Source organism: Clarias gariepinus, chromosome 11 (assembly GCF_024256425.1).
Source record: "Clarias gariepinus isolate MV-2021 ecotype Netherlands chromosome 11, CGAR_prim_01v2, whole genome shotgun sequence".
Taxonomy (NCBI): Eukaryota; Metazoa; Chordata; class Actinopteri; order Siluriformes; family Clariidae; genus Clarias; species Clarias gariepinus.
In genome coordinates this window covers 28,599,372-28,671,460 of record NC_071110.1, presented here as the reverse complement: position 1 = coordinate 28,671,460, position 72,089 = coordinate 28,599,372, and the positions used below count along the sequence as shown (strand labels likewise).

Genomic DNA, 72,089 nt, shown 5'->3' with positions numbered 1-72,089 from the left:
TTGTAGAATATTTGGTATAGACTCCATCGTCTTTGAAAGCATCAGCTCCTGAAAAAGTTATCCCATATGTAGTGTGTAAAGTTTTAAACTTTTACCTTTTATGAGTTTATGCAAGTTGGCATTTTAAAAGTTGTACCTGCTCCATTATCAAAGAGCTCCAGTTTTTCTGAGTGCCCTGTATCTGACTCCATGGTCGTCCAAACTCTGGCCCCTAACACAGGATTGTAATTCTGACTGACCTCAGCCAACACCACCATGGGTTTGGAGCCATCACGCCTTTGCTGGGTCATTTTAACTGTAACTGTGACTGGGGGAACATCTTCACGAGCTGCTCGACTTATTACTGTTAAACTCATCTGCTGAGCAGCTGTTTCATTGTTGAAGAAGCTGTATTTCCAATCCCCTGGCTGCAGTGGAAAATTTATAAAAAATAAATAAATGAAGAAATACAGAATTGTCAAGATTTTAAAATATAGTTTATATCTTAAAAAAAAAAAAGTCAATCATTGGTCCACGGAAAAAGGTTTACCTCTGCAGTTCCTGGAACAGTTAAGGTGATTGTGTTAGCAGTGTCCGTTGTGTTTCTCTGGTCATAAGCCAAACCACTTGGTGACTTGATGTACACAGTAGGTGCACTTTTTTCATAAATTAATGTAAAAGTGGTGTGTTTTCCTGCAGTCCGGTCAATGGGAACTGTTCCATTAAACCAATCTGTAACAAGCTTTCCAGTGCTTTCAAGCTGTTTGGAAAATAATACAACATCTTATGTATAGCGTATTATTGATATATCTCACAGTGTATATGTAATCACTAACCTGTAAGGGCTGTGTGTTGGGATTTCCATCAAACACTGTAAATGAGGAAAAGGCATCCACAAGCTGGTTGGAAAGTATAGAGTCATTGGCGATTCTAAAGATTCCACCTATTTAAACAGTTATGAAAATTCAGTGTTATAGAATGCAATAATTTAAAAATTGTACAGTGTTAATCAATGTTAATTGTTTTTTACTGAGCACTGGGATCATTGCTGAGCTTTAAATCTTACCTGTTTGATCTGCCATGGTTTTCAGTACATTGTCTGCACTTGGGCCAAATGCTATAGTGTGAATGATTGCACCACTTTGAACAGCTTCCTGTAAACAATCCTGAACATTATCAGTTGCTTCCCCGTCCGTCAGAAAAATTATTTCATCTCCTATTGTTTTACCATCATCACTTTTCAGAGCCTGAAATGTAAAGACATTGTCATATGTCAAAGATCAAAGGCATAAAAAATATGTAGATGTCTAGATCAGTAAATTAAAATTTTATTATTATAATTATTATATTGTATTAAAGTTACAGGAGTTTTTACATCTTTGTCTCACCTCAAAGCCTTTTCTGAGTCCCTTACAGATATATGTACTTCCACCTGCAGTATTTGGCAACTTGTTAACTAGACTATCTCTTGAAGCCTGTCCATTTATTAAAGTCAAAGGACTTAGTATTTGAGCTTCAGTACTAAAAGTCACAAGAGCCACAAACTGTTCTTCATCTATGATCTCGCGCAAGAAAAGTGTACCAGCTCGATGTTGTCCTTTTATTCTTGCACCCTTTAAACACACACACACACACACACACACACACACACACACACACACACACAATAATACAATAGCCATTTTTAACCAATCACATGCAACTACATGATTTTTTTCTTATTTTACTGCTAAATAGTTCTCATACTGTTACTAATTTAACATGCAAGTATAGTGGAACCTTGGATTGTGAGTAACCCAGTTTACGTGTGTTCCAGACAATGTGCAAAATTTTGGAATAAATTTACGAGTACCAAGAATCATGCAGTATCATGTAGCATGCGTGAGATTCTTGTTTTGACACCGAGCGTCATGTGATCACAACTGAGCCAATTGTTCTTCCTTCTCTTGCGCTGCGGAATTGTGGGTAATCGTCTCCCCTACTCTGTCTTAGTGCGCGTCTCTTACTCCTATAGTCAACATCCGTGCGTGCTTATACTGTTTACTATAACGCTGTGGCCACGTGTGTGCCCGTAAAGCATCTTTTATTTTCTGTTTGTATGTGTGTGAAAGTCGTCCCTTCACGCGTGCTATTATTACAGTATGTGTGCGCGCGCATTAAGCAAAAGCAAGTCTGATTAGAGAGGTTAAAGATCCATTTTCTCTCTGTTTGTGCGCGTGCGCTCGAGTGTCATAAAAAATGGTGTGTGTGTGAAAGTCATAAAAATGAAGAATGGAATGAATGGAGTAATTTCTCCTCTTGTATTACTTCAGCTTTACACACACACATGCGTGCACAAACACTAACGGAAACACTTATTCGTCTGAATTTATTTTTACTTTTTTTAAAGGTAAACTCTATATTTACCATTATAAGAATAAAGTAGTTGTTGAAGTGGAATAAATAAAATAATGAATATTTACTAACATATATATATATATATATATATATATATATATATATATATAACAATAGTCATAGTCTCAAAGCAGTTTCACGAAAAAAAAATACATACTTGCATGCTCCCTGAGACATCAAGGACCAGACAGACAACCCGAGATCCTCTCTGTATCACTTTAAATGTTGGTGCTGGTGGTGCAGATTGAAGAGGCTTTAGATTGTGAAGGGCATCTTTATCTACTGAGTCCTGAAAGATTACAGTTCGTATTGCTTTTCCACACTTTTTATTCTGCTCATTGGGTGCTTCAATGTTGTGTTCCTCTTCTTGACAAAAAGTTGTTGTCTGCAAAACGTTTTTTTTAGAAGTCACTCATTTCAAATTTATGACGGCATACTGATTTTTTTTGTGCTTGTTTTCGCTTTCATAACTATTTCATAATCTTTTAATAATTTATTAAAAACTAGCTAAACAATGGTTATACTCACAGAATTTATATTTTGATTGTACATTATAGAGGTATTTGTATTTTGCACTGCATCTGGAAAGAAATGACAGCTAGATGTGGGTAGGCCATCTTCACCAGTCTGGCAAGGGTGAATATCTTGATTAACAATTTCATACCACTGGCCAGAAATCTTATCTGTACAGCTGAAAGAAAGAAAAAAAACTTTTTACTGACAGCAATTGGTTAACTGTGCATTTTAAATGTATACATTTATGTTAGTTATAGGAAACTGATAATAAAACCTTATATGTTTAATCCGACCAGCAGACCAGTAAAAGCGTTGTTTCATATTATATTCATCAAATACCCCCCATCTGAGGTGAGTCCATTCATGCAGAAAAACCTTTCCTGAAAGAAAAAAAAAAAATAATAATAATAATAATAATAATAATAGTTGTTACTAAGCTGTTATGATGTGTGTTCATCACAGGTTAGCTATTACCTCTAGGTCCATATGGTTTAATAAAACTGTTGTTTAACAAGAAGTTTGGTGTAAAATGAATGAATTCAGCTTCATTTCCACAACCCCCGGTTTGATAAGTGTAGGGTTCATCACCAAGTACAGGATGTGGGTTGTCAATTCTTATTCTGCCCTAAAAATAAAATACACATTTTCTACATACAGTTTTAATAGTACATACAATTTTTAAGTAAATGATCATAAGTACTGTAAATGATTGCCATGTCAAAAAAAAAAAAAAAAAAAAAAAACACACAACCGGATTACAATACAATAATATTTAAACACAACAGAAAACACAATACCTTGCTGAAGGTTTCTGTTTTCGCTGCCTCATACTTTCCTGTTTTCCAGGTTGGTGGTACTAGTATTTTTACCTCCTTGAAGAACACCTTGTGGTCTAAAGCTTCAAACAAATATTCTGATCCACTGATGAGCATTTCCTATGGACAAAGTGTCAAATGTACCTATTTTTATGCATGAAACTATTCATATTATGCAATTTAATTCATGAAACCAATAATCACTGCATTCACAGTTAATTATTTATTGGCTACACTGATGAATTATACTGCTTGCTGCCTAGATGAGCCTTATCTCATTACTTTCTCTTTCTAAATGACCTTAGATTTGATACATCCACAGATAGGGCTTGCTCTTTTATTAAAGCTCTCTTTCAGTACCTGGATAGACGATAATGTAAGCATATTTTTGGTAAATATACATAAATACATGTGTATAAAATATATTCATGTTAAAGCATCACCTATATTCATATAAAATAGATATGACCACATATATTCATGTTACAGATAAAATATAAAATTATGTTGGCTGTTAAAACTCTAGCAGCAGGTCTAAGGTAAGCGAGTTTATTTCTCAGCAAGGTACTTTCTCATGTGTAACCTGGTGGTGTTAGGAAAAAGCAATGTATGAATAAGTTTTGGTGTGATGAGAAAGGAATGTATGAATAAGTGTCTGAAACTGTGCCAGAAGATACCCATTGTGTCTCATCAGGTAGAATTTTGGAAGAAGAAAAACCCTGCAAGAAAATCATGTCGGGTACAGTTTAATATGCTATGTGAATGTATGTTCAGTTAAATCTTGGATTGTGAGCATAATTCGTTCTGGAAGCATGCTTGTATATCAAAACACTTGTATATCAAAGCGAATTCCCCCATAAGAAACAGACACAAGTTTACTGAATAGAGACTCTCACTCACACAAGTAACATTGACACATGCACCTACTAGCTTGCCGTGTGTGTGTGTGTGTGTGTGTGAGAGGGAGAAAAAGTCACAGTGGGATGACTTATTCTCTATCTTTGTAACACACACACACACACACACACACACACACACACACAAAATAAAAAAATACTTTACAGTACGTGCACACAGGTGGTCAAAAGTTAAAGTAACCAGAATTTTTTTCAGTCTTCTGTCTGTGAATTGCCACTATGGGGTAAAACATGGGTCGTTAGAGCAAAGATATCTGCAGCAGTCCGAGGTTAGGGTAAGTAAAAGACGGTAAGATGGCGCCGGTGAGGTCGGCTGCCGTCACAACTGCTCCGACTGCTCCGACCACCTTTTCTTTGTTTTTGTTTTTTTAAGTTAGTTTTCAGCGTTTGTAAATCGGCAAAATTACCACCATGGAGTACATTAGTTATGATAGAGACACTCTTGTTTCTATTGGTATACAATGTACTCACAATTTGAAGTTTTTAACCCCGGATCCGAGCTGGCCGAGTGAGATCCTGAGGGAGAACAAAGGACGCGACGCGAAGCAGCGGCCTCGAGGAAAACAAGCCTGCGTCAGGAACAGCCTGAGAGCCCGTGCACACCGCACACCTCTGCCTAGCATCCTGCTCGCCAACGTCCAGTCACTGGAGAACAAGCTCGATGACCTCAGGGCCAGGGTAAAGTTCCAGAGAGACATTCGGGACTGCAATCTCCTCTGCTTCACCGAGACATGGCTGAACCCAGCGGTGCCGGACCACGCCATCCAGCCGGCCGAGTTCTTCTCGGTTCACCGCATGGACAGGACACGGGACTCGGGGAAATCAAGGGGAGGCAGCGTGTGTTTAATGGTGAACAGCAGCTGGTGCAACAGCGCAAGTGTTGTTCCTCTCACACGCTCCTGCACACCAAACCTGGAACTACTGTCCATCATGTGTCGTCCTTTTTATCTACCTCGGGAGTTTACATCGGTCATAATCAGCGCCGTTTATATTCCACCACAAGGGGGCACGGACACTGCCTTATGCGAGCTGCATGAGGCACTCACACAACAACAATCACAACACCGGGATGCTGCGCTTATTGTGGCGGGGGACTTTAATAGTGCCAACCTCAAACGCGCAGCGCCAAACTTTTATCAGCACATCACCTGCCCCACCAGGGGCGAAAGGACACTGGACCATTGCTACACTACGGTCAAGGATGGCTACAAGGCACAATCTCGCCCTCTATTGGGCAAATCTGACCACGTTGCCATCTTCCTCATGCCAAAATACAAACAAAGGCTGAAACAGGAAGTTCCGGTTCAGAGGGAGGTCGCACGCTGGACGGACCAATCGGTGGCCGCGTTACAGGACGCACTCGATGACGCAGACTGGGACATGTTCTGAAACAGCTCTGATGATGACGTCAGCGTGTTTACGGAAGCGGTTGTGGGATTCATTGGGAAACTAGCGGACGATACCGTGGAGAAAAAGACTATTAAAACGTTTCCCAACTAGAAGCCGTGGGTGGATAAAACCATCCGCGACGCTCTGAAATCTCGCACCGCTGCCTACAACATGGGACTCGCGTCAGGGGACATGGAACCATACAAGGCTGCGTCATACAGCGTCCGGAAGGCGGTGAAAGAGGCGAAGCAGCGCTACGGGAGAAAACTAGAGTCACAACTCCAACAGAGTGACTCTAGGAGCCTGTGGCAGGGATTAAGGACAATTACGGACTATAAAACATCAACAACCGCTTCAAAGAGTCCATTATTGTTCCTGTCCCAAAGAAACCACATCCTGCTTCACTCAATGACTATCGCCCTGTAGCCCTCACCTCAGTAGTGATGAAATGCTTTGAACGCCTGGTCAGAGACTTCATCATTTCTTCACTACCCGACACACTGGACCCACTACAGTTTGCATACCGTCCAAATCGTTCCACAGACGATGCCATCTCTCATCTACTCCACACATCACTCACTCACCTGGACACTCGGAGGGGAATTATGTTAAAATGCTCTTCATCGATACAGCTCAGCATTCAATACCATAATTCCCTACACCCTCACACCAAGCTGGAGCACCTGGGACTCAGCTCATCTATGTGTCAGTGGATCTCCAACTTCCTAACTGGCAGACCACAGGCAGTAAGGATGGGCGGACATGTCTCAGCCTCCATCACTCTCAGCACTGGAGCCCCCCAGGGGTGTGTTCTGAGCCTCCTGCTGTACTCTTTGTACACATATGATATGGGGCCACTACCAGCTCCACCACCATCATTAAGTTTGCTGACGACACCATCATCGACCAGATTAGGAATCTGGAGAACTGGTGCCAGAGGAACAACCTCCTTCTAAACGTCAGTAAGACAAAGGAGCTGATAGTGGACTTCAGCACTGAGCAGGAGAGGAACTACCAGACCCCCGTCATCAACGAGAGCCCAGTGGAGAGAGTGGACAGCTTTAAATACCTCGCTGTTCACATCACGCAGGACCTGTCATGGTCCTGTCACATCAACACCGTGGTAAAAAAGGCCCGGCAGCGTCTCTACCACCTCAGACGTTTGAGAGACTTCCGACTGCCCTCCAAGGTGCTCAGGAACTTTTACTCCTGCACCATAGAGAGCATCCTGACGGGAAACATGTCAACCTGGTTCGGGAACAGCACCATGCAGGACAGACGAGCTCTACAGAGGGTGGTGCGATCAGCTGAGCGCATCATCCGCACCGAGCTACCTGACCTGCACTCAATCTACAGCAGGCGGTGCTGGACCAAGGCCAGAAAGATTGTGAAGGACCTCAGCCATCCCAACAATGGACTGTTCTCTCTGTTGAGGTCAGGAAAGCGATTACGCTCCCTGAAGGCCAACACAGAGAGACTGAGGAGGAGCTTCTTCCCACAGGCGATACAGTCTCTCAATCACACCACCACACAATACTGACACAGATATGGTCTTTACACACACACACTGGACATTCTGGACATTCGTTTACACTAGTGGCCACTGCACAACTACACCTGGTGGTCACAAGTCACTTTAAATAAATCACTTTTTAAGCATTTTATGCACGGCACTAGACACTTTAAATATGTGGATTGCACAGTGGACATTACATTACCATTCTTTCATCACTATTTATTCTAACACCATTCCATACAAAAATTACATAAATATACCTACCCGTTCAGCTGCTCTTATTGTTTTATATTTCGTCATACATTCTTCAAATATTTTCTATATTGTGTATTTTTGTCGTACAGTTATTTATTTATTTTTTAACTTTAGTTTTTATATTTTATTTTATTCTTTTCTAGTTTTATTTACCCTATATTTTAATTCTCATATTTATTTCCTATTACTATTCTTAGTCTTCTATTTTAGGTCATGAGCAGTTGCCTAAGCATTCCACTGCATATCGTACTGTGTATGACTGTGTATGTGACAAATAAAATTTGAATTTAAATTAGAATTTTGAATTTAAAATAACAAAACTGGCAACCCAGTGTTATGTACTAAAATGCCCACTGCCCTCATCTATATAAATAAATGAGTGGCCATGTCTGTACATGGCCATGGTCATACATTGCTCTTTTAATTATATTTGTATGTTTCATACATTGGGGGACCTGAAACCAGTCTCAGAAAATCTTTTACCTGAAATAATAATATCACTTGATTATGCAAATTGAATGTTGTGAAAACACCACATTACTGTATATACTTAACATAATTATATGGGTTATTGCAATGTGAGAACTGTGGTAAAGCAGAAAAATTAAGCTACAAAACTTAAAATATGCCTTAGGGTATGACTGATGGACATGTAGTTGCATGAAATTACAAAATGTGTAATAACATTATTTTAAATATGTGATAATAGCCTCAGGTGCATGTTATGCAGATTTATAAAGAAATTGGCTAATACATTTTATCGTACCACAGGTTTTTGTACCTCTGGGATTCATCTTTAAAATAACAAATCATTCAACAGTTATGAGAAACAGTCATCATAAACCAGTTAGAATAATAGAAAAGTGTCAATCCACACACAATTGTATTTTATCACCATTTTGAGGCATTTTCTTTTGTGTTGATTTCACTTCATTATCTTTCTTCATTTCCAGTGTGTAATGGATCACCCCAGTCAACTCACTTCTAATTTGAAGGCCTACAGATGTTTAAACTATAGTTAAAATACATATAAAATATAAAATGTTCACTTAAGCTGTGAAAATACATAAGGTACTTAAAAAATGGGAAGTACATTTACAGCATCAATTACAACATGTCCATCATATACAGATTTCACAAAAACAATTTTGTAAAGCAGCTTTATCTCATGGCAAGTAGAAAATAACCAATAGTTTCTGTTCAAAGTGGAAATGCAGATACCCTTATTTTCACCCACATAACTGCACATTTCTTGGGATTGTCTGTGAGGCCCAGCCATCTTAAGCATCTGTGGATGCTTATGTTTTGCCAGGGGCAGGGTCTGAAAATGTTTCTTTTGCTCGTTCTGCATTTAAAGGAACTCTTTGTGTTTAGAACAGCAAGGACTTCATGGGTTGCACAATCATCACTCTTCCAAGGTTTCTTCACCAATGCAAGTGATTTCAAGAGGAAAACTTTGACAGGCAGTAGATGTGAGCTGACCCTATTAAATATAATATATAACATATAAACCATACACTCTTCTTTCTGCTTTACTCTCTCTTCTCACTATTTATTGCTTCCTGGCTCACTGTAAAATATGACAGTATTGGATTATACTCCACATCATAATGTCTGGCGGGCATCTCATTTACAGTAGTCATAATTTGGAATTTAATCTCAGAAAAAACAAAATTCCACATCAGAGTCTTATTATTTCCTTGGATAACTCTCAGATTACACAGTCAGTCACTGCCCGCAACCTTGTGGTAACTCTGGACAATCAGCTGTCCTTTTCTCCTCACATTGCTAACTTTACACATTCACGTCAATTTCTTCTTTAGAACATTAGAAGAATTCATCCTTTTCTCTCCACACAGGCCACTCAGCAGTCCTTTGTTATTTAAGGACTTTTCACGAAAGGATTCTTTTTAAATATGTGCTGGAACATTAACTCTGCTGTTTGGAAGGCTGTTGGGAGCTTGGGTAGTGTGATTAAGCGACTTGATTTGGAAAAGCGCTCTTTTACCAGAATGACTGTGTGTTCTGGCACATATAGCAGTCTGTGAGGAAGTCAATGGCTATATGTGACCAAGGTCCCTGTGGTATGGGTAGTGGTAATAGTTTGCCTGCTGGCAGAGAAGTGGGTGTTTTGGCCTGTGCACATGCTGAGCAGGAGTCAGTTTATTAATTTATGTCTCTCCTCATGCCAGGCCACAAGTATTGTCCCTGAAGTAGACTGTATGTTTGTAGAGTGCCTGGGTGTCCGGTAGCTGGTGATGTATGAGCCCTGGTAATCAGCTTTTTACTGTCTGTGTGTACTACTCACTTCTTGCAAGTCTTCCTCTGCAGGTAATCCAGAATACAGTTGTACGACTTGTTAAATAAAAAGCTTTATTTCAGCCATTCCAGTCATTCGTGGTCAAATAATTATTCAATGCTGGACATAAACAGCAAAAAGCATAATGATTATTATTATTCTGATTATTATTATCATGCGTTTTTGCTGTTGGTGTTCAGCGTTGAATGATTAATTGAAACTGAAGCGCTTCATGTGAATTCATGCAACGAGTCATTTTATCATGCAAAGATTATTACGTTGTGTGCGATCCACTGAGCTTTTGCGGATTCCAAACTTAACATTGTTACGGTTTTTATACCGTTTCCTTATCATAACATGCGTATTGTTTTTAATTGCTAGATACACAACCCATACTTTTTTTATGCTATTTTACAAATGGAAAATACAAATAAAATAAATTTATTTGGTCTATTTATAATTTTTTATAAATTCTAAAATTAAAACATTATATAAAAATACCAAAGGAAATGAATGTGTTTAGAGTGATAAAAAAAAAAAACAACAACAATACAACGCATGTTATGATAAGGAAAATCTCAATTACTTCCATTACAGCGATTAAAAATGGTAACAGTGGCAATTTTTGAACCTAGAATCCAAAAAAGTTTAAATTTACACAAAGATTAGATATATACCAATTACACTATGTAGGAAATTAAAGGGGAGAATAACAATGCTGGCTCAACACCCCGAGCCCAAACATCAATTAAATTATATAAACAAATATTGTAAGTAAACAACAAAAGCTCACAATTAATAAAACATTTTTATTTCGACTATAAAAATAATCCTGCATCTATTTTTAGGCGTGCCAGCTGCCACTTTTTATTTGGAACTTTTCAATACAAATCTTATAATGCCCACATGACATCAAACATTCCCCAACTTAATATTTTAACTATTTACAGTGGTGTGAAAAACTATTTGCCCCCTTCCTGATTTCTTATTCTTTTGCATGTTTGTCACACAAAATGTTTCTGATCATTAAACACATTTAACTATTAGTCAAAGATAACACAAGTAAACACAAAATGCAGTTTTTAAATGATGGTTTTTATTATTTAGGGAGAAAAAAAATCCAAACCTACATGGCCATTGTGTGAAAAAGTAATTGCCCCCTGAACCTAATAACTGGTTGGGCCACCCTTAGCAGCAATAACTGCAATCAGCGTTTGCGATAACTTGCAACGAGTCTTTTACAGCGCTCTGGAGGAATTGTGGCCCACTCATCTTCGCAGAATTGTTGTAATTTAGCTTTATTTGAGGGTTTTCTAGCATGAACCGCCTTTTTAAGGTCATGCCACAACATCCCAATAGGATTCAGATCAGGACTTTGACTAGGCCACTCCAAAGTCTTCATTTTGTTTTTCTTCAGCCATTCAGAGGTGGATTTGCTGGTGTGTCGTTGTCCTGCTGCAGCACCCAAGATCGCTTCAGCTTGAGTTGACGAACAGATGGCCGGACATTCTCCTTCAGGATTTTTTGGTAGACAGTAGAATTCATGGTTCCATCTATCACAGCAAGCCTTCCAGGTTTTGAAGCAGCAAAACAACCCCAGACCATCACACTACCACCACCATATTTTACTGTTGGTATGGTGTTCTTTTTCTGAAATGCTGTGTTACTTTTACGCCAGATGTAACGAGACACGCACTTTCCAAAAAGTTCAACTTTTGTCTCGTCGGTCCACAAGGTATTTTCCCAAAAGTCTTGGCAATCATTGAGATGTTTTTTTAGCAAAATTGAGACGAGCCTTAATGGTCTTTTTGCTTAAAAGTGGTTTGCGCCTTCGAAATCTGCCATGCAGGCCGTTTTTGCCCAGTCTCTTTCTTATGGTGGAGTCGTGAACACTGACCTTAATTGAGGCAAGTGAGGCCTGCAGTTCTTTAGATGTTGTTCTGGGGTCTTTTGTGGCCTCTCGGATGAGTTGTCTCTGCGCTCTTGGGGTAATTTTGGTTGGCCGGCCACTCCTGGGAAGGTTCACCACTGTTCCATGTTTTTGCCATTTGTGGATAATGGCTCTCACTCTGGTTCGCTGGAGTCCCAAAGCTTTAGAAATGGCTTTATAACCTTTACCAGACTAATAGATCTCAATTACTTTTGTTCTCATTTGTTCCTGAATTTCTTTGGATCTTGGCATGATGTCTAGCTTTTGAGGTGCTTTTGGTCTACTTCTCTGTGTCAGGTAGCTCCTATTTAAGTGATTTCTTGATTGAAACAGGTGTGGCAGTAATCAGGCCTGGGGGTGACTGCAGAAATTGAACTCAGGTGTGATAAACCACAGTTTTAACAAGCGGGGCAATCACTTTTTCACACAGGGCCATGTAGGTTTGGATTTTTTTTCCCTAAATAATAAAAACCATCATTTAAAAACTGCATTTTGTGTTCAATTATGTTATCTTTGACTAATAGTTAACGGTTTTTGATGAGCAGAAACATTTAGGTGTGACAAACATGCAAAAGAATAAGAAATCAGGAAGGGGGCAAATAGTTTTTCACACCACTGTATTTCAACAATTTAAACCATTAAACTATTAATTTTACCATTTTAACTATTATTATTTCATTTACTTCAAAATAAATGTAAGAACAAGAACAATCAAACTTTTTTATATATCATTGATTAAATGTGCTTGAAAAAACTGTTGTCCTCAAACATTCCCATGCCCATTAATCTGATATAAAGTATGCTGGAGAAACTCCCAGATGGGAAGACACTGCTTTGTGTAGTTAACACAAAAGACAAAAAATAAACATTAACAGCTTTCACCAAAGAGTCTGGAACGCAGAGTACAGAATGCATCACACAGCCGTAATATATTATACTATAACCGTATTATACCAAAGAAAAACCCTAAATAAAATACCTTCTCAGTTTTAACAATTACAGAGATATCACTTTCCAAAATTAAATTCTTTCCGAGGTGAGGTTGCGTTGGGTGGGATACATGGGACATGTACATGGGCATTGCCTGGAGCTCAAATTTGTGAAATTGTGGGATATAAGTGTCAACCCCTAGAGGGCTTTTTGAGTTGAAACTTCATGTCCCAGACTGCACCTCGGTCAGGTGATAGGAGCACTCACTTGAACCAATGTGACTCATTAGTTAATTAGTATAAATACCCTGTTTAAGTTCAGTGTCTTTGTCTAGCATTTGTCTGGTATTGTTAGGGATGTTATTGGGATGGTTATTGTGTTTATAGTAACGTTTTTGGTGTGCTCAAGTTTCTATTGTTTTGTTTCAGTTTTGGTTTGTAGTTTTCATTAAAATAACATTAAAACTGTCATTTTGCCTCTGCATTTATGCTACGCCGAAATCACAGGACCCCCAAACATGCTCCCCTGGATGTTTTTTGGGAGAAAGCAGTGACGATGGTGCGAGAGCGAGCGGACTGGAGAAACGGTCGGCTGGTCATCTGGCGCAACTTTGAAGAGCACTCAGAAGCAACAGGAACGGAGTTATGCAGAGAGCGCAGGAAAAAGAAAGAACAAAATGAGCAAGGGGCGCAGCAGAGCTGGGAAGGCTGCCGGCTCACTATTTAACGAACGCCGTTTAAAAACTACGCAGCTCGGGGTGACAGAATTCCCTGCACCGACCATGAAGTAGGGGCCAGGGGAGTCAGGTATGGCGGTGATCAGGGGGAAGGAGAACCCCAGGCTGAGCGGCAAAGGAAGGAGGAAGGTACCAAAAATATCTACATGTTTTGGGTGGAGTAGAATCAGAAGCGTATACGAAGCCTGCGGGAGCAGGTGAAACAGCTACAAAGACTACTTGTCCAACTCAATCCTCACGAGAGCCACGCTACGGGCTCTGACCTTCACGAGAGCCATGCTGTGGGCTCTGACTTTCATGAGAGCCACGTTGCAGGCTCTGATTTTCACGAGAGCCACGCAGAAGGCTCTGAGCTTCACAAGAGCCATGCTGCGGGCTCTGACCTTCGCACTTGCCTCGCCTCCGGCGATCGACATCGAAGACGTCATGTTTCCTCTGGCTCCGGCATCTGACAGCGAGGACTTCGTGCTTCTTCCTCCGCCGCTTATCAGCGAGGCTGTCGCGCTTTGGCCTCCGCCGCTCGTCAGCGAGGACATTGTGCTTCGGCCTCCGCCGCTCATCAGCGAGGATGTCGTGCTTCGGCCTCCGCCGCTCGTCAGTGAGGACGTCACGCTCGGCCTCTGCCACTCATCAGTGGGGGACGTCATGCTTCTTCCTCCGCCTCCGCTTGACGACAAGGACGTCGCGCTTCCTTCTCCACCACCAATTGACTGTAAGGACATTTTCTCTTCCACCTCCACTCGTCAGCGAGGACGTTGCGCTTCTTCCTCCGCTCGACTTCCAGGAAGTCGCGCTTCCTCCCCTGCCACCAATCGATTGTGAGAACGTTCCCTTTTCCACCTCCGTTCGACAGTGAGGACGTCGCGCTTCTTCCTCCTCCTCAGCTCGATAGCGAAGATGTTTTTAAAGGAGGGGAGGTACTTTAAAGGTTAACCCCTAGAGGGCGCCAAACGCCCAGACTCTTTTTGTGTTTTTTGTGTTGTAGTGGCTTTTTGAGTTGAAACTTCATGTCCCAGACTGCACCTCGGTCAGGCGAAGGAAGCACTTACCTGACCAAGGTGACTCATTAGTTAATTAGTATAAATACCCTGTTTAAGTTCAGTGTCTTTGTCTAGCATTTGTCGATATTGTTAGAGTTGTTATTAGGATGGTTATTGTGTTTATAGTAAAGTTTTCAGTGTGCTCAAGTTTATATTGTTTTGTTTCAGTTTTGGTTTGTAGTTTTCATTAAAAGAACATTAAAACCGTCATTTTGCCTCTGTATTTATGCTACGCCGAAAACACAAGACCCCCAAATGTGACATGGGGCAATTTTTTAAATAGATGCTATCTTTAATAACCGATGGAGGTTTTGAGCTGTACACACATGCATTCTCACATAAACAACTCTTAAAACTACACTTTGTGACACAATAACAGTTATATTTCAAACATTTTGCAGGCTTTGGAGAAATCAGGGAATAAAGAATAAACCAGTTGTTGGGTCAAAATAACCCAACCGGGTGTTTACAGACCCAGGATTTTTTAGAGTGTATTTTTTGAGTTATTCTAATATTCTATTCTGAAAGTCTATTTTTCCAGTTATTTCTATATTTAAAGTTTGTTGACTTAAAATGTATTTTTTTTTAAATAATAACAATAAACCAATACAAACAAAGGCTATATAACAGTTCATTCTTTGTACAAATAAAATTGTTAGCTAGTGAACTTGATCGTCTGTCTACATTTAACCATTTATTTAAACTCATTATTGTACAGTAAATGTCAATATCTATTTTCAGATTTTTCATGTTCGTTGGATAACGTACTCTGATGTGATTACCATCATAAGTATTTCTTTCATACAACATAAGACTTTTTTATGACTTAAGCTCAATTCATATTTGAAAACTACGTCGAATAAAAATGTAAATGTGCACCACCTGGTGGTCATTTTTATGAATGACACAAAATGTGATTGATTTATTTTGGACGGTGTCAAATTACAGCGGTAATAGACATTCTTCTTGACTACCTGTATGTATGTCTGGATGTTTAACTGAATTATAGACAAAATAATGCCTGAGAAACAACTGCACATATAGGACCATGTGGAGAACCGGGATTTGATTCTCAGCCGGTACTCAAACTACTGGATGCCATGCCAGTCCCAAGCCTGGATAAAATGGTAGAGTTGTGTCTTGAAGGGCATCCAGTGTAAAATAATTTGTGAAACTTTTCCATTATTCTAACTGATTTATGCTGACCTGTTACTCATACTTATGTATGAAGACATGAGCCAGACTTGTCAAAACCAATAATTAAGATTATGGTACTATAAACTAATTAACATCTCATAAAAGCCACATACTATACCATTTCTTTCTTGGATGGATATGTAGCATCAACATCAGAACAGTATATTACTGTAAGTTATATCGCCATGTATAAAAAACAATGAAATCTTTCTATTTCAAAGGTATTTGAACATGTATAAATACCTTGATTTGATTGATAAGTTCTTCATTCTCTGGCACAGCAGGGCTGATGACTATAAGGATGTCAGTGTACCCATTTTCATCCAGTCTGATAGTTGTAACAGGTCCCAGTGCACTAAGACACAGAAAGAATACAGAAAACATGAGTTCCATGATTGCAAAACTGAAAGAAGGAATCCTAGGAGAAGATATTTATCCTGTAAACCACACCCATTGGTTAAAAAATAGGAGGTCCTTAAGACTTTTGATTATTCAGATTCAGAAATTACTCTTAAAACTACTTGAATGTTTCGCTTTATCCCTGTTAATAGTATGTTGTTTAAATCATTTTCAGTGTAAATGTCATAATAGTATTTTTTTTTAACTATTAATGTTGAATGATTATGACAGTAGACTGTGGCTTAAGTAATGAAATAACAATTTAGCATCATTACTCATCCCACTGCTGCCTGAAATGCACCAAATTAATTGTACATATCAGGGACACAATCATGATTTTAATTTGTACATTTTTTATCTCAAAATTCATTTCTGGTTATGCAACTGACGGAAAAAACACACAACTTATTTTTAGACACAGGTATAACTTTGTAATGTACAGCAAACTGCCTTTATTTAGACAGTGAGAAAGCACACTTAGTCAAACTGGAGCATACTGGTAGGTAAATCAAATTAAGTTATTGTAAAAATACAAGTTTTGCTAATGCTGAGTCTTAAAAGCCTCTGTAGCAAGTGGAAGCTGTTGCTGGAGAGCTGAGAGACCTGTTTTTTTTTGTGATTAGTTAAAGTTTCCTGTCAACACAGGATGACACACATTTTGTGATATCTTTAAAAAATATATATGTTTTGGAACAAAGTATGGGCTAAACTTCTAATTATTAGGTTAAGTTATGCATTTATTTGTCACATATTCCATACTGCACAGTGAAATTCGTGTGTCCCAACATAGCTGCGGTCAGAGCATGCAGGGTGAGCCATTAAACTGCGCCTCTGGAGCAGAAAGGGTTAGGGGCGTGCTGGAGGGTCCAACAGCAGCAATCAGGCTAAGCTGGAGTTTGAAACACCAACCTTCCGATCAATAACTCAGAGCCTTAACACACTGAACCACCACTGCAATTATTATAGAGAATGTCTATCAGACCCTGCATGGACACAATCATACACACATTCCACTTCAGACTGATCCAAGCCAAGTGGATCACTTACATCCAACGCAATCAGCCTTGTATATATTGAGATATTATTTCAATATTGTCTATTTATCTATATTTTTACATATGCTTCTGCATTAAACGTTATGCTGAAGAGGAAATAAGTTAAAAATATAGTTGCAAGCAACGATGATTGGGCCAAACTCCGGCGCCATCGCCATCCGGCCACACCACAAAGACAGTGGGCAAAGCTGCCATGTGCATTTAATAAGGAAAAGAATAAAAGACAAAAGTTACAGTTTGGGTGTAATGAAACACATAATAGTAATGTACACTGATATCAAAAAGAACATTTTAGAACTATATTACTATATTCATTATTTCTGTATATATTTAAATTGCAAACATGTAGTCATTAAAACAACAGGGGAAATACCTTCATCCAGTGGACAGACTGTAGTTTAATACTGCAGGAGTCAGGACAAAATCATTTCTAGTCAATGGGCTGATGAATGTAAAAATTAGTTGTGACCCGTTCGAGCATGATAAAATCATGAAACTAAGCAAACCTACTCACAACCAGTTGTTTTTTCTGCTTTGAAATAAGGTTTTGAAATATTACAGTAGGACTTTCCCCTCCTAAAATATTCTGCAAGAACATTAATTTTCTTCACTTATGTTTGTGCATGCCATGCACAATTTAATATATATATATACAGTATATATATATATATATATATATATATATATATATATATATATATACATATATATTTTTTTATCTCAGCCATGTCTTGAAATTATTTTGCATGTCTGGAAATTAGTCTAAAAATATTCTATTTTTTAAAAAAGTAAACACTTTCTGCTGCCAGTTGGTGGTGCTATGACTGATACTTACTGATTACATGTAATTATGCGCAGCTTTGTGCTCTTAACAAAAACTGAGATTTGATATACATTATTTAATTTACACGGAAGTTATTAGCCACTTCCTGTTTCTTATTATTTGCCATAGGTTTAAGTGCTTACCAAGGCTGACCTATTTAAGATATCAAAATTCCCTTTACAATATTAGATCCTAAATGTCTGGAGATCATATTGAACCCTGTTTATTCAAAATAATATACAGTAAATGCCCTAAGAGAAGCATATCAATTTCCAATAGGTGTGTTTTTCAAACAATGTAAAATAACTAATTTCCCGTTTAGCAAATCCCACAACAACTGGACGATCTTTGATCAGCTCAATGAGATCTGAATCTTTACTGGGTCTCGTGCATATATGTGCAACTGGATATGAGTTATGCAGCTTGACTTCTAACAAAGTTCCAGGGGGCGCTGTGAAGACCCAGTGCCATGCCCGGGGCCCAGCCACTCTGGCCTTTTTGATGACCACTTGCACTTTCTATGTAAGGTAGGTTGAACCATTTGACCATTTCACTCGTAAGATAAGATTTTTTTTCCCATTATATCCTTATTTAAATTCTTGACATGGCAGCATCAAAGCAGCCACGTCTTTTATTATTCCACCTGATTTCGAACTAAATAAGGTAAATGTAAGGGACAAAATATTAAAGTTTTTCTAAAGTGACACACTCCATGCTGCCAGTTGGTTGTGCAATGACTGAGATTCATGCTTGTCATATCAATGCAATCATCTTTGTACTCTTAACATAATCCTAAGATTCTTGGCCTCTTTAATGACCTTTTTCGGTTCTTTTTGGACATTACTGTAAGCCAGCCTGCCCCCTGACCTATAGGCAGCGTTCCGTGCCCTAAGCAGAAAACACACATTCCCGTCAGTTCGGGAACACCTTGCTGGTCTTGGTGGTTAACACAGTATTAATGCAGAAGGCTATGTAGGCTAAAACAGATGAAGTATACAGATGATTAAGAATGCATTATTTACTCAGCATTTTCACTAGCCACTAGTTTCTTGTTGGCATGGTAAAGTAAATTTAGATTTAAATTGATTTAGAGTAATTCTGTTTGATATAGCTCATTTTAAGCCGTTTCAAATGCAGATTGACCTGTATATCAACTGGTATACCGCTACAGGTCATATCATATATTTAGCTGCATGAAAACATTGGCATAAATATAGGAGCTTATATAATGAAGTATGAATTGCAACCACAAGGGGGCACAATCCAGTGTCTTCTTGTGCCAGTCCCAAGTCTGGATAAATGCAGAGGGTTGTGGCAGGAAGGGCATCCGATGTAAAACATTTGCCAAATCAAATGATGCGAATCACTAAGAGGACTTTCATACCGGATCGGTCGTGGCCCAGGTTAACAACAACCGCCACCTCAGCTGTTGACTTACTGGGTGCTGGTGGAAATTGAGCTACTGTTGGTTGAAAAAGGAGAGGAGGAAGGTGTGTTCGTAGGCAGAAAGAAAAGAGGAAAGGCAAGAGTGACAGTAGGTACAGGGAAGGCAAGAGAGTTGGTTGACAAGATGCAGAGAAGGAAGGTGGATATACTGTGAAGGTGGATATACTGCTTCTAAGCAAGAAGCTTAGAAGCAGGGTTCAAGATGTTTTACCATGGTGTGGATAGGAAAATAAATGGAGTAGGAGTTATCCTGAAAGAGGAGTTTGTAAAGAATGTTTTAGAGGTGAAAAGAGTATTAGACAGGTGGATAAGTCTGAAGCTGGAAATTGATGATGTGATGTGCAATGTTGTTACTGTAGTGGTTATGGTAAGGAGAAATTCTGGAGTGAGTAAGATGAAGTGATGCAGAGCATCCCCAGAGGTGAGAGAGTGGTGATTGGTGCAGACTTCAATATACATGTTGGGAAAGGGAACAGAGCTGATGAAAATGTGGTGGGCAGGTTTGATCTTAAGACAGAAACGTAGAAGGACAGGATGGTGGTGTGTAAAATGACCCTGGTGGTGAGGAAGGTGAAGAGGACAAAGACAGAGCAGAGGACAAGGTGGTGGAAGTTAAAAAAGGAAGAATGTTGTGCAGTTTTCAGGGTGGTGTTAAGACAGGCTCTGGGTTGTCAGGAGGTGCTTCCAGTTGACTGGACAACTACAGCTAAGGTGATCAGGCAGATAGGTAGGAGGGTACTTGGTGTATCATCAGGAAAGGGAAAAGTGGACAAGGAGACTTGTTGGTGGAACAAGGAAGCCCAGGAGTGTATACAGGGAAAGAGGCTAGCTAAGAGGAAGTGGGACACTAAGAGGACTGAAGAGAGTAGACTGGAGTATAGTGAGATGCAGAGTAAGGTGAGGGTAGAGGTGGCACAAGGCCAAACAAAGAACATATAAGGACTTGTATGCTAGGTTGGACAGTAAGGAGGGAGAGGTGGACCTGTACACGTTGGCGAGACAAAGAGATAGAGATGGGAAGGATGTGCAGCATGTTAAAGTGATTGAGGATAGGGACGGAAATGTACTGACAGGTGGCATGAGGGTGATGGGAAGATGGAAAGAGTACTTTGAAGAGTTGATGAATACGGAAAATAAAAGAGAACGAAGAGTAGAAGACGTGACTGTTGTGAAGCAGGAAGTAGCAAAAATCAGTAAGAGTGAGGTGAGGAGGGTGTTAAAGAGGATGAGTGGAAAGGCAGTTGGTCTTGATGACATACCTATGGAGATATGGAAGTGCTTAGGAGAGGTTGCAATAGAGTTTCTGACTAGTCTGTTTAACAAGATTTTGAAGAATGAAAGAATCCTAGAGGAATGGAGGAGAAGTGTATTAGTATCTTCAACTACAAGGGGGATGTGCAGAGCTGTGGCAACTACAAAAGAATAAAGTTGATAAGCCATACAATGAAGCTTTCGGAAAGCGTAGTGGAAGCTAGTTTGTAGCGCAGCCACATACAGTAAAGGGGCATTTCAAATAACAGGGAAATGATTAAGGAGCTGCTCACCTGTGCACAGAAATATGCCCTATCTGGTTTGACTTGTCCCCATAGACAGTGTTGGTCACAGGGTTAAGCTCTCGCGAGCATGCGCGATCGCAGCGCGAGAGAACCCAGAAGCGGCGTCGGGTCACGTGTGCCGGTATAAAGCCGGAACCGGCAAGCGAGTCGACACGGAGAGATTTACCACAGCGCGCTCCTTTTTTTGAGATAGAGTTTGTTGGATGATTCAAAATGAGTACTTTTCCCTGGTTGGTTTATTCCTTGTAGACACTAACAATTCACCTCTCGTTCCGTTACTCGAGCTCCCGGATTTGTCATCTATACCGGTGAGGCTGAGCCAATCTCTCCCATGCATCATTTCACACACTGCAATAACATTGACTCTGGACAATCATACACGCACTCACACACTCGCATACATCACACACATTGTTTATATTTGTATATATTTTGTATATATTGGTTTTGGTGCACCTTGTTTGTTTGTTTGTTGGTTTGTTTTGTTTAATACAGTTTGGTTTGGTTTATATCTAGTTATTGTGTCGCATCTTTACTTGTCCTGCGTCGGTTGCGTAATACCGGAAGTGTTGTTTAAAAACCCGTATTTTGATTCTCGACCCCGTAGCAAAGTAACTAGTGGTTTAAGTAAATCCAAGCGTTACATAGTGGTGGTCCGTACAAGGAATCTGTATTTTCGGGTATTTTTCGATTTTGTGTGTCGTGGCAGAACAAAATGGATGCTAACATCGCTAATGCTAATGCTAATGCTAGTGGTGCCGTCCAGGCCGACCCTGCTGTAGCTAATAATGTGCTGGAGGATGTAGATGATGCATTTGTTACACGCCGTAACCCTACAGCTAAAAATGCATTATTGATTAGTTCACTATATATATCTGGCAGACATGAGGATGATAATGATGATGATAATGATGTTGTGTCTGATATTAATGTTGTGCATATAATGCAAACTGAACTAAATCAATGCAAGGAGGATATGGTGGCGCTTACAGACAAAGTGAACACGTTGGAGCAGGATTTTAGACAATCCATACACAGCAGTCTAAACGCTAGCTTAGAAGGGCTTGAGCGCACCATCCAAAGGTTACAGACCTACACCCCTGCATCTCCCCAATCTCCTGTTCTACATTCTCCCAGCACGGCGATCACAGCATTTACGGCAAAGGTAAAGCACATAAGCAGAGACGGCGGATGTACTTAACTTGATCGAACAGTGTGAAAACTATCTGGAGATCAGACCACTGCCCAGCCCAGAACTGCTAGAAACCCTCAGCACGGTGCTACGAGGACCTGCTCTGAGCTGGTGGAAGGCAGAGAAAGGCAAGGTGAAGGACTGGAAGTCTTTTAAACAGGCATTTATGGCGGCTTTCTTACCTGATGACTACCTCACGGAAGTTGAAGAAAACTTAAGGTCACTGGTACAGCAGCCTAGTCAACGCCTTAGAGACTTCGCCTATGACTACCGTGCCCTCTGTATGAAGTGGAAGCCTGGTATCTCCGAGGAAAAACTAGTGGGGCGAATCCTAAATAACATCAACCCAAGAGTGGCAGGATGCCTGAGAGGAACAGTGAACACCATGGAACAGCTTGTGAAGATAGGTTCTAGGGTGGAAAAAGACTGCAAGAGCTCCAAAGACTACTGGCAGAAGGTGGACTCTCAGCACAACAAGGAAAAGAGTCATAAGAAGGCAGGTGAGCGAGTTTCTTCAAAGCATGCAGCGGGACTCTCCATTGCTCAACCTCTGGCAACTCCTTCGCTTCTCCTGGTTCCCGTAACAGTGCAAGGAAGAAAGGTGAATGCTGTGGTCGATACAGGAAGCTCCTACACGCTAAACGATGAGGGAACATCTATGGAGGCAGCTCTGCGAACAGGAGGTCAGGTGTGATGTTCCTTCTCCTCAGAAGTTTGTTATGGCTGATGGAAAAACACACCAGGCGCAAACCCAGAGAAGGCTCCATTACATCTGGCACACTATCGAATGTGGGCTGGACACTTACATCATGAGCAACTCTCACCTGGCCTTCCCTCTGATCGTGGGGCTGGACTTCTTAAAAGCCACGGGAGCCACCTTGCACGTCGCACGCGGGGAGTACGGGCTGAAAACAGAGGAAGGAGTCTCTTATCATCCCTTCATAACGTCCCAACCCCACTCTGCGCCATCTACGTCCGCGCAAAGAAGACACACTCATCTCCCGGCGACAGCCAATCTGTATCTCGCCTTACCTGTGACTCCTGATGATCTACTATGCTCGGAGAAAAACACAGAAAGTGTGACATCCTGGGACACCGACAATGAAGAGGAGCTGCTGAAACTAATGGCCGCTTGGCCCCGCACCACCTCCAACATCTTAGGCAAAACAGCATTAGAGAAACACAAAATCACTTTATCTGACGACACCCCATTTAGATCCAGAACATGCAGAGTATCACCCTTAAAGCAGAAAATAATAGATCAAGTCGACCAGATGCTGAAGGACAACCTCATCGAACCTTCATTTTCATCATGGTCATCACCTGTTGTTTTAGTACCTAAACCCGATGGGACTTACCGTTTCTGTGTAGATTTCAGAAAGTTGAACAGCAAGACCAAACCTGATGCATATCCGATGCCATTAATACATGACATCATTAAATCACTGGATGGCGCCTCCTGGTTCTCAACATTGGATCTGCAATCGGGTTACTGGCAGGTGGAGATGGAGAGAAACAGTTGTGAGAAGACCGCCTTCCAGGCGCGGAGGCAGGGGGTGGCCGGGGGGGCTGTGGCCACCCCCCGCCGAACCCCGGCCACCCTATTGGCCCCCCCTGGTCTGACCACAGCCATCCATGCAACCACCCGCGCGACGCGGAACCTTTTTTGTACTGCCACAGCAATGCCAGACACTTTTGTGTGCGCACATCCTGGTACCGCCAGTGGAGTGGAGTTCTTTTACTGTCATTGAGTGGAGCCCGGTGGAGCGGATATATTTCTATGAGTGAAGTGGAGTGGAGCGGAGCGGAGAGGAGTCCAGTACCACTGGCGGGAATTTGAAAATGCGACGGAACAACAAATAATTACAGGTAATCTTGTTTAAACACTATTAATCTAATACAAAAGAAAAGATAGTAAAAGTATAAGCATTTTCTAACTTCGTTATGCCTCGGTGAATTCGTAATTAAACTGTTTAGTAAGCTACATGAGGCAAAAAAAGAGAAAAAAATAAAATGATGTCACATTTGTCATTCCAACTAAAGTCTGACTACTTTTTGAATAATTTGTTGATAGTTTTGGTAACATGATAATTGACTAGCATATCTATTGGTGATAGATAACTCCTGCAAATAAGTTAAATCAAACAAAATGTGTTAGTTTGTTAAAAGAATGTTATAGTTTGTTAACTTGGGCTGTCAATTTTATTGTTTGCTTTTGTTAATTTTGCAAGTACTAGCTGTAATGATGGTGATGTGCACTGTATCATATCAGAGCAGCAGACATGAAGAGAAAGGCATCAGACATAATTAATGTTTTTTAAATAAAAAAGTTACACTCAAGTATTTCACTTTCGTAAGTACGCTTTATATGTAAATATGTTTACATATTGTAAATACGTTTTTTATGCATTTTGTAGAGTAGTTTGTAATTGTAACTGACTTGATTTGACTCTCACCTGACTTGGAGACTTTTTTTATAACTAAAATAAAACAACTAATGGTTATAATAAAACAACTGTTTCCTGTATGTTCTTTCTTAAGGAGGTGTGTGGTTTACAGTAGGTGACCTAAATATAGTTCTAATTTATGCCACCCCCAAAATGATCACATAATCATCCTGGCCACCCCACAGAAAATTTCCTGGCTCCGCCACTGCCGCCTTCATCACTACCAAAGGTCTGTTTCATTTCCGGTCCATGCCCTGCGGACTCAGAAATGCAGCTGCAACGTTCCAACGACTGATAGAGAAAGTCTTGGCAGATCTACGGGGAAAATATTGCTTTGTCTATATAGATGACATCATTATTTATTCACAATCACTAGAACAACATATAATGCATCTCAAAACAGTATTTTCCACACTCACCCAAGCCAATCTCTCCCTCAACATGAAAAAGTGTCATTTCTTCAAAAGGCGGCTGAAGTTCCTTGGTCATGTCATCTCTGAAGAAGGTGTGCAGTTAGACCCAGAGAAAACAAAGGCGGTGGCAGAATATCCTCCTCCTCAAGACTTAAAATCTTTTCAACGTTTTCTGGGTCACGCCGGCTGGTAGCACAAGTTTTTTCCCCACTTTGCACACATAACAGCTCCATTAAATAATTTAAAAAGGAAGGGAGTAAAATGGGAGTGGACCGAAGAATGCCAGAACAGCATGGATGTCTTCAAACACGCACTTCAAAACCCACCAGTACTAATACAACCAAACCTAAATCTGCCGTTCCAATTACACACGGACGCCAGCGAAGTGGGCCTGGGAGCCATCCCTACCCAAACTTCAGCAGAAGGAGAACGAGCAGTAGCTTACGCCTTACGAATGTTGAGAGGAGCTGAGCAGTATTACTCCACATCAGAAAAGGAGTGTTTGACCGTGGTCTGGGCTGTAGAAAAATTGAGGCACTATCTAGAAGGTCGCGCTTTCTACAGTAGGTCTTTACCGACCATGCCGCCCTGTCATGGGCCTTCAATTGCCCGAAGACCAGCTCTCGTCTCACCCGTTGGACATTACGTCTGCAGCAGTTTGTTTTTATAGTACATCATAGAAAAGGCTGTTTAAATCTGGGACCGGATGCGCTATCGCGGGCGCCCCTGCCGTTAAAAGTGGGCACCGCTTCATGTCTTGCCATTAAAACCACTAAATGTTCATCCGACTTACCAAACGACCTGTGTGAGATAACTCAAGCCCAACTTAAGGACCCTACCATCATGAAGCTGCTCTCCAAAGACCAGCCACGAAGCACACAAGAGCAGAGGGTCTCTTTTGTACGTCACCAAGGGGCATTATATCGCCGGGTACCAGTAAGACACGGAGAGAAATTTCAGCTAGTTGTCCCCCAGTCATTAATAAAAAACTTTTTACACTACTATCATGACAATCCCTTGGGAGGACACCTGGGGCAACTAAAAATCCTGCTGAGGTTACTAGATGTGGCATGGTGGCCCACGGTGCAGAAAGACGTCTGGCACTATGTGAAAACATGCAGTGTATGTCAACGGTATAAAACGGAAAACACTAGACCTAGTGGGCTACTACAGAGCACGGGGGTTCCAGAGCCAGGACACACCGTGGGATTGGACATCATGGGTCATTTTCCCCGAAGTAAATGGCAAAATGAATATCTGCTGGTGGTGGTAGATTATTTCACGAAATAGGTGGAGATGTTTCCCCTCAGGGATGTAAAGACGCCAAAACTGGTAAAAGTGCTAAGAGAGGAAATCTTTACTAAATGGGGTGTCCCCAAATATCTAGTATCCGATCGAGGACCCCAGTTTACGTCTCAACTGCTGGCACACCTCTGCCAAACCTGGGGGAGCGTCCAAAAGCTAACTACGAGCTACCACCCACAAATGAACCTGACGGAAAAAGTGAACAGAACTTTAAAAATGATGATAGCTTCATACGTCAGGGACCATCACCAGACTGGAACCAATGGTTACCAGAGCTCAGATTCGCCATCAATACAGCCCAACAGGAAACTACTGGAAAGACGCCTGCAGAGCTCACACTGGGGCGGCAACTAAAAGGGCCACTTGAAAGGCTTATTAATCATCCTCCAACACCCAACCACACAGCGTATTCATTACTGGAAAGACAACAACGTATCACGGAGGAAGTGAAACTCAGAGTAAAACAACAACAATCCAAACAAGCTAGATACCACAATGCCCAGAGAAAAGATGCGCACTTACAACCGGGAGATCTAGTTTGGATAAAAACTCACCCACTCTCCTCCGCAGCAAAAAGATTTTCAGCCAAGCTAGCGCCCAAGTGGGAGGGACCAGCAGAAATAAAAAAAAAAAAAGGACCAATTAACTACACAGTGTCTTGGGGCAATCTACAAAAAACTGATACAGTGAACGTGGTTAATTTGAAGCGCTTTTACGGACGTTCTCCTCAGACGCCGGAGGCTTGTGGGGGGGGCACATAAAGGGAAATAACGGAGAATAACAGGGATTAAGGAGTCCCCATAGACATTGTTGGTCACAGGGTTAAGCTCTTGCGAGCATGCGCGATCGCAGCGCAAGAGAACCCGGAAGCAGCGTCGGGTCACGTGTGCCGGTATAAAGCCGGAACCGGCAAGTGACTCGACACGGAGAGATTTACCACAGCGCGCTGCTTTTTTTGAGAGAGAGTTTGTTGGATAGTTCAAAAGGAGTACTTTTCCCTGGTCGGTTTATTCCTCGTAGACACTAACAATTCACCTCTCGTTCCGTTACTCGAGCTCCCGGATTTGTCATCTATACCGGTGAGGCCAAGCCAATCTCTCCCAGTGTGTGCATCATTTCACACACTGCAATAACATTGACTCTGGACATTCATACACGCACTCACACACCCGCATACATCACACACATTGTTTATATTTGTATATATTTTGTATATATTGGTTTTGGTGCACCTTGTTTGTTTGTTTGTTTGTTGGTTTGTTTTGTTTAATACAGTTTGGTTTGGTTTATATCTAGTTATTGTGTCGCGTCTTTACTTGTCCTGCCTCGGTTGCGCAATACCGGAAGTGTTGTTTAAAAACTCGTATTTTGATTTTCGACCCCGTAGCAAAGTAACTAGTGGTTTAACAAAATCCAAGCGTTACAAGTTTAAGGGCAAAGGTGAGCATTTGTGAGGAGCAATATGGTTTCATGCCTAGAAAGATTACAACAGTACAACGGTATAACAACGTAACGGTATACAACGGATAAGGACGGCTACAAGGCACAATCTCGTCCTCCGTTTGGTAAATCCGACCACGCCGCCATCTTCCTCATGGCAAAATACAAACAAAGGCTGAAACAGGAAGTTCCGGTTTAGAGGGAGGTCGCAAGCTGGACGGACCAATCGGTGGCCGCGTTACAGGACGCACTCAATGACACAGACTGGGACATGTTCAGGAACAGCTCCGATGATGATGTCAGCATGTTTACGGAAGCGGTTTTGGGATTCATTGGGAAACTAGCAGATGATACTGTGGAGAAAAAGAGTATCAGAACGTTTACAACACGGGACTTGCGCCGGGGGACATGGAACCGTACAAGGCGTATATACGTCGTATAACGTCCGGAAGGCGGTGAAAGTGGCAAAGCAGCGCTACGGGAGAGCCCCTTTCTAGTCCAAACCGCTTTACGGATGACGCTATGTCTTATCTCCTTCATACATCTCTTACTCACCTGGACACACGGAGGGAGAATTATGTGAAAATGCTCTTCATCGACTACAGCTCTGCATTTAATACCAGAATTCCCTCCACACTCACCACCAAGCTGGAGCACCTGGGACTCAGCTCATCAATGTGTCAGTGGATTTCCAATTTTCTGACTGGCAGACCACAGGCAGTAAGGATGGGCGGACATGTCTCAGCCTCCCTCACTCTCAGCACTGGAGCACCCCAGGGTTGTGTTCTGAGCCCCCTGCTGTACTCTCTGTACACCTATGACTGCGTGGCCACTACCAACTCCACCACCATCGTCAAGTTTGCTGACGACACTGTCGTGGTGGGCCTGATCACGAACAATGATGAGACGGCCTACCTGGAGGAGGTTGGAAATCTGGAGAACTGGTGCCAGAGAAACAATCTCCTCCTGAATGTCAGCAAGACAAAGGAACTGATAGTGGACTTCAGTACAAAGCAGGTGAGGAACTACCAGACCCCTGTCATCAAAAGGAGCTCAGTGGAGAGAGTGGACAGCTTCAGATACCTCGGTGTTCACATCACGCAGGACCTGGCATGGTCCTGTCACACCAACACTGTGGTAAAAAAGGCCCGGCAGCGTCTCTACCACCTCAGACGCTTGAGAGACTTCAGACTATCCTCCAAGGAATTTCTACTCCTGCACCATAGAGAGCATCCTGACGGGAAACATCACGACCTGGTTTGGGAACTGTACCATGCAGGACAGCCAAGCTCTACAGAGGGTGGTGCGATTAGCTGAGCGCATCATCCGCACCGAGCTCCCTGACCTGGACTCAATCTACACCAAGCGGTGCTGGACCAAGGCCAGGAAGATCGTGAAGGACCTCAGCCACCCCAACAATGGACTGTTCACTCTGTTGTGGTCTGGGAAGCGATTTCGCTCCCTGAAGGCCAACACAGAGAGACTAAGGAGGAGCTTCTTCCCGCAGGCGATAAGGTCTCTCAACCACACCACTATGCAGAACTAACACAATCTTTTCACAATCAATCAATCAATCAATCAATCTTTTTACATCCATGGACACTATGGACAAATCCACGCACATCTACCTTCACATCTACACTACATGTTTACGTTTACATTCTGGACCATTGCACAAAGACACTTTAATAATGGCACCTTAATAAGACACTTTTTTCCTATGCATATTTGCACACCATCTTTCTTCCAAATATATCAAAAAATTATAATGAATAGGGGAGTTTAGTAATTCAGTTAATTTCTCTTTTTAAGGTTTTATCTTTTGCAACCATATAATAATGTTCCCAGAACGTTGCAGGATCATAATTTTAAAATAACCTAAAATACCTTACAAAACATTCCCTAGTGGTAATTTTTGAGTTTTTTTGCAACCATAAAATAACGTTTTTCACAGAAAAACACGCTTTGGTGTAATTTAAAAATTACACGGGCAGTTCCTTTTAGGCCCGATGGTCCACTTTACGTTAATTCACCCCATGTAAAAATGTCAGGACCCACATTTACTGTAGGATGTTTTTAAGAATTTAAATTAACCCATTCTCACTTTTTATTTCACCATGACATCGCTTAGATATATGTAGTACATCCACAAGTACAGTAGAGGCATTTAAAAATAACCAAGATCAGTAAGCTTCATTTTTAAGACATCAGGACAATAAAGTCTGCTGAAAGTTTTAGTCGCGAAATACACCAATATCTAAAATCTGTTGGTGTAAACGTAACATTGAGCACCATGAGAAGACTTTACAAAGAACGGACATCACGCAAATGCAACCCTTGCAAAATTAATTAGTAAGTTACTCACCCTTATACCTTATTTGTGATTTTATATGTATAAAATCACAAATTATACATTATCATGTGTTTGTTAGGCTTTAAATGTCAGATATTTAAGTTAATGTTATCCACTTGTTTTACAGAGCCATTGTCGCAGCCATAGAAACTAGCCATAACGACGAAATAATTGCAAACTCTGTAAAAAAAAACACCAGGTTTGTGGCATGACAATGGAGTGGTCATGAGTGAGAGATCAGTTTGGAGAATCAAAAAAAAACTTGCACTGCATGAAAAGAGGTGTATCTGTACATGGAAACTCCACCACTGATTTTCGAAAGTATCTACTGAGCGTATACATCAAATTCCACCAAGCTAGGATACTCCCGGATTGATACCAATTCGGATGTATCTTGCTGCGGAATCCTTCCATGGTACGGCTATTTGTTGCAATGGCAAATAATCCACTCAAGGCCCATTTGCATTTTACACCTTTGCCCAACTCTGCCCTTCCCTATTGTTTCCTTATCCCAACATTGATTGGTTGTTTAAAAAAAAAAAAAAAAAAAAAAAACACACCCAAAACCCTGACATCTATTGGGACATTACCCATCTATTGTACTCATTATCCAATGTACTTTTTATTTCATTTCCACTGAACATTCACAATCTGCAGGCTCACAAAAGGGCATTCATGGACATAGCAGGGTTTCCCGGTGTTGTCAGTGTAATTGATGGGACACACATCTGCATAATCGCACCATCAGAAAATGAAGATGTATTTGTCAACAGAAAGAGGTTCCAAGGCATCAATACACAACTTGTTTTCAATGCAGATTTCAAGATTTTGTGGCCAGGCTCAACACATGATGCCAGGATACTGACCGAGAGTGGCCTGAAACAGCTTTTTGGAGGACATTATGTGCCAGTTAACTGTCATTTGTTAAGGGACAGTGGCCATCCATGCAAACCATGCATGCCTCACACCTTACCTCCACCCAGACCCAGGATCACAGCTACAACAGGTACTAAACAGTAGACTAACAGTGAATCATTGTGTATGAAAATAATAGTTACATGTGCTCGAATATACTACAAACACGAGAAGGCTCTTTAATCAAACATATCCACATTATTGTTAAGTACATAAGGCCTTACTTTTCATTCTTTTGATTTTTTTAGCTGCTCAATTTTAAGCTTATAATACTCCTCCTGTTAACAGAAAACTTTTTTGGGCTGAGTGAGTGTATCAATTTTGATCTCCAATTTTCTGTCCAGCAGGGATGGTGTTGAGGTGGCTGCAGCAGGCTGGCTTATGTGATACACTGGTCGAGGGTCGCACACCTGCGACGTTGATGGTCGCGGTTCCTCGGACGGTTTCATGCTGCAAAAAAAAAATGCAGAAAACAATTCTTTTGTTTATTGTCTTGTTTGTTGTTCACATGCGAGGGGACAAAAGATGGCACATTGTCTATATATTAAACAGCACTTGTTCTTGACAAATAAAATTTGACTTGAATTTGAAATGTCACATACACAGTCATACACAGTCATACACTGTACGATATGCAGTGAAATGCTTATACGACAGCCCGTGACTTAAAAATAAAAGCTTATTAATAGGAAATAAATATGAATAAAAAATAATACAATAGAAAATAAATTTAGCTAGGATAAAAATATTCTGTACAATATAGAAAATATAGAACTTTTAGAATAAATAAATAAATAAAAATATCTATTTATTTGCCTATTGTATACTTTTAAAATTTTGTCCTACCTTTGTTGTATTCCCATTAGCTGGATCATTGAGCTGTCTGTGCCTTCCTTCAGCCCAGCAACAGATATTTCTGAGTGTCCAAGTACATTAAAATAGATAAATTTAACATACAAGTAATAAAATCGGTATGGTAAATAAATGTAAGAATGCAAATATAGTAACTGCTGCGTGGAATTTGGTTGCTTTAAAAGTAGACACGTTTTGGCTATTTTAATTAACTTTAATATATTTTGCCTGTAACAGAAACTTTGCATAAAGTAGCCTGTAGTCATGATTATACAATTTCTTTATATACAAACATTATGATTTCACTGTCTATTCTGTTATCATATATTCTATTTTTACCAAGAGTCCATTTTAAAACCTTTACAGATTTTTTTTCATCAACCAATCACAGTCCTTGAATTGCTGCATCATCCCTAGCAACGGGGTCAACCACGCCTCCTCACTAAGATAAAGGTTTTTGCACTTTCCTTACTCAGAGTTGCTCTAAAAAGTTTTCTAAATCACATTTAGTCTAAGACTCCCGGCTAGGACTTTTTAGGCTAAGATAGAAGCTCTCTGAGAGAATTCTAAGAAGCTTTGTAAATACGGGCCCTGGACTCCAGCAACTGCAAAACACACCATACATTAACCCCTAAAAACACTCAGAGATGTACCGAACTTATTACATAGATGAATTTGTACACTTACTCATCTTTGTCCGTTTTTAGCCGCTGTCTTAATGGAGTCTCTTAGCTGAGACTTTCCTGGCCGAGACAAAAAATGTTTCCTCTGCAATTTTTACATGTTGGTAAAAGAAAAATTCAGATAAGTGACAGAAACAATTAAAATTATTAGAGACAAAATAGACAAAAATAAATGGACATTCTAATTACCCTTTATACTCTCAGGGTCTGCATCCAGTGGTGTCAAAAGTATTCACATTCATTACTTGAGTAGAAGTATAGATTAAAGGGTTTAAAAAGACTTCTTTAGAAGTTGAAGTATCAACACAAGCTTTTTACTCAAGTAAAAGTGTAAAAGTACTGGTTTCAAAATTACTTAAAGTATAAAAGTAAAAGTAACGTAAGGGGGAAAAAGCATTAAGGATAAAAGCTTAGGCTGTGCCATGGGCCTATATACTGTACTAACACCTCGTTAAAAAAAAAGAAAAATGTGTTGGTTTTTTTGTTGTATTTTTTAACGGCCATAGTGATTTGGGATACTGTATATGGCAATTGAAAAAGAATGCATTTTAGTACAATGCAAATACATTAAAGAACCATATATGTGTACTACTGAGCATTAACATGTTTCATGGAGAAGAAGATATGATAAGTATTTAATGGTGCAAAAAGTCAAATTTCAGAGGCGTGTCATCGGTAACCTTTATTGGAATGTAAATGTACATTCAAGCTTAGCTGCAGAAATCTGTGAGGGCAACATACAAGAAAATTAGTGTACCCAGGGCAGGCTTAGTAACAATTACCCTTGTATGGTTGTCTACAATAAACATTAGTGCTGTCAGAATGAATGTCTGTTTAAAGTATATGTCTCTCTCTCACACACACACCACAGTCATGAATTTAATAAAAGTAAAATGTAACGAGTACTAATCAGGTTACTAACAGGACTTTAAGGGGATTGGTATTGCTGATAGCAGCATTAAATTAAAGCATCATTTAAGTTCAGGACAGATCTCCAGTTGTAGAGAAGTTGCATTTTTAAGGTAAAAAAACAAACAAAAACGGACTGCTTCAGATAGAGAGTGAGAGACTTTCCTAAGGGGCATGCCTCTAATATTGGGCTACAATAAATAATAATAAGAAAGGCAGGACTGATTTGAGTTCCATAATTATTTATTAATACTTCGTTGTTATGTATAAAAGCGCAGTGAGAGGAGTGATGAGATGAGAGATGCTGCTGAACTGAAGGTGAAGTCGGAGGTGTGACCTGACAGGTATTACACATAATACCTGTATATTTATTAACTGTATGTTGTATTACCCCCACCAATTAATATTTGATTTGATTCATCATGACATGTGGGCCGTTTTGTGTTATTGTGTGCACCCATGCGTACATTGTGTGTGAGTTTGATGTTAGACTTTAGACAAACAGGCGGGTCATCCACAGCAGTCTCTCGTCTCGTCCTAATTTTTTTCACCTGACAAATAAATTCTAACATTTGTTATGGAATTTTCTAAGCCTTTTATATTCCCTCGTAAAATGATTCAATTATAGTAAAGGCAGCAATAGCTTATTAAAGTCCGCCACATTGTTTTTTTTTAGACACCTTGTACCCCTGTTTTAGACCATGTACGCACTATGGCAAGCCCTTTGAGCATACGCACCCAAACACACACACACAAACCTGTCTAAAGCCGCGGTGTCATTCCTACCCCGTGCTGTTGATAAAGTCTCTATTGACATGAGGACTGGCCGCAATAAGTAATTGTAAGTAGCTTTAAAATAAAATTAAGTATTTTTTTAAAACAATCTGGGAAACTCATATGGTATTATTATTATTATTATTATTAATATTATTATTATATTTGTATATTAATTGCAAGCTATTATCAATTACATCAGCATTTGTGTCTAAGGGCAAAATCTTTAATCAGACTTAGGGGTGAACCAACTGTGGGAGGAAAGGAAGAGATCAACTTCACAACTTCTCACAAGTGAAGTTAATGTTTATTAGTAATACTAGTCTGATACCACCATGAATTCACTTTAATATCACTGGGAATTATTATTTATGTAATAAGTTTTGATAATCTGGATAAAGCAAGATTGAATTAATAAAAAAAATAATTATTTAATTCGTAATCTCTACTTCATTATTCAGAGAGACCCACATAACAGCATATTCATCATAAACACAGATGGGCTTCTGCACGCTGTTTCCAACATCACCACAAGGTGGCAGCAAAATCAAGATGCAACATTAATGGCCGCTAATACAGGTGGCACGAGCGAGACTTCCCGCAACAAATATTATATATGGAACAACAAAGACATTCTGTTTAAACACAAATCTTTATTTATTGATTACTGGTTTAATAATAACATTATTTTTGTTGACCAATTATTTAACAGAACTGGTTGTCTTTACTCTTATAGTGAGTTTCTAGAAGAATACAAAATTCCCGTGTCTCCTGGAGATTATGCCAAAGTCTTTGGAGCAATTTCCTCTGGAGTCTGCATGTTATTTAGAGCTTAACCAAGATTGGACACACAACAACTAACGTTGTTATCACTGACTGACACTTCAGTTGGTAAGATTTGTCTTTCCTGTAACAATGGAAAGAACAATAAACTAATTAGATCCTTATTTAAAACAGATATTGTCACAGTCCCATGTGTGGTTCCATACTGAAATAAATTTGTGCAAAACATTGACTGGAAGAAGGTCTGGCTCTTACCCAGCCGATACCTGCTGACGAATAAAATTAGAGAAATATCATTTAAAATAATTCATAAATTTTACCCGTCTAATGGTCATATTGTTAAAAAATTAAAAAAAGATATTGATATAATGTGCACTTTTTGTTCTGTGAATATTAAACCAGTTACCCATCTGTTTTGGCACTGCCCCTTTGTCCAAAGGTTCTGGTCTGACATTTGTAATTTTATTGCTAAAAAAATAGAGAAAGATTTTAAGTTATTTTGGAAGGATGTTCTTTTTGGCATTTATGACTTCAATAGAACTAGGACTATGCCTAATGAAACTTTTATTATTAATCTCATTATTCTGTTGGCAAAATATCACATTCATAAATGTAAGTTTACGCATTCAAAAACATCTTTTATTGCGTTTAACAATGAGGTCAAGCAATATGTCAACTCAATTAAGCATTCTCTTAATCAAAAGGCAAAAAAAACTGTGAATGTTTGTAAACACTTTGATATATTTTTGTAAAGTAGTACTTCCCCTGGCAAAATGTGATGTGAGTCTTATTTATGTTTGTTGTGTTTATGTAAAAAAAAAAATTGAAATGTTGAAAAATGTAAAATTTATTAATTTCATAATGGAGATTAATATTTTTGTAAATTGTGCAATTGTTGAATAAAAAAAAAAAAAAAAAAAAGAGTGCCACAAGGAGCACTTTTCGAAGACGAAGAAGAACACGTCGAATGCTAGGTAACATTAGCATTAATGGCGAAAGCTAAGTTTGCAGAGTTACTGGCGGGGTTTCCTTATCACTGCTAATTTTACAAGCGGCTTCCAAATTCATCTTTGTGGATTTATTCATTTATTTATTTATTTATTTTCACTTTTTGTTCGAACCGGAGCAGTTAGCAAGCTATAACTAGTCTATACAAAGCAATAAGAACAGCATGTGTGTGTCAGGATAAATAAATTGACCTAATTACTGGAAGACTGTTAGTTAGATGTTTTCATGAAACACGAATGTTTTCTTATAATGAGCTTCGTTCTGTATGCAGTGTGAAATTACTAAGTTGGAGAAGCTCCCCACATGCATATCATCGTATACATCCCTGTCACCTAAAACATGCCTTCCTTTACAACTAAACTACAAACACAGATATGTTCTTTTGTATGGATCCTGGTTAAGCTTAGGGAAAGTTCTCTGACCACGTCGATATTTTAGTTAGACTTTTATCTCACAATTGTCCTCTAACCTTATACAAAGTGCTTTTCTTACCTAAACATGATTTGCTGGTGACACAGATCTATATCAGTACATAACAGGTTACACTCTGTTTTTGTACAGAAACACAAACTCTTGCAGACAGGACAACTGGACTTTTGAGAGTAAAGCTGTTCCTGTTATCAAACGCTCAAGAAGTTGTCCTTCCACCTCATAAGGAACGTTGTGAACTCTCCAAAAAGGGCTTAGGTAATTAACACACTGTATTGGTTTGGAATGTAAGCATGCACTTGAGTGTTATTCCTTTACTTCCACAAAAAAACAACATTACTGTTGATTTGCTAGTGTTGGCTATGAAGTGGATTTAAATCTATATGGCCAGAGTGCAATGTGTAAAACAGTTAAATATAATCACCAATTAACTGCATCAAAATGCATGCCGTAGTCTACGTTTGGCTACGTTTAACATCGATCCACATAAACTAATTAACTGCACTCTGCCGTCTTCAAATAGTTATTATTTTTGTCACCTTAATAACAGGGCAGGATAATGCAAATACGACAAATACTGCAAAGTGTCATGGTTTCATTGTAATCCTATTCATCTACATGCATAGTGATAAGGATGTTTCCTGGCAAAACAGTTTTTCTCATAAGGTAGCCCTGGTACTGTACATATTGTCATAGTGTGCTCCGAATTTAATAAATATAATTTATGTATCACGGCCTATAAAGACACACAATAAAGTCTTGAATCTAAGTCGTTAACTATTAAGAGAAATTGAGTCAGTAGTCATATTGATATCGTATTGACAACCTTTGCTTTATCATTTTCCAGGAATCCCAAGTCATGATTTGCCAGAGAGATTCTCACTGAGAAACTACGTACAACTTTCTTGGTCCCTCCAAGAGTTTAATAATTATGTATGTCAAAGCTTTCCTATAGTTAGTCTGAATCTCATTGGATTTCATTTGGCAAGAGCTGATAAGTCCAAGGTCCTGAAAAAAATTTAGGTAAATACTCTCCTTGAGCTGAAGGCCGCAGTTGGGAGAAGCAGGGTTTATATTATTCCCCAGACCAACATTACACTGCCTTTAGAGGTGAGTCTTTGTTGTTATTTTGGCCAAACCAGTTTGAATATTATCACAGTGATTGCACTTACCAATTTTGGCTGTTTTCTTTTTTCCATCAAGATCTCACAAACTGAAAGGACTCAACCCCCACCTGAAAGACTTCCACCAGCTGGTCCCGAGACAGTTTCACACGCTCTACCTGCTTCTTCACCATCCACACAACCGATGGTCACACCCATTGCTTCGCAGACAGCTGTGAGACCTGCAGTGTTGCCTACAGCTCCCCCAGCCATTTATGCAGATCCCTCCCAATTCCCTGCACCACCAGCCAACAGACCTGCAGTCTCGCCCACAGACCCACCATCTGTTTATGCAGATTCATCCCAATCAGCTGCACCTCCAGCAATCAGACCTCCATCACCAGCCAACAGACCTGCCGTCTCCCCCACAGACCCACCACCTGTTTATGCAGATCCATCCCAAACCTCTGCACCACCAGCAATCATACCTCTATCAAGAGCTAACAGACTTACAGCCTTACCCACAGCCCCACCATCCATCTATGCACGTCCATCCCAATCCCCTGCACCACCAGCCATCAGATCTGCAGTCTTAGGCACAGACCCACCACCTGTTTATGCACATCTATCCCAATCGCCTGCACCACAAGCAATCATACCTCCATCAACAGCGAACATACCTACAGCCTCACCCACAGTCCTGCCATCCATCTATGCAGGTACATCCCAATCCCCACCATCAGCCATCACACATACACCAATAGATTTCACACCTCTAGCCTCATCCACTGTCCTCCAGTCTACACCCCCGACTACTACAGTACCTATGACCATGCTATCGGTCACATCTAACAATAATTCTCCTTTAAACTCCCAGTCCTCTTCTATGTCAATATTTTCAGTGGTGAACATTGATGGAAGCTCACCAAGGACAGATTTAAACCCATCCCCTGTAAGTTATTATAAAAGAATAATTTATTTTATATACAGATTTGATAATTCAGACTAATATTAAGAATGATCCTTATGTCAAATAAACCTAGGTTAAAGTCATCATGTCCCTTTTTTCAAAGTTTTAAAAGTAACTCTTTTCAATAACAGGAGGCAGGTCTGGACTCTGCGCAATGGCTAAACGCTGGGACCCCAGAGGTAAATCTTTACATGACGATAGTTCAGTATTTCTGTGTAGCCTTGGCCAAACATTTTTGAGAATATTAATTTTCACAAAGTTAGCTTCTTCCGTGTTTTTGGATCTTTTGGTCAGATGTTACTATGGTATACTGAAGTATAATTACAAGCAATTCATAAGTGCCAAAGGCTTCCATTAACAACTAGCATTAGTACACATCATTCACGGTTACAGAGTTTTTAGAAATAGTTAATAGGTTTAAGCTAAAAATAATCTGCTGATCTTTAATGCAATCAATGATATTATTATTTCAGGTTGAAGCCCACGTACATGTCTTCTGGTTTCTGATCCTCCAATGTATGAAACGTAAATATGTCAGGGTGTGCCCCAGAAGTTGATTGACAGCATAGGGTGAAATGCAGAGATCTTAAAAAAGAAGGGTCAACACTGCAAATATGGACTCTTTGTACAAACTATATGTAACTGTCAATAATAGCCTTTGGTACTCATGAACGGCTTGAAATTATACTTGTAGTATATCGTAACATCTCACAAAAAGATCTAAAAACACTGAAGTAGCAGACTTTGTGAAAATGAATATATTTCATTCTCAAAATGTTTGGCCTTAGTTTTAATGTAGTATGAAATATATTTTGAAATGATAGATATATTTTGACATCATTATTAAATACATCATCACATCAAGCACATCATGCAACATTCATTCTTTCTAAGTTTTTTACAGAAGGTCACGTATGGAACAAAGAAACAGGTAATTTATAGGTCTGTAGGAAGGAATCGCGTGACGAAGCATTTTACCCTAATGCACGTTTTGTTCTATTAATTTACTAATTATTTATCAGTTACATAGGCTTTGTAATATCCATATATACTTAGAAAAAGAAACCTTATTTTGTAGGACTTCTGTTGAAGACTTTTACATTGATGATTCTGATGATGGGGAAGAGTGACATTATTGCGGCTCCTTTTCAGAGTGACAGTTTTCCATTGGTAGGTTTGATTTGTTCCACTCAAGGGTACTGAAAGAATATTTATTTCAAGAACTTTTAATGACTATTTACATACCCCAAAAAAAATAAAATAAAGGATTTTGCCAAAAGATATTTATGTAATCAGTCCCACAAAGTGCCCAGCTCTTTGTCATTTCTGATATCCATCATTTTATATACTTTAGGAAGAAGAGGATCTTGCCACCATTTTGACGAATTTCCAAGATTACCTTTCTGATGACCAGGTGTCCACCATTTGTGTCAGGAGGAAAAAGCTCCTGGAGAGTGCCATTAAAGCAATCTCAAGAGCCAGTTTCTGTTGGACCTATTCACCACAAATTGAGTTTGTGGGAGGTGATGCACATGATTTGGGGGGCCCACAGCGAGAGTTTTTCAGGTTAGAATAACACAAGAAACTAATTACTTTTAAGATTGCTTTTAATTAATATTACTATTTACAGGTGTTACTACAAGTGTATGCATGTTTTCAGGTAACCTGCATAGTAGTACAACTTGATCTATTTCTCTTATTCTAGACTCTTGATGATGGAGGTACAGACCACTCTTGGCATTTTCAAGGAAAAGCACGGCCAGGTCTTTCTTAGTTATGACCAGGCAGCATTAGACCAGTGAAAATATTTAAGAGGTGGCAATCTTATCGCTTGGACGGTTGCACACGGAGGTCCGTGTATCAAAGGCCTGGACCCCACCCTCTTCCAGCTGATGTGTGGCCAGGAGCCACCGATGGAGCATTTTGACTATCGTGTGCTGCCTGACCCAGATGTGCAGAGCAAAGTCAAAAGGGTGCATAATAATTATCATGTTAAGATTTTTTTATAACAAACAAAAAAAAAAAAAGCATAGCATTGAATAGAATTACATTGCTACGAAATCTGCGCAGGACAAACAATGGCTCACTCTGGGACTTTGTCCACACTATGGTTTTTATCTAAGATTGTCAAACCCTAGTCTGATCTCTAAAATTATTCTGCTTTTTGGTTTCCCCCCCCTCTTTGTATTCCGTGTTTACATATCTATTGAAGCACATGGCGTTTGTTTTGATCCCTCGCCATGTGCCTGTGTCTCTGTGACATCACCACCATTCCTCCCACTTCCTCTTTACTATTCAATCAAGTTAATCTCACTCACCTGTTTCCTCTTGTTTTCATTGTAATCATTCACCCTATTTAATCCCTCCGGTCTGTTGTCCCGTGTCAGATCGTTGTTCCATGTTTGCCAGCTGTCTGCCCGTTTCGCGTACTATCCAGCCCGGTATATGTTGTTCCCCATTTTCGGCTCCGAGTCAGTACCCCCCGGTATTTTTTTCACCCTATTTTTCCCTCTGTCTCGGTGTTTGTTTTTGTCTCTCGTATCCAGGTCGGGTCCTGTTTTTTCCCTTTGTTTGCGCTGTTCCGCAGTTTCCTGTCCTGAGGCCGGCCTGCTCTCGCTCTTCTTCGCGGCCGTGCAGTCCAGCGGACTTCGCCCCTGTCGCCCTCTGCCGTCTGCCGAAGGAACTACAGCCACATCAGTCTAGGCCCTTTTTCCCTCTACGGAGTGGTTTTTGTTTCGTTTGTTTTTGACGTTGGCGCTCCCGCCTTTTGCTCAGAGGAAAACAGTTCAGTCTGTTTCCTTTTGTTTAGTTTTTTATTTACTCTTTGTCTGAGTCCAGGCATCCCGCCAACAAATAAAAAACTTTGAAAGAGACCTGCACTTGTGTCCGCTCTGTTTTTCCTGACAGAACGATCTGACCAGCATGGACGCAGCAGGCCCAGACCCCATCAGATCAGCGGTGGCTCAACAGGGAGTGCTTCTAGGCCAGCATGAGACCCGGTTGACCAGCACCACGAGAGAGGTCGAGTTCCTCGCTAACCAAGTGGCAGACCTTACTGCTCGCCTCCAGGAACTCCAGAGAGAGAGCCCCCAGGCAGGTTCAGCCCACCTTTCCTCACGTCATGAGCCGGAACCCCGCTGCAACAACCCACCCCCCTATGATGGGGACCCCAACTCCTGTCGAGCTTTCCTGACACAATGCTCGGTAGTGTTTGCCCTCCAGCCACGCATGTTCGCGGCAGAAGAGACAAGGGTGGCATTCGTCCTGACTCTCCTCACGGGCAAAGCTCGTGAATGGGGAACATCTGTCTGGGAGTCCAGAGCCCCATGCTGTGACTCATTTGACGAGCTTCGGCAGGAGATGATGAGGCTCTTTGACCGGTCTGTCAGAGGACAGGAGGCAGCGGACAAGCTCGCGCGGCTTCGTCAGGCAGGTCGGTCAGTCACGGAGTTTGCCATCCAGTTCAAGACCTTAGCCGCCTCCTGTGACTGGAACGAGGCGGCCTGTCGGGCAATGTTCCGGGCCGGGCTTGAGGAGGACATACAAGATGAACTGGCCACCCATGACTTGCCACGCGACCTGGAGGACCTCATCGACCTGGCACTCCGCATCGAAGCTCGTCTCTGTCGCCGGCACTAGCGCCAGATGGTCCGATCCACTAGCAGGGTAGAGGGTTCCCACTCTCCCTTGCCAACTGTTGTCCTGCCAGAACCTGAACCCATGCAGGTGGGACGCCTCCGTCTAACGCCTCAGGAGAAACAATTGCGTCTGACCAGGGGCCTGTGCCTCTACTGTGGAAAACCGACCACTTTGCCGCAGCCTGCCCAGCAAAAGCCAAGGCTCACCAGTGAAGCGGGGGATCCTGGTGAGCGCTATTCCTTTTTCACAATCCCCCTCCTCTCGTACCCTTCTATCTGTTTTGGGCCAGTACAGGGGGGCCTCAGAGTCATGCTTGGCCTTGGTCGATTCAGGGGCTGAGGGTAATTTTATGGACAGCTCAGTAGCTGCACGATTGGGCATTCCAGCCATTCCCCTGCCTGAACCTATTCCTGCCCGATCCCTAAACGGGACTTTAATTACTAATGTCTCTCATCAGACTCCCGAAGTTAGCCTAGTGGTCTCAGGCAATCACCGAGAGGAGACCACGTTGTACCTCCTGGAGTCTCCCAGTGCGCCTGTAGTGTTGGGACACCCCTGGTTGGTACAACATGGCCCTCACGTTGATTGGTCTAGAAATTCTGTCGTGTCTTGGAGCCAAAAATGTCTTGCCTCTTGTCTTGGTCCTGCCCCTTTTTCTGGTTCTGTTTGTCCTGTGTTTCAGGTGGAGGTTGCGGATCTGTCTGGGGTTCCGGCGGAGTACCACGACCTGCGTCTGGTGTTCAGCAAGTCCCGGGCCATGTCCTTGCCTCCTCACCGCCCTTACGACTGTGCCATTGAGCTCCTTCCAGGCACTTCTCCGCCCAAGGGTCACTTATATTCCCTTTCAGGTCCGGAAAGAGAGGCCATGGACACCTATATTAACGAGTCCCTCAAAGCCGGCCTCATCCGTCCCTCCTCCTCTCCTGCGGGTGCAGGATTCTTCTTCGTCAAGAAGAAAGATGGCTCCCTACGTCCTTGTATTGATTATCGTGGGTTGAATGACATCACTGTTAAGAATAGGTACCCCCTCCCTCTCATGTCTTCAGCTTTCGAACTTTTGCAGGGAGCCAAGGTCTTCACCAAGCTTGACCTGCGCAACGCTTACCACCTTATCCGTATTCGGGAGGGAGATGAGTGGAAGACAGCATTCAACACACCCACGGGACACTTTGAATACCGAGTCCTTCCGTTTGGTCTGACCAACGCCCCTGCTGTCTTCCAGGCCCTGGTCAATGATGTGCTGAGAGACATGGTAAACCGATTTGTCTTTGTGTACCTCGATGATATCCTAATATTTTCTCCCTCTTCGCAGGCACACACTCAGCATGTCCGCCAGGTGTTGCAACGGCTTTTGGAGAACCAACTATTCGTGAAAGCGGAGAAGTGCGTCTTCCACGCTAGGTCGGTTTCGTTCTTGGGGTTCGTGATTTCGGCGGGTGAGATCAGAGCCGACCCTGCTAAAATAAGGGCGGTAGCGGAATGGCCCACTCCTGACTCTCGGAAGGCTCTGCAGCGGTTCTTGGGGTTCGCCAACTTTTATCGGCGCTTCATCCGGAACTTCAGTCAGATGGCTGCACCCTTAACAGCGCTCACCTCTCCTAAGGTACCGTTCAAATGGGGTAATGGGGCCCAGGAGGCCTTTGACAACTTAAAGTCCCGGTTCGTCTCTGCTCCTGTCTTGTCTACTCCAGATCCTGAACGACAGTTTATTGTTGAGGTGGACGCTTCCGATGTTGGTGTAGGTGCGGTCCTGTCACAACGCTCTCTTCAGGATGGGAAGGTGCATCCGTGTGCCTTCTTCTCCCACCGCCTGAGCCCACTGAGCGGAACTATGACATAGGTAATCGGGAGCTGTTGGCAGTCAGACTGGCTTTGGGTGAGTGGCGTCACTGGCTGGAGGGCGCAGTTCAACCATTCGTGGTCTGGACCGACCACAAAAATCTCGAGTACATCAATTCGGCTAGGAGACTAAATTCCAGACAGGCCCGCTGGTCCCTTTTCTTTAGCCGGTTTAACTTTACCCTCTCCTACAGGCCTGGGTCTAAAAACACAAAGCCGGACTCCCTTTCTCGCCTGTTTGAGGCCCCCGAGTGGGAGGCCTCTACTGCCACCATCCTGCCCAAAGGCATGGTGGTGGCCACACTCTTATGGGATGTCGAGAGGGAGGTTCAGGAGGCCCTGCGTAAGTGCCGCATACCCAGAGGGGTTCCAGCGGGCAAACTGTATGTACCCTTGACATTGCGCTCTAAGGTCATCCAGTGGGGTCACTCATCCAGACTAGTCTGTCACCCAGGAGTTCGGAGATCGCTGGCCTCCATCCGTCAGCGATTCTGGTGGCCCTCCATGACCAGGGATGTCAGGCAGTTCGTGGCAGCTTGCTCAGTTTGCGCCCAGAACAAGAGTTCATCTTCGCCTCCCGTTGGTCTGCTTCGGCCTTTACCCATCCCCGCCCGCCCGTGGTCACATCTAGCGCTTGATTTTGTCACTGGCCTTCCCGAGTCGAGGGGCAACACCGTCATTCTCACGGTGGTGGACCGATTCTCCAAAGCGGCCCACTTCATCCCTCTCCCCAAGCTCCCCTCTGCCAAAGAGACTGCTCAGGTGGTGGTTGACCAAGTATTCCGGATTCATGGTCTTCCGGTTGACGTGGTCTCCGATAGGGGCCCACAGTTTGTCTCTAGATTTTGGCAGGAATTTTGCAGACAGATCGGGGCCTCAACGAGTCTGTCATCCGGATTCCATCCCCAGACCAATGGGCAGTCTGAGCGGGCTAACCAGGATTTGAAACGTGCTCTCCGCTGCCTGGCATCCCATAATCCGACTTCCTGGTGTCAACAGCTGTCCTGGGTAGAGTATGCCCATAATACTCTACCAGTTTCTGCCACAGGTATGTCGCCATTTCAGTGCTCTGTTGGCTACCAACCTCCTTTGTTCCCTTCACAGGAACCCGAAGCGGCGGTCCCGTCTGCCTTGGCTTTCGTTCAACGTTGCCGGCGCACTTGGAGAAAAGCTAAGGAGGCCTTGGCCCGGGCTAGTAGACGGACCAAAGCCGCGGCCGATCGCCACCGGACTCCTGCCCCTAACTATGTTTGTGGTCAAAGAGTATGGCTTTCTACCAAGGACTTGCCTCTCAGGGTAGCCTCCCGCAAGTTGGCTCCCAAGTTCATTGGCCCGTACCGGATCACAAAGGTCTTGAACCCAGTGGCGATTCGGCTCAAGCTTCCCTCCACGCTTGGTCGGGTAAACCCAGTATTTCATGTCTCTAAGGTAAAACCTGTGTATTCCTCCCCTCTTGTTCCTTCTGCCCCGACCCCCCCTCCCCCTCGTCTAGTGGATGGCTCCCCAGTATACACTGTTAGGAGGTTGCTGGACGTCCGTCGCAGAGGTCGGGGTTTTCAGTACTTAGTGGACTGGGAGGGCTATGGCCCAGAGGAGAGGAGTTGGATTCCGGCCCGGGATGTTCTGGATCGGGCGCTGATCGAGGACCTCCGTCGACGACGAGGTGAGCCCCTCCCTGGGGGCGCCTAGTGGCGCCCATGGGGGGGGGGGGGGTACTGTCAAACCCTAGTCTGATCTCTAAAATTATTCTGCTTTTTGGTTTCCCCCCCCCCCTTTGTATTCCGTGTTTACATATCTATTGAAGCACATGCCGTTTGTTTTGATCCCTCGCCATGTGCCTGCGTCTCTGTGACATCACCACCATTCCTCCCACTTTCTCTTTACTATTCAATCAAGTTAATCTCACTCACCTGTTTCCTCTTGTTTTCATTGTAATCATTCACCCTATTTAATCCCTCCGGTCTGTTGTCCCGTGTCAGATCGTTGTTCCATGTTTGCCAGCTGTCTGCCCGTTTCGCGTACTATCCAGCCCGGTATATGTTCCCCATTTTCGGCTCCGAGTCAGTATCCTCCGGTATTTTTTTCACCCTATTTTTCCCTCTGTCTCGGTGTTTGTTTTTGTCTCTCGTATCCAGGTCGGGTCCTGTTTTTTCCCTTTGTTTGCGCTGTTCCGCAGTTTCCTGTCCTGAGGCCGGCCTGCTCTCGCTCTTCTTCGCGGCCGTGCAGTCCAGCGGACTTCGCCCCTGTCGCCCTCTGCCGTCTGCCGAAGGAACTACAGCCACATCAGTCTAGGCCCTTTTTCCCTCTACGGAGTGGTTTTTGTTTCGTTTGTTTTTGACGTTGGCGCTCCCGCCTTTTGCTCAGAGGAAAACAGTTCAGTCTGTTTCCTTTTGTTTAGTTTTTTATTTATTAATTTTTTATTTACTCTTTGTCTGAGTCCAGGCATCCCGCCAACAAATAAAAAACTTTGAAAGAGACCTGCACTTGTGTCCGCTCTGTTTTTCCTGACAAAGATCCTACAGTGCAAGAGTGTCGGAGATTTGACGGCACTCCAGCAGGACTTGGGGGGACTGGATTGCTGAATGTGGCGTCCCTGGCATATTTAGTGCCACGGTTGAGGACATGCCAAAGATCTACGCTTATGTGGTGAAGAGCTACATTTTTCTCAGGTGAACACACACCCGCGCACGCACGCACACACACACACAAATGAACAAGCTTTACAGCTGTGAGGTTGGAAATTATAATATTTTAAATTGCATGTCTTTTAAGTAATTGTATCTTTACAAATGTAGAAATATTTGTCCACATGCTAACATTTAAAAGGTTGGGATCATGGATAAATGTGTATGAATTTATTTGTTCATTTAGAACAAACATTGGTATTTATTTTTCCCAGAAAAATAACTGGTTTTATCGCTCCTGATTCATAGAACGGCCAAGATGATGAACCAGTTCACGGATGGAATGAACACGTTTGGGAAGCTGTGGGACCTGGTCAAAGAGAACTGGATTGCCTTCCTTCCTTTGTTCACCAACATGCATGAACCTCTATCGAAGGCAGCCTTCAAGGCCATCTTCAGCTACAGTTACAGTAGAAGAGGGACCAACCATCGTGAGGCAGAGGAGGACACCATCTACAGCTGGGAGATGGTTCTTAATATGATTGAAGGTACGTTGTATTGCTTTATGCAAAGGTCCGCTTAAAATTGTAGTGTGATGAAAGGCGAATTCTTTTTTTTTCCTTTTCATTATTCATGATTTTGAGCAGTTTAGTGAAATGACACCAATGTAAACAAAGGCCTTAGAACATAGGACACGTACATACTGTACATATTTAGGTCATCAAATATACCTTTCATGTCAGAGGTGTACTCTAAAAGCAGTATATTTTTAAATGGTTGGCAGTAAATAGATGTATTCAGGATGTTAGGCATTTGATTTTAGAAATTACTGCAAATCTTACTTGTATTTATTCCCCCCATTAAACACAGATAAAGAGACTGAACTAAGATTTGAAGACATTCTGATTTTCGTCACTGGAGCAGATAAAGTTCCTGCTCTGGGTTTTCCCAGGAAGCCCTGCATCGACTTTTACCAACAGGAGGCAGGCCAGCGTCGTTTGCCCTACGCATCGACCTGCATGATGTGCTTGTACCTGCCAAGAGGCGTCACACAGAAAGACGAACTGCATTGGATGCTTTTCCAGGCCACAAGAGAGGCTTTGGGATTTGGAAAGGTCTAGTCCATGACGGGAAGGTTTATAGCAACATGACCATTAGATGTGACTATCTGACTTAAAAGTCATTTGTAATAGTTGGCCCAGTAACTGTTACTAATAACTTGAATTAAGGTTCTTTTCTGTTTGGGTACAGGGCCTGAATTTGTGTGATTATAATGAAAAGATTTGTGTATTATGTTCTTGAAAAATGTTTTGAAGTTCTCTAACACATACCAGGTACCTGTCCTTTAGATCTGTTATTCCAACCATTGCACGTTGAAGATGCTCCTGTTCTTCAGAGCTTATGTTATTGAGAGGCTGTGTCACGATCACTGCTCGTTCAAGGTCTTCACTGTTAGCTCGTAACTGGGCGAGCTGTATGCCATGTCTTGCCAAGCCAGCTTCCAGATTTTCTTGGCTGTAAGGGTCATTTCCAAAGACGTTGCTGACAGCTGTTGACTCCTGCTCCCTGTTTTCAAGCATGCCCTCCATCCAAATTTGTGTTGGTGTACGGTTGTGTTCTAATTGTATTTTATGATTGTTCCAAGCATTTGTGAAGAATAAATTCAGTTGTTTTTGGATTTCTGGCTTATAAACCATTTGCAGTGCCATTTTTTGAGTGTGATCTTTAGGGTTCAATATTCCTCGTCTTTGAACGAATAAAAAAGCATGTAGAAGTCGTGTACGACTTGTTGGAAAACATCTCTCCACAGACGTTCGATACGTTGGTTGTGTACAGACGGGCCTGTGATGTGCCTTGTATGTTCTTGTCCCTGCAAAAGGTTCATCAAGAGAGCAACCAGTGTGTTTTCCCCTCCGTGGTCTGATCTGACTCTGGAGGGTAGCCCATACAGACAGGTAGCTCGAACAAAATAAGTCAACACCGTCAGAGCTCTGTTGTCTGTGCTACAGTTCATGTAAGTGATGAGCCAGGAGTTCCCGTCGATACCGGCATGCGTCACAAACCCCCATCCGCACACCATTTCACATCAAATAGAAAAAAGAGTAACTTGATTACACGAAAACCATTATAGATCATTCTACTGTACTGCTGATGCACATTATATGCACAAATTACTCCCACCACTATACAGAAATACAACAATTGGCCCCTGATTACCGAATGAGACGCATATGACCATCGATGTGCCACAAACTGTTCGGAAATGGCACGTAATATGTTCTCCTAGCTACGGCCCGGCTCCGTCTCAGGGCTGCGGCAGCTGGATCGATGCAGTTAAGGGTTTCTCTCACTCTCCTTCTTGGCACTACAACCCCTTCAGCATGTAGATATGCCCTCATCATCTGGAAATGGTTAGTAAACCTGATCTAGGGAACTGGTCGTGGAGTCTCCTAATGTGCTCCTCTAGGTTAGCATCACTGATGGTGGTAAATCTGTTTCTTACTGAAATTTAAAGAGACTTCATTTTTTTATGCACTTATAAAGAACAACAACCCAACATCCTTGCCATGGCTCTCACTGTGAAAGCCTTGAGTGAAGAGCAGCTTAATTTGCTGTCTTGTAATGTCAAGGGCAGGGCTCCCTCGCCTTCCTAAAATATGTAAATAAAATTTGAGGAGTATTCTTAAATGAATAACAATAATCGGGTAAAAATTAAGGCTGGCTATGTGCAACGGCATATCATCGCAAATATTAAAATATTTAAAAACTTGTCTGTGTTAAACTGTTAGGTCTTTCCTAACAGCCACAATATTAAAGTCGCTGTGTAATGATTGATGTAAATTATGCTTAATCAATATAATGTAAAAAAATATATAAATACAATGCAACTGTCAGGGGGAAAAGCACAGTGTTCCTTTTGGCATCCTTAACACTATAAAATCCTATATGTGACAAACTGAAACAATATTATTGGCTGACTTACCTGAATGCAAGAGATGTGCTGGATGGAAGCTACCCAGTGGGCACAAACTCGTGGAAACCACGTAAAGAAGACGTGTTTTCACCACGTGGAAAAGACGGGTAATTTAGGCGTAAAAGGCAAGTCCAATTCCACGTGGATTTGACACATGGAATCCACGTGTTTTTTACCACTTGGAAAAGACATGGATATAAGCCCATGGAAAATACGTGTTGTGTTTAACGTAAATTCTGCAAAGTTTAAAATGTCTACAACATCAAGTGTAAAGCAGACACAAATTACATAAAAGTTGTAATAACCAATAATTTATTCATATTTCAAAACAAACAATACAAAATGCACATAAAAACTGGGTGTAGTGCATAATACTAAAATACCATAAAAATGTGAATACTAAAAGACTAATTAAACCAACAAAACATCTAAGAGAAGATAGAAAACTGTCTCAAACAGCAAAAGAAACAAAATTACAAAAACATTTACTTAACACTTAATAAATGACACTGCATCCAGCCTTTCTTTCCTCTTAGGTGCAGTTCGTAACTGATTGGCAATGGCTTCTGTAATATCATGCGCCTTTACTACACTGTCTGTCTGTAAATGTTTAGTATAATTTAGATGCATGGACTGCAATTTATCAATACAATCATTGTTTTAATATAAAAAAAGACACGGCCACAAGGCACTCTTTAATTACTTACCAGTTATTAATTTGCACAGCGCTATCAAATGATGTTTTATCCCCTCGTGATCCCTTCATGTTTAGTTGAAACATAAGTGAATTGGTAAGGAATCTAGAAGTAAACAAACTTATCTATTTATCTTCAAAGAAATAAATGGGTAAAGTAACCACATAAGTTACACGGAAAAGTTCCTACTTCTATTCTTAGAAATTCAATGGAACATATATTCTGCAAGTAAATGTTAGTGTTCACTGTCAGAACTCCTCAGTGCATATAATATATTATACATGGTGATGGTGCTGCATTTATGACAAATTATACCTGTTCATTAAATACTAGCCTGTTTTTATGATTTTTGACAAATTAACGTTTGCAATTGCCTGTTATGCTTCGAATCCTACGTTAGCTACATACATAGATTCACAATCAAGCTAACCGCGTCGGTTAGAACCTACACTAACTGCCACAGAACATACTAGAATATTACTGCTTACCTCAGTGCTCACCCTGTAACATCACACACAAATGTTCTCTGTATGTGACACAATTGCCACGGGTACTTTGTAACTTAAGTAGACCGCAAATGTAAACAAATTTCGAAGTTTCTAATTTCTTTTTATTAGCTATAAATGTTTCGCGCTTCCACTTAAAAAAAACGGGATCCAGGAAAGGCTGTTCACTGCGCATGCTCAGTACCACTCGCTGGACTGCAAAGTCACTCTGCGCAGCGACGCCTATGTGTCGCCTCTGATAGCACATCGTGTTCTAAATTTCTTTTTAGTTTGCAAATCCAGTGTACGTTGTAGTCAGATGTGGCATTTAGGTGATCAGTAACACATTTTAAAAATGCCATTTTAGAACACATTTTGGCTCATGTGTTCAACTTTAGAACACATTGGACGCGTCATATGCGTCATTTTATTTTAGAGTGTGTTTAATGTTAATTAATGATTGTCACATTTATGTAAAAACATACAAAATATGCATTCAAAATTAGATCAAGCAACCATCAATAGGTGGTACGAAATTATTTTCCACGTGATATCCACGTGGAAATGCACGAAGAATAATGTAGAACTAAAACTCCATGTGGATTCCACATTAATTTAGAACAGGTTTTCCACGTGCCTAAAACCACGTGGAATCAACGTGGATATCAGGTGAAAATTGGTGGATCCACCACTTCACCAAATATCCACCAGAAATCCACGTGGATTACATGTGTTGTGCCCGCTGGGTAGGACATGATGCATTGGGGCCTGCAGTGATGACAGATCTGAGATCTGTAAGACTCTAAACTATATCCTGCATATCCTGGGCACTAAGAAAGTCTTCAACTCTTCTCAAGTTAGCAATAGAGATGTCAATTGTGTGCACTTCTCTTTGACCTGCAAAACCTTGATGATATGTTTGTTCAATTGCAATACATCATCTTCTAATACGTCTCAGGACGGCATCCGCCATCTTTGCTTTTCAAATACGTCCTTCACCAATGAGCAATGAAAAAACTTCAACCAATTACTTTTAAGTATGCAGCTTCCTTGAACGCCCCTAGTCCCACCTCCTAATTAACATATTGTTCAAGCAGTCAAGTAATAAGCATTTTATGCCTCACTCGTTGACTAGGGAAATTCATTAGTTAACGAGTGAGGTTTAAAATTGTACTAGTTAACAAGTGAAAACTTTAAGACGTACTAGTTAACTAGTCAAAAAATGTCTCACTAGTAGTACTAGTGCAATTTTGGGCTTCACTAGTTAATTTCTTGGTGCAAATGTGCTTGATATCCTTGATATCCAATATATGCTCAAACGGCTTGCCATACTTGATTTCCAATATATGCTCAAAGGGCTTGCCATGCTCTCTAACACATACACAGCGCATGCGTGCACAAATGGAAAAACCTACCTGTCAGGATTTATTTTTACATTTTCAATGGTAAAGTGCAGGTTAATTTGTTTAATTTTTACTTTATCATTTTGTATTAACTATTTTTATATATTAATTATTAGGGGGTTGTGAAATTAATAATCTGAGTTTTCATTATTTCTTATGTGAAAATTTGCTTTGATTTATGAGTGTTTTGATATACGAACACGCTTCTGGAAGCTCATAATCCAAGGTTACACTTTCCCCCCCCCCCATGTTAGAATTATAGGTCCAAGAAAAAAGGTTAACCACTGCAGTTCCTGGAACAGTTAAGGTAATTGTGTTAGCAGTGTCAGTGGTGTTTCTCTGGTCATAAGCCAAACCACTTGGTGACTGTATGTATTCAGTAGGTGCACTTCTTTCATAAAATAATGTAAAAGTGGTGTGTTTTCCTGCAGTCCGATCAATGGGAACTGTTCCATTTAACCAATCAGTACAATCTTTCCAGTGCTTTCAAGCTGCTTGGAAAATAATCAAACATTTTATGTAAAGACTCTGATATTGATATTTCATACATTGGATGTGTATCACTAACCTGTAAGGGTTAGGTGTGTTGGGATTTCCATCAAACACTGTAATTGAGAAAAAGACATCCACAAGCTGGTTGGAAAGTAGAGTGTCTTTGGCTATTTTAAAGATTCCACCTGTTTAAACAATAATCAAAATTCAGTGTTATAGAATGCAGTAATGCAAAAGTTGTACTGTACAGTGTTAATATGTAAGTATAATAGTGCCAAAATTCCTCAAAGCAAAATAGCAGGTTGAATTACATGAACTGAAAAAACGTGATGCAATAAAAATGTTTGAATTTTTCTGCAATGCAATTTGATCTGAATTGAAAAAAAAAAATCCTTAGAGCATTTACAACGTTTGAAATTTTTGCTGCTGCAATTTATTGTGGTTGTCTATTTCAAGTGAAAATGTAATCCAAGCATTTAAAATTCAATGCAAAAATATTCAAGTTACTAAATTGTAGTTAAAAAAATATTTTCAAGTAGTAAAAATACATATAAATATTCATTATTTTTCAATCTTACAAATTCAGGTCGACAAAATTCAGGTAATAAAATTCAGGTTGCAAAAATTTAGGTAATAAAATTCTAGTCGCTAAAATTCAGGTCTTCACATCCGGGATATCACAGAAAGAGCAGTGGAGAACCGATTGCTGCTGTCCGTGCCACAGTGTACTTTAAAGTGTGCTTCTTGCTCCCTGTGCAGTCTACCTTTCAGAAACTACTTAGGAATTTAGGAAGCAGTCAAACAGCATGGGTTCAGCGAGTGACACCAGAGTAACTGCAGAAGTTTGACTCTGTGCAAATAAATAAACTGATAGGGGCAATTCAAGACAAAGAATAAAGACAGATATATACGATAGATAGATAGATAGATACTTTATTGATCCCGAAGGAAATTCCAGATATCCATCAGCAATAGAGACAGTAACAGTAAGGCAGGTTATAGATTGCACACTGTATATCTTACAGTCAGTATACAGTATACAGTCAATATACACAGGGTAATGTGAAACTGAGTGACTTGTGCAATGATGGACAAAAACTAGATATATAAAAAGGATATAAATATAATAAATATAAATTACAATAAAAAGAGAAATGGGGTTAATTGCAGTGCAGCCATTGATGCACAATGTTATATGTGACAAAGTCACAGTGCGACAGGTATTTATGAGGCGCCGTATAGGGCTTAAATCAAACTTCACTCATGCACACACATATGAAACAGTCACACATACATACAGTATATACTGCTAACTGTTCAAATAACTACATGAAGACTTATGACTTCATACTAAATATTAAACTTAAACTGAAATGTTGTAATTGCATTGCATAAAATAATTTATATAATTTATTTATATTATATTTTAATCAGACTGACATGTGAACTATTCACACTAAGTTTTTCTTAATTACAAAGTTTTATGTTTACTTTTATTTATAAGCAGTATAAATTTAATGTGTAAACAGCATGCATGTTGTTGCTGCTGCTGAGGAAATTAATCCCATCTGATTACTGAATGTGACTGTAAATTACCGAGCTCAGGGGCAGAAACCCATCGCTCTCGCGTATGAAAAATCGATGGCTTTGCTTTAAATATAGCATTTACGGCGGAGGGGTAATTTTAACATATTACACCCTTTATTGTGCAACTGGCAACCCAGCCTGTTAGTTAAGAGGGCTGCGTTCCGATCGGTAAGTAGTTTCTGAGAAGTAGACTGCACAGGGAGCAGGAAGCACACTTTAAAGTACACTGCAGCACGGACAGCAGCAATCGGCTCTCCACTGCTCTTCCTGTGATATCCCGGATGTGAAGACCTGAATTTTTGTTACCTGAATTTTATTACCTGAATTTTCGCAACCTAAATTTTGTCGACCTGAATTTGTAAGACTGAAAAATAATGAATATAGTATTTTTAACACTTGGAAATATTTTTGAACTGCAATTTAGTAACTTTTTTTTGCATTGAATTTTAAATGCTTGGATTACATTTTCACTTGAAATATACAACCACAATAAATTGCAGTGGCAAACATTTTAAACATTGTAAATGCTCTAAGGATTTTTTTCAATTCAGATCAAATTGCAATGCAGAAAATTTGAAACATTTTTATTGCAACACATTTTTTTCAGTTCATGTAATTCAACCTGCTATTTTGCTTTGAGGAATTTTGGCACTATTATACTTCCATATGGTAATCAATGTAAATTGTTTTTACTGAACACTGGAATTATTGCTGAGCTTTAAACTTTAAATCTTACCTGTTTGATCTGCCATGGTTTTCAGTACCTGGTCTGCACTTGGGCAAAATGCTATAGTGTGAATGATTGCACCACTTTGAACAGCTTCCTGGAAACAATTGTTACGGCCTTATTGTACGTCTAGGGTAGACAGCAACAGAAATAAATGTTTGGTGGTGAGACAGTGTATGGTGGCAAAAAAATTAACTCCAGAGTTCGACCCCAAGATGGGGTAACATGACCAAACAACCAATTGCAACAAAAAGAGAAGTTTATTTACATAAGTATTAAACAATTAACAAAACAAAAGAAAAAGGGGTAATAACTTCAGGTGGGGGCAATGCCAAATTAACAAACATAAGGCAACTAACTGTTAGCCCAGCTGCCTAAACTTACAAAGAAAAAGAAAACAAAAATACAAAAGATTAAACTAACTCCCTAAACTAACAACCAAGATAAAAGTATTTTGAAACCAGAAATGGCACCCACCTCCCTACTTAACCCAAAAGCAAAATATTAGAAATTAAAACTTATGATGGACAACTGAAATTAACACTCACTTCTCCTTTAGTAGAGTCTCCAGGTTGGAGGAAGCCAAGGAGACAATAAAAGAGGGCACAAGCACTACTTGACTAATCTCAACACATTTGAGAGAAAGATACACCAAAATCACTAAATTGGGTTAATAAGAATGAGTTCTCAGCCGTCACACCCCGTCTAGCCCTTAACAAGGCCCTTAACCCTCAACTGCTTAGATGTATAATGAAATAAAAATGTAAATCGCTCTGGATAAGAGTGTCTGCCAAAATGCCTAAATGTAAATTCTCTCTGACATTCTGATTCTTAGGGCCAGAGGTAGCTCAGTGGTTAAGGCATTGGACTATGGTTCGGAAAATCCCAAGTTGCCACTGTTGGGCCCTTGAGCAAGGCCCCTAACCCTCACCTGCTCAGATAAAAATGTAAGTTGCTCTGGATAAGAGCGTCTGCCAAAAGCATTAAACATTGATTAGTGTTAGACATGCGGTTTAAAAGCACTAGCGGATTGTGATCTGTATACACCAGGATTGGGCTATCACTTCCACCCAAATACACTTCAAAATGTTGGAGGGCTAGTAACAGAGCTAGAGCCTCCTTCTCAATTACACTATAATTTCGCTGACACTTGTTAAATTTCTTTGAGAAGAAAGATACAGGATGGTCAATTCCTGCTTCATCCTCCTGCATCAGGACCGCCCCGGCTTCCACAGCACTGGCACCAACCTGCAGTTTAAATTGCTGAGAGAAATTTGGAGCAGTAACAACAGGTGCTGTACAGAGAAGATCTTTTGCAGCGGAGAATGCTTCCATGCACTCTGGGGTCCACACAAATTTTTAGAAAGTGCTTAAAAGATCAGTAAGAGGAGAAACAACAGCAGCAAAATTACTACAAAAACTTCTGTAGTAGCCACTCATCCCTAAGAAACGACGCAATTCACATTTGTTAGTAGGCATGAGAAAATCAACGACAGGAGTTATCTTGGCCTCAACAGGTTTCACTTGCCCTTGACCGACACATTTACCAAGATAAGTGACCGTAGCTTTGGCAAATTCACACTTAGCCAAATTAAGAGTCAAAGAAGCCTTATTCAACCGGTCAAAAACCACATACAATTGATCAAGATGTTTCTCCCAAGTATTAGAAAAGACTACAACATCATCCAAATATACCTCTGCATTAAACACCCCTGACAATACTTGATTTATTAATCGCTGGAAAGTAGCGGAGGCTTTTCGCATGCCAAAAGCCATAACAGTATTGTAGCAAAGAATCTGGAGTGACAAAAGCGGATATTTCAGAGGCACGGGCAGTTAAAGGGACTTGCCAATAACCTTTGAGGAGATATAATTTGGTAACGTATTTAGCGGCACCAACCTTATCTACACAGTCCTCCATCCTTGGAAGAGGAAAAAAGTCTGGTTTGGTTACAAAATTGACTTTCGATAGTCAGTACAAAATCTGAATGTAGAATCAGACTTGGGCACTAGAATACATGGAGAACTTCATGGACTTTGACTTGGGACTGCTAAACCATGTTCCAATAAATAAGTTACCTCAGATTTCATGGCTTCTCGTTTATTCGGGTTTACTCTGTATGGATGCTGTTTAATTGGCTTGCTATCTCCAGCATCAATGTCATTACTCAAAACGGTAGTCTGGGAAGGAACATCAGAGAACAGATTAGGAAACTTAGAAATTAGATCAATAACAGCTTCACTGTTCTTTTGTTAAGTGGGACAGATGTAAATGCAGATCCCTCAAAACAACTGAATTCTGCAGCCGAGCACTCAAAACTGGGGGATATTTTTTTTAAAAGTCCATCCTCCTCAAGACATTCAGTAAACAGGGCAACTGCTGTAGACACAGGTTTAACAGAAGAAACAGCATGTGCAGTTCGTGTGACATATGACGTAAGCATGTTTACATGACACACTCTACTTTTACGCCGACGGTCTGGAGTATTAACAACATAATTAGTGTCACTAAGTTTTTTCTCAATGGTATAAGGACCAGAAAACTTAGCTTGCAAGGTTGTTCCAGGCACAGGAAGGAGGACTAACACAAGTTCACCAGGCTGAAACTCACGAGTTACACTCTTGTGGTCAAAACGAGTCTTTATCTTAGCTTGAGACTTCGCTAGATGAGTACGAGCTAACTGACAAGCTTGCTAAAGATGTTCTTTAACAGAAATCACATACTCAAGGACAGGGATAGACTTAGAACTCTGTGAGAGCGTCTGTTCACTTAGTAACCGAAGCGGACCTCTCACAGTGTGGCCAAAAACTAACTCTGCGGGACTGAATCCGATTGACCCTGAACACTTTCTCAGATTGCAAACATCATTAATGGTAAACCTTTCACCCACTCTCTCCCGGTCCCATTGCAGAATTTTCACAACATAGACTTGAGTGTCTGGTGAAACCTTTCCAAAGCACCTTGCGACTCTGGATGGTACGCACTGGCTAACTGATGTTGAACTCCTAATTCCTGCAACATTTGTGTAAACACTTTAGAAGTCAAGTTAGAACCTTGATCTGATTGAATTATCTTAGGAAGGCCAAAAACAGAACAGAACCGAATGATCTCTTGCACCATGCTTTTAGCCTTTATTGTGCAAAGAGGAATTGCTTCAGGGTATCAAGTTGCAGTACACATAATAGTTAAGATGTCCCGTCACAATGGAAGACATCTTGCCTGGTTCCTGTCCCAAAAAAAAAAAAATCAACCCGTCGACCCCCAGTGACTACAGGCCAGTGGCTCTGACTTCACACATCATGAAGACGCTGGAGAGACTCATCCTGAAACACCTGCGTCTGTTGGTTGAGCCTTGGCTGGATCCCCTACAGTTTGCATATCAACCCCGTATCGTGTGGAGGACGCTATCATCTACCTGCTGGACCAGGCTTATTCTCATTGAGACATTGTTGGGAACACGGTGAGGGTCATGTTTTTCGACTTCTCTAGTGCTTTTAACACGATCAGACCATCACTGCTAAAGAATAAGCTCACGGAAATGCAGGTGGATGACTCACTATCACTGGATTATGAACTATTTAACAAATCGACCACAGCATGTCTGGCTGAAGAGCTGGTGCTCTGGTAACATCCTAAGCAGTACGGGTGTGCCACAGGTGACCGTCCTATCACCCTCTACACGTCTGATTTCAGGTACAAGTCTCAGTCATGTCATCTGCAGAAATTTTCTGATGATTCTGCCATTGTTGGCTGTATCAAGGATGGACAGGAGGAGGAATACAGGAGTGTGGTGGACAGCTTTGTTGAGTGGTGTGAGCTAAACCATTTTCAGCTTAACATCACAAAGACAAAGGAATTGGTTGTGGACTTTAGGAGGCAGGCTCCTCCCAACCCTGTCATCATTAGAGGGACTGATGTGGAGGTAGTTGAAGACTACAGGTACCTGGGGGTACACATTGACTGTAAACTGGACTGGTCTAACAACACCAACGCTCTTTTCAAGAAAGTGCAGAGTCGGCTTTTCCTACTGAGACAGCTCAGGTCTTTCAACAAATGTAGGAAAATGCTGACCATGTTCTATCACTCCGTGGTAGAGAGTGTCGTGTTCTTTGCTGCGGTGTGCTGGGGCAGTGGGGTGAAGAGAGCTGATGTGTAAGGGACTGCCCCTAGAGGGCACTGTGGTTGTCATTTATTTTTTGTTTATAGTTCTGTTGGAAGACCCAGTTTCCCAGAAGGAGGAAGGAGTTCACCTGCGCCAAGGCAGCCAATTAGAGACATTATAAAAAAAGCTGTTGGTTCTGGGAAACTGGGTCGAGCATTAAGACTGTCTAGTGGGCATTTGTTTTGTGTTTTGTTTATTAAGGGATTTATGTTTAAACTGGCTCTGAAGGCTTGGGCTCTGTTATATGCAGATATGTGCGTTTACTTTAACTTGTGTATGACGCGAGTACTGTTTGTGTCTTCTGTCCTTTTGTTTCTAGGTTTTTCCCATTGTCTCTGTCTTTAGTTTAGGTTTTTAGTTATGTTTTGTTCTAAGCCTGGGTCTGTGTGTGTCGCTCGTAGGAGCGTGAATGTGTGGTACGCCGCTCGTAGGAGCGCAGGTGTGCGTGTGTCGCTCGTAGGAGCGTGAATGTGTGGTACGCCGCTCGTAGGAGCGCAGGTGTGTGTTTTCGCTCTTAGGAGCGCGAGAGTGTGTACTTAAGTCTTAGAAGAGGATGGTCAGGGTAAAGGTCCTGTGTGTGTTGGGTAGAGAACCCGTATGTGTGTTACTGTATGGGTAGAGAACCTGTGTTGTTATGTTAGATTCCTGACTGTGTTAGGTATAAGGATCCTGACTGTGTGTTACTATAGGTACAAGGACCGTGAGTGTGTGTTATGTTTGAAGATTCTGTGAGTGGGTGTTATGTTTGAAGATTCTGTGAGTGGGTGTTATGTCTAAAGAACCTGAGTGTGTTATATGTGAAGAACCAGGGGGAGTGTGTGTTAAGTTTAGAGAGCCTATGTGTTTGTTAAGCCTCAGTAGCCGGTGTTTTGTTTATTTAGTTTTGGAAAAAGTATTGTTTGTTTGGTTTTCAATAAAAGACTGGTTATCTGTTAGCTGTCATATCCTCTGCGCCTATGCCTGCCCTTCGTAACCCACGGCGATAACAACAGCCAGTACTACACTCGAATCGTGACATGATGCAAACAGGCTGAACAAGCTGACAGGCTGGTGCTGTCCTGGGTGTCAGTCTGGAGACCCTGGCAGACATAACTTTGAGAAGAAAAAAAAAAAAGCTAAAAAAGCTTCTCTGTATCATGAACAACCCCTCTTACCCTATGCATGCCTCCCTGATGGGCCATCGGAGCACACGCAGCAATAGACTCATCACCTCTAAATGCAGAACTGACCGTCACAGGAAATCCTTCCTACTTGTGGCAATAAGACTGTACAACTCTTCACTGCTCTGTAGGTGATTTCTCAGGATTAATAATACTAAGGTTACTTTGTCCTCAGTCAAACAGTGCAATATTACACATATGTATGTCATTGAATGTTTGTTTCATCCCACTATTACATACTTCTACTGTCTTTATTCATTCATTTCACTTTAGTCACTTTTTAGAACCACTTGCACCAATAGTTATATTACTGTATTTTATTGTATTTTATTTTTATTTATCTGCACTGTTCCACTGTTATTACTATTTACTGTACTTATGTATACTGTTTATTTTATTATTATTATTACTTACTGTGTATTTTTATTTTTCTTGTTCCTTGGCTGCATTGAGCATGCTTGTCACAAAAGAATTTCCCTCGGGATAAATAAAGTTTCTCTTATCTTATCTTATCTTATCTTATCTTATCTTATCTTATCTTAACTCGCCCCTACCTAGTTTAGAAGAGAGATTCATTAGTGCAGGTGATTCTGTCTCCTCTAATACAACCTTAGGTTTAATGTTAATCACCTTCTCAGGCTGAGAGAACACAGTATGAGAGAGATTAGTAACATCTTCAAATTTCTGTAATTGGGCACGAGTTACAGCACAAACGGGGAACACAGAAGTAAGTGCAGTGTGTCAGGCTCAGAGTTCTTGGCTGTAGTCGGTTCACGTATAACAATAGGACAAGGAAAAATGTGACCATCAGCTAGATCGTTCCCTAGGATGAGATCAACCCCATCTACTGGTAACTGAGAACATACCCCCAAAGTAACTAGCTCAGTTACAAGGTCTGACTTCCAATATAGGCGAGGCAGGGGAACATTAATGCAGCCCATCCCAAACCCATGAACTACATCAGTATCTGTATAGGACTCGGCAGAAAAAGGAAGCATTTCTCTTAAAACGAACGAATGCTTAGCACCAGTATCGCAAAGAATTCTTAACAGTCTTTCTTCTGACTCAGAGAGACAGTGCCGGAAAAAATAAATGGCTGATACATTCCGAAATCAAGTGATTGGGGTCAAGACAGAAAAAACATGCTCGATCACCCCTTGAACGCTTAGGACTAGGTCTGCGTTGGGAACTATGTTTTGGCCCTAGTTTAGCAGAGTAAGTAGATGATCGAAAAAATTTCTGAATTTCCCGTAAAATTCTGTTTCCTGAGCAAACGAGGGGCAGGGAAAACGCTTCTGTGCGTCAACACAAATTCATCGGCTGCAATAGCAGCATCAGTTAATGCTTGGACTTTTTGTTCATTAAGATAAACAACAACATTTTCGGGAAGACAAGCTTTAAAATCTTCCAGCAGAATCAACTCCTGAAGCTGTGTAAGAGTAGAGATTCCACTGGAAAGACACCACTTATTAAACAGTGCTTTCTTCTCTCTAGCAAATTCAACATGTGTTTGACTGGCTGCTTTTACATGAGACCGGAACTTCTGGCGATAGGCTTAGGGCACTAATTCATATGCTCGTAACACAGCAGGTTTAGTTACATTATAGTCAAGAGCTTGTTCGATATCTTTAGGCCACTTTAATTTAGAGGAAACACACTCAAATGCTGTAAAATATGAATCAACTTCAGTTTCACGAAACGGCGGTACTAAACAGATAAATTTACTCACATCAAAGTCGGGAGAACAATCAAACGAAGAATCAAAGTTACGCCTTAATTTGGAAGCACAACCAGCGTCTGGCATTCTACAGGTGAAGCAGAAACTTACCCAGTATAAGGCAATGAAGTGGGTCTGCGCAGCTTCAAAGCTTCCAGCTCAAGCCTGCGTACTTCAATATCCCTTGCTTTTTCCGCCTCTACCATGCGCAGTTTACTTTGCTGAGCCTCACATTCCTCCAGCTTCAATTCAAGTTCCAGTTCCTTTAACTTAAGAGTGATTGATGGCTCAAAACAAGGATTGGTTGCATCTATGTTAGGATCAAAACCCGGAACTGCAGCCCGGAACTGCAGCCTCCGCCACAGCAGAGACCCGTTTCAAATTAACATGCATGAGCACCGAATTCCTAATCCCGGATGAGCCCCCAATTTCTGTTACAGCCTTACTGTATGTCTAGGGTAGACAGCAACAGAAATAAATGTTTGGTGGTGAGACAGTGTGTGGTGGCAAAAAAAGAAACTCCAGAGTTCGACCCCAAGAAGGGGTAACATGACCCAAATATGGCAGTACATCCAACTGGCCTCACAACCGCAGACCACGTGTAACCACACCAGCCCAGGACCTCCACATCCAGCAGGTTCACCTCCAAGATCGTCTGAGACCAGCCACTCAGACAGCTGCTGAAACAATTGGTTTGCATATCCAAACAAACTGCACAAACTGTCAGAAACCGTCTCAGGGGAGCTCAACTGCATGCTCGTCGTCCTCATCGGGGTCTTGACCTGACTCCAGCTCGTCGCCGTAACAGACTTGAGTGGGCAAATGCTCACATTCGATGGCGTCTGGCACATTGGAGAGGTGTTCTCTTCACGGATAAATCTCGGTTTACATTGTTCAGGGCAGATGGCAAACAGCATGTGTGGCGTCGTGTGGATGAGCGCTTTGCTGATGTCAATGTTGTGGATCGATTGGCCCATGGTGGTGGTGGGGTTATGGTATGGGCAGGCATCTGTTATGGACGAAGAACACAGGTAGGTTTTATTGATGGCATTTTGAATGCACAGAGATACCGTGATGAGATCCTGAGGCCCATTGTTGTGCCATACATCCATGAACATCACCTCATGTTTCAGCAAAATATAGCACGGCCCCATGTTGCAAGGATCTGTTCACAGTTCTTGGAAGCTGAAAATGTCCCAGTTCTTGCATGGCCAGCATACTCACCGGACATGTCACCCGTTGAGCATGTTTGGGATGTGCTTGACCGGCGTATACGACAGCGTGTACCAGTTCCCACTAATATCCAACAACTTCGCACAGCCATTGAAGAGGAGTGGACCAACATTCCACAGGCCACAATTGACAATCTGATAAACTCTATGCGAAGAAGATGTGTTGCACTGCATGAGGCAAATGGTGGTCACACCAGATACTGACCGGTTCTGAGTCCCCAGACCCCCAAGAAAAAGCAAAAAAAATGCACATTCCAGGGTGGCCTTTTATTGTGGGCAGTATAAGGTACACCTGTGCACTACTCATGATGTCAGATCAGCATCTTGATGTGGCACACCTGTGAGGTGGGATGGATTATCTCAGCAAAGCAGAAGTGCTCACTATCACACATTTAGACTGATTTGTGAACAATGTTTGAGAGAAATGGTAATATTGTGTATCTGAAATGAATTTGAGATCTTTAAGTCCATCTCATGAAAAATCGGAGCAGAAACAAAGGTGTTGCATTTATATTTTTGTTGAGTGTAACAAACATAAGGCAACTAACTGTTAGCCCAGCTGCCTAAACTTCCAAAGAAAAAGAAAACAAAATTACAAAAGATTAAACTAACTCCCTAAACTAACAAATAAGAGAAAAGTATTTTAAAACCAGAAATGGCACCCACCTCCCTACTTAACCCAAAAGCAAAATATTAGAAACTAAAACTTATGATGGACAACTGAAATTAACACTCACTTCTCCTTCAATAGAGTCTCCAGATTGGACGAAGCCAAAGAGACAATAAAAGGGGGCACAAGCACTACTTGACCAATCTCAACACATTTGAGAGAAAGATACACCAAAATCACTAAATTGGGTTAATAAGAATGAGTTCTCAGCTGTCACATCCCATCTAGCCACCACCAACAGTTGATGTGGGGGTAGTTGCAGTTTAAATGCATGCTATCCTCTCATATCATCCAATCACAGCAGAACTCTAATTATCAGCATCAGGTGGAGACACTGGTTCTGCGGGGAAACACAGAGAGAGAGAGAGAGAGCAGCAACAACAACAAAATCCCATGACTCTGGACGTAACAAAAATATTTTATCTTCTATTGTTTGACCATCATCACTTTTAAGAGCCTGAAATTGTAAAGACATTGTCATATATAAGAGATATGTAGATGTCTAGATTAGTAAATTCAAATTTGATTGAAGACCAAATCACTACATTTTATTGAATTGACAGTAGTTTTTATGTCTGTGTCTCACCTCAAAGCATTTTCCGAGTCCCTTACATATTTGTGTACCTCAACCTGCAGTTTTTGGCAACTTGTTAACTAGACTATCTCTTGAAGCCTGTCCATTTAATTAAAGTCAAAGGACTTAGTTTTTGAGTGTCACTACTAAAAATCACAAGAGCCACAAACTGTTCTTCATTTATGATCTCACACAAGTAAAGTGTACCAGCTTGATGTTGTTGTTCTATTCTTCCACCCTTTAAACACACACACACACACACACACACACACACACACACACACACACACACACACACACACACACACTAGCCATTTTTAACCAAACAGATGCAATTACATGACAGTTTCTTTCTATTTTATAATATTTTTTTAAAACTGCTAAATAGTTTTTATGCTGTTACCAATTTAATATGGAATTAATTGTAATAGTATTTTTTCTTCCTACATAAATATATTTGAAAAAAAAATCAGGATTAGGATTATGGGCTGTGTTGATATTAAATGTTTCTTGCCTTCCATGAACCTGTTTTGCTGATTAAGGGGGAAGGAGCCGCTGTTACAGTACAGTGGTTGCTCAAGCGAAATGTCTATGACTGCCGCGCACTTTGTCGCGGGCAAACGGCAACAACCAAAATAAATCAGTCGCAATTCAAAGTAATTTGTGAAATGACCAAATGGACATTTCGCAAAACGGCTGCAATTAATTTTGTTTAGACAGACTCTCTCTTTCTATCTGTCTATTGTTATTATTAAAGAAAACAGCACAAACAACAGCTCAAGGCCTTGTAAAAATATTATTATTTTTAACGGTAAAAATGTCAATTTTGGAGTCAGTGGTCCGAGCACAACGTAATAATCTTTGTATGATAAAATGACTCGTGGCATGAATCTACACAAGGCGCTTCAGTTTAAAATAATCATTTAACGCTGAACCCAAACAGCAAAAGAACATGATAATAATAATCTAAAGAATAATAATTATCTTGATTTTAGCTGTTTATGTCCAGCATTGAATAATTATTTAATTATTCATAATTAAAGCTGCTCACATGGCGAGTGCTTTTACTTTAAAAATTGCAGTATTTAATCAGCAAGTATATGTCACCTCTCTTTATGGGAGATAAATATTCTGACTAAAACAAAGCTGCTCTTGTCGGCTCATATCGAGAGCATTTTGATCAAAGGGGAGATGAAAAGTGAAAGTGTGTTGAGCTATTAGGTAAGTGTAGCTTTAGTGCATGTTGGGGCTGAAGACATGTTTAGCTAGGTGAATGTGTAGCTGACTGCTATGGTTAAGAGCAATCTTAACCATGTTTAGCTAAAAGCCATGCCTAGCTGACGTCTTTAGCCCTAGTCCCGTCTCTCTCCTGTCTAGTCTAGTCTCTCTCCTATCTCCCTCTAGTCTCTCTACGTGTCTCCCTCTAGTCTCTACGTGTCTACCATCTCCCTCTAGTGTCCAGTTTCAGCTCCACGCATAGTTTGTGTGTCCCGTTACGCGTTTGTCCTCCTTCTGCCTGTGTCTCGCCACAGGGTGTGTTCTTCGTCCCTCTGCCTGTGTCTCGCCACAGGGTGTGTTCTTCGTCCCTCTGCCTGTGTTACATCACAGGAGGTGTCTTTGTCCTTCTGCCTGTGCTAAATTTAAATTCAAATTCAAATTTATTTGTCACATACACAAACATACACAGTACGAAATGTAGTGAAATGCTTATACGACTGCCATTGACCCTAAAAGAGAATTAAAGTTAACAAATAAGAAATAAATATGAATAAAAGAAATACGATAGAAATTAAATAGAAAAATTAAATTAAACTAGGAAAAATAGAACTAAAAATAAAAATAGAAATGTGCTAGAAAAATAGAACTAAAAATAAAAATAGAAATATGATGTACATAAAAATAGAAATATACTGTGCAAATTGAGTCTGTGTCTTTGTGAAGAGGTTATTAAAGTGTCTTTGTGCACTGGTCCAGGATGTAGACGTAAACATGTAGTGTAGTTGTGAAGGTAGGTGTGCAGAGTTATTAAAGTGTCTTTGTGCAATGGTCCAGGATGTAAACGTACAACATGTAGTGTAGATATGAAGGAAGGTGTGCGTGTAATTGTCCATAGAGAGGTGAGAGGTGTATTGAGCGTGCCTTTCTGAATTGTATAAATGTGTTGTTTGAGCCGTTGTAATAAAGTGTATCTGGTTTCACCGATGTATTTTGTTTGCAAGTTATAATGTATACCACGTTTTGAGTTTTTAGATTTAGTGTGTGTACAATGGGGTAGTATGTTTTACTCGTGCATAGGTATTTAAGTGGTTGAAAGTGTTTTTCTAAAACGGAGAGTGGTTTTCGCTGTCCAGATGTTAGATCAGCTTTAACCAGAAAATCCCCAATGTTCCTATTTCTTCGATAGGCTGAGATGACTTTTGCTGATTGAAGTGGTAAGTGTACCTGTTGTGTTTTGTGAAATTGTTCCTTGATCTTCCTATTTAAAGTTGTAGAGACTCGTGAAAATGTTGTAACCATGGGGATGACATCCTTGGGGTTCGGCTGCAATGGTTTTGAATGATTTGTAAGTTCCCAGATGGTGTCTGTTTTGATAGACCTGAGGAATCTCCTAGAATAACCTCGTGTTCTGAGAGCTTTAAATAATACCTGTGCCGCTTCATGAAAGTGTTGAGAAAATGAACAAATCCTGAAAAAGCGAATAATTTGTGATTTTATGATCCCTTTAAAGGTATGTTTAGGGTGAAAACTGGTTTTACTGTATGTAGGAGTGCATGTGAATCGGTGGGTTTGAAGAAGACCTTAGTATGTAATGTTTTATGATTATTTGTTAATGAGGTTGTGAAGACTGTGGTGTCCAAGAAATCGATCTGTGATGGATCTATGGTCGCTTTAACTTTAATATGCTCATGATGTGAGTTGGCCAAATCAATGAAATTATCAAAATGTTGTTTACCATGCAGCCAAACTCCAAAGATGTCATCCAAATAGCGATAATAAACCACGGGTAGATGGGGGCATTTTGGAAATAAAGTCTCTTCCCATTGTGCCATATAAATATTTGCGTAAGCTGGTGCAAATTTCTTTCCCATCGCCGTACCCTGCACCTGTAGATAAGTGGAAGAGTCAAATGTAAAATCATTTCTGGTTAAGTTTATTTCTAAAAGTTGTAAGAGTTCTGTATCTGGCCGGTTTGGGTCTGGAAATTTGTCCAGACATCTTGTAACTGCTGCTAAACCTGTTGTTGTGTGAATGTTTGTGTACAAGCTAACTATGTCTATTGTAAAGAGAAAGGCAGAGTGAGGTAGGATTTTTTTTTTAATTTAATTAATGAAGTCATATGTATCCTTCAAATAGCTGTAATGGAGTGTAGAGATAGGATTGAGAAAATAATCAATATACTGTGCTATGTTGTAGGTCTCACTCCCACAATCCGACACAATGGGACGTCCCTGTGGGACCTCAGAGGGGATCGTCCATGCCTCTTTATGTATTTTAGGTAAGAGATAAAATTTTCGTGGCCTAGGTGGATTTGGGCCTATGAGAAAATTAAACTGTTTAGCATTGATGTACCCCTGCCGTTTGAGGTTCTGCAAGATACGTATAACCAATGTTTGAGTGTGATATTGTAATGAATGTGAAAGTGGTACGTAGTGATTACTGTTTTGTAATTGTCTATGAGCTTCCAGGAGATATTGTTGTTTGTCCATAATGACTATAGCAGAGCCCTTGTCTGCCGGTTTTATTACTATATCGGAGTTGTTTTTCAATTCTATCAGGGCTCTGCGTTCAGCAGGAGTTAGATTATCTAATTGAGTATTTTGTGAGTATGTGAGTCCATTAATAAGTCTGTTGTTGTGGTGTATCACGCCACAGGACGTGTGGTGTTCGTCCTTCTGCCTGTGTCTTGCCAAAGAGCCCCTGTTAGCACAAAGTTATTAAGTATTGTTTGAGTTTGGTTGTTTCTTTTGTTTGTTGAGTTTTTACTTATACTTTTGTGTTTACTGTTCATTAAAGACTCTTTTTTGGTTACACAACCCCTCTGCCTCTATGCCTGCTCTCTCCGCCCACGGTGTTTTACACCAGCCATTACACCCAGAACGTGACATCGCCTCTCTTTATGAAACAAAGCTGCTTGTGTCAGCTCATATCGGGAGCATTTTGATAAAAGGGAAGATTAGAAGGGGAAAAGTGAAAGTGTGTACCAACAACATAGCACAATGCATGTGTGTGAATGGCCGAAATGTGGTTGTGAATAAATCTTTTAGTGAATGTAAAATGTTAGACTACTAAACTAAATGTTAGAATGATAGACTAATGATTATGAATGCGTCGGGGAAAACAGCAAGGAAACTGACTGGCCAAACAAGCACCAACAACAGCTCAAGGGCTTGTAAAAAAAAAAAAAAAAGTATTATTTAGACTATCTAATTAATTTTACTAGCTAACAATTTTATTTGTACAAAGAATGAACAGTTATATAGCTTCTGTTTGTATCGGTTTATTGTTATTATAAAAAATACATTTAAAGACATCAAAATTTAAATATAAAAAAAACTGGGAAAATAGACCTACAGAATAGAACTGTAACAGAATCAGACTGACACAGGAGGGTAAGTCTTTCAGGAGAGCAATGTTTATTTATTTAGCAGGCACGGTAGGGTCAAGGTTGAGCACTATAATATTAATACTTGGAAATATCGGTAGTTACTTTACGTGAGGGGAGCCTTGAAGATTGCTCCTTTCTTTTCTGGTCGACGAGGAGGTTCGGGGATGGCACGGTCGGTTCTGAGGACACACTGAGACAACGACGAGGGAGAGAGGCGCACACTCACACACGGAGCCTTGGAGACAAGGAAACAACACGGGAGAACACACTTCTGAGGAGAAACAAGGAGAACAGGTAAGTAAGTAAGACACTTATTCGAGTCTTACTTGTCTGGTGATTCGGTCCACTTTCGTCTTACGAGCCCGGATGTTGAATGTTGTGTGGCGTGCGCTTTTGAGAGTTTGTCCTCATGGTGATCAGGTGACGGTGATTAGTACTCTGGGGATGGGGGGCGTGGTGTTTGACTTGTTTCGGAGCCTGGCCCGATTGTGACATTACCCCCTCCTCCACGACCCGCTCCTGAGGGTCGTCCCCTCTGCCGTCGTGGTGATCTACCTCTACCCCTTGGTGCTGGGCGGTCGGGATGGGTGTGATGAAACTTCTCTAGCAGAGTGGGGTCAAGGATGTCATCCCGAGGTACCCATGATCTTTCCTCTGGACTGTAACCTTCCCAGTCCAACAAGTATTCCAGGCGACCACCGTGAGATGGGAATTCAGAATGTCTCGTACTTGGTAGATGGTTCCCTCATCTTCTATGATCGGAGGGGAAGGTGTTTTTTCTTCTGGGCCAGGCTCTGGGGATGATACGACAAGGTCTAGGTATTTTTTCAACAGAGATACATGGAAAGTGGGATGGATTCGATAATGAGGAGGTAATTGTAATTTGTAGGTGACGGGGTTTACCTGTTCCAGGACTGTGAAGGGGCCGACATACCTGGGGTTAAGCTTCTTGCATGGCTGACGTAGACGCATGTCTCGAGTCGAGAGCCATACCTTATCTCCCAGTCGGTATAATGGAGCGATGGATCGACGTCGGGTCAGACCCGAGAGATAAACTGGGGATCTCGATCGGATACGATGTCCTCTGTAGCCCCAATAGTTTTCTTTTGTAAAAGTGACCTTGGCTTCTTGAAAGGCGCTAAAAAAATTAAACTTATTATTATTATTATTATTATTATTATTATTATTATTATACCACGTGGTTTTGCCTTTTACTTGAATCGTGGTTGGAGTGGCTGCCAGAACTTCGTAGGGCCCCTCCCTCCTGGCCTTGTGCCACTTTCCCCTTAGCACTCACAGATAGACCTGGTCTCCTGAAGTGATGGGACATGGAGTGTCTTTTCCTTCCTTCGCCTCTTTGCTCTTTCCCTGCACATAAATTGCTTTATATATGGCAGTTAGTTTCATCATATATAATCTGAGTTTTAATTGCAATTGTTTTCGCGGTGGGCCTTTATATGCCTTCTACAGAATGGCACAGGCATGGGTCGACCCGTAAGCATGCAGGGTTAAGTATGTATTTCTGTTAATTTGCATGCGATACAAATACCAAACCTAAACCAGGCACAAGGATTAATAAAACAAGATAGCCCCCATAACCGTTTTTTTAAAATAAAAATACCAAAGAAGATTATTGTGTATAGACTGATTAAAAACTATGCAATTTACGCTATCATAAGGAAAATCTCAAGTTCTTCCATTCCAAGGATTAAAAAAGGTAACAATGTCAACTTTAGAATCCAGAAGATTAAAATTACACAAATTTAAATAACTGAAAGTCAGCCTCAGATTCAAGAGGTTTTTTAAAGTGGGGAGAAGTGCATTTCAGTTTCTCTGAATGTATAGGTGAGAACAGCCGATTCACACCTGGGGAGGGTGGATAATTTGTATTTGAATGTTGTCTGGCATTGTAAAGCACTATAGTGACACTAAAAGAACAACCCAGGATTAATAGGAATTATTATATTGCATAATTATTATTTAGCACAAAAAAATTCCTCGCGCTCGGGAAAACTATGCGTGCGGTTAAGCGCCGATTAGAGTTTAGGAAATTAAAGCGGAGGGTTTTTATTTAGACTATAAAAAAATAACCTGCGTCTATTTTTAGGCGTGCCAGCTGCCACTTTTTAGTTAGAAGTTTTCAATACAAATCTTATAATGCCCACATGACATGACGGAATAAAGGCACGGCTTATTATGATCCCGGGCTTGCACCCCGCGCTATAAAATACTTAGGGTTTGATGGGTTACAGTGGATTTTACTACGCGGTGTGAGTGCAATGGCCATTCGTCCGCTCGCGCTGACTCTGCTCTCCGCGGATGGCCGGACCGGCCCCTCCCACCTCTCGCTCCTTTGAAGTCCCCGGGGCGCGTTCCATTTGCCCCACTTGCATGCCGCACTTCCACGTTGTTGCACGCGTGTTGCATACACAGAGCGTAGTAAAATCCACTGTAGCCCAACAAACCCCGAGTATTTTATAGCGCGGGGTGCAAGCCCGGGACCATTAGCAACGTTAGGCTCACCAGTCGTGTGTAATTCTGCGGTCCCGCTGCTTCGCATGTCTGAAGGGAAGGACGCCTAACTAGTGAGCGAGGAGCGATATTGATTGGGGCGCACGCCGTGACAGGCTGAAAAAACTGTTGTCAGATTAATGTGCAAAAACTATATAAGAAAACTATATAAGACTACATGTCTTTATAAGACCCAACTTTTATTTAAGCGCACTCACAA

At 41.0% G+C, this 72,089-nt stretch overlaps 3 protein-coding genes and 2 long non-coding RNA genes across 5 annotated transcripts in view; 4 read left to right on the top strand and 1 right to left on the bottom strand.

Annotated features, from left to right (window-relative positions):
* The window catches only part of LOC128533415 (calcium-activated chloride channel regulator 1-like), a 19,357-nt gene extending 3,057 nt beyond the window's left edge, over nt 1–16,300 (bottom strand). The window contains exons 1-12 of the mRNA XM_053507674.1: nt 16,160–16,300; nt 3,690–3,827; nt 3,367–3,517; nt 3,167–3,272; nt 2,905–3,067; nt 2,534–2,761; nt 1,368–1,592; nt 1,046–1,226; nt 816–922; nt 530–739; nt 137–407; nt 1–48 (exon numbers count right to left, since the gene is read on the bottom strand). The exon at nt 1–48 is cut by the window's left edge and continues 117 nt beyond it. Coding sequence (XP_053363649.1) covers nt 1–48; nt 137–407; nt 530–739; nt 816–922; nt 1,046–1,226; nt 1,368–1,592; nt 2,534–2,761; nt 2,905–3,067; nt 3,167–3,272; nt 3,367–3,517; nt 3,690–3,827; nt 16,160–16,300 — 1,969 coding nt within the window. The remainder of the gene's footprint in view (nt 49–136; nt 408–529; nt 740–815; nt 923–1,045; nt 1,227–1,367; nt 1,593–2,533; nt 2,762–2,904; nt 3,068–3,166; nt 3,273–3,366; nt 3,518–3,689; nt 3,828–16,159) is intronic.
* Nucleotides 16,301–36,833: 20,533 nt separating this feature from the next.
* LOC128533614 (uncharacterized) lies at nt 36,834–37,963 on the top strand. Its single transcript, XR_008361366.1, has 3 exons — nt 36,834–36,956; nt 37,546–37,808; nt 37,902–37,963. It is a non-coding gene; the product is annotated as an uncharacterized LOC128533614 (long non-coding RNA).
* Nucleotides 37,964–37,989: 26 nt separating this feature from the next.
* On the top strand, nt 37,990–39,010 carry LOC128532821 (uncharacterized). Its single transcript, XM_053506922.1, has 3 exons — nt 37,990–38,520; nt 38,704–38,753; nt 38,903–39,010. The coding sequence occupies exons 1-3, from the start codon at nt 38,007–38,009 to the stop codon at nt 39,008–39,010; spliced, it is 672 nt and encodes a 223-aa protein (XP_053362897.1). The 5' UTR covers nt 37,990–38,006.
* A 654-nt stretch (nt 39,011–39,664) lies between these two features.
* LOC128532831 (uncharacterized) lies at nt 39,665–40,331 on the top strand. Its single transcript, XR_008361322.1, has 3 exons — nt 39,665–39,702; nt 39,850–39,941; nt 40,126–40,331. It is a non-coding gene; the product is annotated as an uncharacterized LOC128532831 (long non-coding RNA).
* A 6,856-nt stretch (nt 40,332–47,187) lies between these two features.
* Nucleotides 47,188–48,525, top strand: LOC128533613 (G2/M phase-specific E3 ubiquitin-protein ligase-like). Its single transcript, XM_053507898.1, has 2 exons — nt 47,188–47,421; nt 47,744–48,525. Exons 1-2 carry the CDS (start codon nt 47,193–47,195, stop codon nt 47,992–47,994), a joined length of 480 nt encoding a protein of 159 aa, XP_053363873.1. The 5' UTR covers nt 47,188–47,192; the 3' UTR covers nt 47,995–48,525.
* Nucleotides 48,526–72,089: the final 23,564 nt, after the last annotated feature.

Excerpts from the sequence above, each read along its gene's own strand:
- LOC128532821 (XM_053506922.1), top strand. The coding sequence starts at position 38,007 with ATGGTCACACCCATTGCTTCGCAGACAGCTGTGAGACCTGCAGTGTTG. Across the intron at positions 38,521-38,703 it reads CCTGCCATCCATCTATGCAG|TGGTGAACATTGATGGAAGC; the intron begins GTACATCCCAAT and ends CAATATTTTCAG. Across the intron at positions 38,754-38,902 it reads CAGATTTAAACCCATCCCCT|GAGGCAGGTCTGGACTCTGC; the intron begins GTAAGTTATTAT and ends TTTCAATAACAG.
- LOC128533613 (XM_053507898.1), top strand. The coding sequence starts at position 47,193 with ATGATGAACCAGTTCACGGATGGAATGAACACGTTTGGGAAGCTGTGG. Across the intron at positions 47,422-47,743 it reads GGTTCTTAATATGATTGAAG|ATAAAGAGACTGAACTAAGA; the intron begins GTACGTTGTATT and ends CATTAAACACAG.